Source organism: Theropithecus gelada, chromosome 3 (assembly GCF_003255815.1).
Source record: "Theropithecus gelada isolate Dixy chromosome 3, Tgel_1.0, whole genome shotgun sequence".
Lineage (NCBI taxonomy): Eukaryota > Metazoa > Chordata > Mammalia > Primates > Cercopithecidae > Theropithecus > Theropithecus gelada.
Genome location: NC_037670.1, coordinates 63,887,322 through 63,959,410, shown reverse-complemented (window position 1 = coordinate 63,959,410; position 72,089 = coordinate 63,887,322).

The following is a 72,089-nucleotide window of genomic DNA, read 5'->3' as shown; positions in this document are numbered from 1 at the left end:
GATGACCTGATTGTACACATAGAATATTCCAAATAATTAACAACACAAAACCTAGAAGTAACAAGAGAGTACAGTAAGGTCATGGGATGCACAATCATCACACAACGTTTAGCTGCATTTCTATTTACTAACAGAGAAGTGGGAACAAAATTTTAAAACCCAATATCATTTATAATTGCTCTAACAATAATTGCACATTTGAGTATACATTTAGGAAAGAATGTCAAGTATTTTATGCCAAAAAATACAAAATATTGATGAAAGAAGACCTAAATAAGCAGAGACATCATGTGTTTATAAATTAGAAGACACAGCTTAATAAAGATATCAATTATCTCTAAATTGACCTACAGGTTTAATGCAATTCTTACCAACATCTCAGAAAGAGTTTTTATGAACAAGCTCATCCTAAATGTAAATGGAAAAGGAAAGCCCTGGAATATGTGAAACAACTTTGAAAAAGAACAATAAAGTGGGAGGAATCACTATTTCTAAAGTAATAATGAGGCAATGTGGCCCTGACAGAAAGGTTGGGGGAGTTTACGTTTTCGAAGAGGTAGTATGAGTGAGGATTCTGGGGTGATGGAACTTCCTATTTCCCAATTACAAGAATCTAAATGTGTATATACCTAAATGTGAAATTATAAAATACCTAGAAATTTCTGTAAAATAATTCAGCAGAATAGAATTGGTTGATGAAGCAATTAATATGTATCAAAATATTGCCATTTGTTAAATTTGGGTGATAGGCATTGACTTGTATTAGTTCTTCTATGTTTTCTACATTTGCAAATTCTCCCTCTCTCTCTTTTTTTCACACACACACACATACGCACGCAGGCACGCACACACACACACACTTTTTTTCTGAATCATTTGAAAGCAAGTTGCAAATATGTTGCCACTTAACTCCTTAATGCTTGTATTTACTTTTTAAATAACACTCTCCTATGTAACTACAGTGCAAAATAAAAACTAAGAAATTAATATTACTATCTAACCCTCTGACCACATTTAAATTTCACAAATTGTCTTAATAGTTTTCTATATTGGTTCACAATCCCATCTATGATCATGTTTTATTTAATTGTCATGTCTTCTTACTGTTCGTCAGTTGGAAACAATTTCTCATACTTTTTGTTTTCTGCTTTTCATTACTTTAATATTTTGATAACTAAAGGCTATTTCCCCTGTAGAACATTCCTCATTTTGGGTTTGCTTGATGTTTTCTCATATTATAAACATTTTGGGAGTATCTTTGTAATGATGGTTTGTTCTCGCTACATCAGGAGAAAATGATCTTGGTTTGTTCTGTTATTGGTGATAAGCTTTTCACTTTGTAACCATAATATCTAGGTTTTTCTGAACTAGAAAGCTAACTAATAATTACATTTGAATAATTAATTACTTCAAATTAAAAAGGAGATATTTTCATACTGTATAAATACCTTATTCCACATCAAACTTATTCATTGATTTCAGCACTTGTTGCTGATTCCTCACAGGAATCTAATGTTACTGTTATGGAAGCCATATGATGGTTTTAATTTCTACTATTCCATTTATGTTTACTAGTTGAATTCTACAATAAGGTAGAGCTTACCAATCTCCCTTTTCCATTGACTCATATCAGTGTGGACTCTTAGATTTATATTTAACTCAATGTTAAGTAGAATCGTTAATGTCACAATTTGTTAGGATAATTATTTATTTTGAAATTCAGTATCTCCCAGGTTTGGCTAGTGGGAAATCCATCAAGCTATGTCCTATGTCTCTTTGAGAGGCCCTATCACTCTTGGAGCACTTTCTTACATTCTGGCACAAAATGTTCAGGCTCATCTTGTGTTTTCTCTGTCCAGTCCCGATATCAAGGATCCATGACCCTTTGTTACGGGGGTGTTATTACTTCTAGTGCCCCTCAGCAGAAAGAGCTAAAAAATAAATACATGTATATGCACATACACACACACACACACACACACACCCTCACACACATCTGTATCTATGTACATATTTCTTTTATATGAATATTAATCATGAGATTACATCTAGACCCTGGATTATCATCAAGCACCACAGGGTTAATTTTTGCCTTGTTCATTTCCCATGTTCTCAACTGCATTCTATAACCTGGCTTCCATTATAGTCAATATATTTACTTATGAATGTATTCTTTCTGTACACAATCTCTTACTCACCATGGCCATTTCCACAACCCCAAACATGCTGTCCAGATACTGCTATCCTCTAGAGGTGTTGCTTTAATACTCTTTTCTAGACATGGCACCCCCTCTCACACTAGGTAGTTTGGCTAGTTACTTGGAACCAATCAAGTGGAGGATGTTTGAAAATTTTGTATTAAAAAAATACTTAAAATTGCAAAGCTCATAGCAATTTTCAGAGCACATTTAAACTATTCAATACATTTTGGTGACAAATGTTAATATTTTCCCAGAAAATGTTTAATATGCCGTCCCCAAATAGATATTTCATTTACTTCCCAACTTCCAAAGACAATAATTGCATGTTCATTGGGTTTAACATTTATCCTGTTTTCTCCACAAATTTATCTTAAAAATCTGTTAGTAGCTAGCTGGCTTTAATTTTATTTCAGAATATAGTTTCTTGAGTACATACTTTGACTATATTTTGCTACCTACTGAAGTCAAGAACAAAGCCTGTAGTTTTTGAATCTTTTCTAAGCACCACAACAATGATAGTGAAGCTTTATTAGTCCTACTCTTCTGCAGCTTGCTTATTTCAATCCAAGTTTACTCATCAAGCTTCTTATTGTAGAATGTTTTATTCCAATACAATCAAAACAAAACCACATTTTGTTTTATCTTCAAGATTTATATTTTGGCTTTTGCTTGAATATAGTAATTACATGTACAGTGCTGATTTAAACTCACGCCTGCATACTTCATTTATGTCAAGGGTTTCCTATTTTTGACTCACTAGTTAATTATATGACCAACTGAAAGAAAAATGGTATCTTTTTGTGGCCTTTATATTATTTATGACAAAAACATTTATTCTACAACTTTGGATAATCTTTCCAGAATTATGAAATGGACAAAAATTCTAACCAATTGTGATTACTTAAGTGTTATCTTATTTTCTGTAACTTGTGGTTGTTTACCTATGGAATTATTAAAGCAATTGTGTTACTTCAAGTTAGTTCATGCCTCACCTGAATACTTAACTAGTATTTCCTTTCATGGAATTCTCCCTACAAATATAGTAGAAGGAAATTGGTTCTGAAGATAAAAGCCAAATGTAGTGTTTAGCTATTAAGGATGATTTAATGTGTAGCAACTTAATATTCCTCCCACAGACCACCACTGAGTGATGGAATAGATCTTTTGATTAAAATGTTTACAAATAGGTATTTTGAAGGTTATTTGCATGAATATCTCTAGCAGTAAAAGTCAATAAATCTTTGCAAAGCTCTAAGAGTGTTATTTAACTAATTGAATAAATCATCAAGTTTTACAAAGCAATTTTAGACTGTTAGATTTACAACGCATCAGAGCTGATCACTATTTAAATTTTCCATTATAAGATAAATGTTTACAAAAAATTACAAAGACCTAAAGTAATATCAATAATACATCTGGTAGAACAAGAAGAGGTACTTAAGAAAAGAAACTAAATCTCATTTGAAAATACTGTCCAAGTTACAGCTTGTAATACATATTATTGGGAAGTATTAATCAATATTGGAGAAATATTTTTTTGTTCCTCACTTAAGTAACAGAGCTTTGTAGAAAAAAATCTAGTTTAGCTGAGAACCATTCCTCCAATTTCCCCAGTATTAAGTACTATTATGGCCCTCTGTCATTCTGAATTTTTACCTAGTGACAATATAAACTCGATAGTATACAGAATGTTTTATGTATTAATTTTTGAAAACAAAATATTATGATTAATTGTTGCTTTATTTTCTGTAGTTTGAATAAGTCCTTTAATTTTTATTTTAGACTTACCTAATGACACAGGACAGGGAATCATGACTCAAAAGTTCAAATTTATGTTGAGATATTTCATATTTCCTTATGGAAACTTCTTAGAAATTATAAGTAAAGACTGTAGTCTTATTAATTTATTTGTTCATACATTCACTCAGCAATTCATGTAATCAATATATATTTGTCAACTTCCATGTACTAAACTCTGCCAAGTGCTTTGGATGGAATAGCAAATAACACAGATGAAGTTCCCACCCTCTTGGAACTCATTCACCTCCTATGGGATAAATAGGAGAGAGAAGATAACTTTTTACATGGTATTTGGAGACAGGGCAGAGGTCATAAGGGGGGGACCATAATATAATAGGATTGGTGTCATTATAAGGAAAGGAAGAAAGTTCAGAGAGTTTTCTCTCTCTCTCTTTCTCTGTCTCTCTCTCTCTCTTACACCCAGTGGAAAGGCCAAATGAGCACACATTAACACGGTGGCAATCTGCAAGCCAAGATGAGAGCCCTCACAAGAACAAATTCTGGCAACACTTTGATCTTGGGCTTTCCGCCTGTAGAACTGTGGGGAAATACATTTCTGTTGTTTAAGCCCCCCAGTCTGTTGTACTTTTTATGGCAGCACAAGCAGACAAATTTAGTTGTGTGCATGGTAAGCATGAATTACAAATCACTTTAGCAGTATGACTTATAAAATAATTGGTATCAGAAGGAAACATTTAACATGGCAAACAATGCCACATCAAATCTTCAGGCAAAACTTTCTAAACTGACAGCCTCACACAGAAAACTTAATAATTTCTTAATGATATTAAATGAGGATTTAGAGCATTTTAATAAATAATTATTATCTAAAAATGCAAACATGGTTCTTACCTGTTTTGTCTCCAAAGGGGGAAAAATAGTAGGGAAAGAGTTATAGGGAGAAGGAGGAGAATGAGGAGGAAAGGAGGGGGTGAAGGAGAAGGAGGAGGAGAAAAAGGGAAGGAAAGATAGAGAAAAAGAAGGAGAAAGAGAAGAAAAAGAAAAAGAAGAGGGTGAGGAGGAGGAGGCGGAGGGGAAACACTATTTGGTAGGTAGTCTACCTTTTCACTTCCCCTCATCACTCTCACGCCTTAGTTAAATACTGATTAATCAGTTTCACTCTAAGTCTATTATTATAGTCATTCCCTCATTCCCTTGCCTACATCTTCCACTGCTTTGTTTCTTATTTACTTCATAATGTTCACCAGAAAATCTCAATTCCAGTTATATACTCTTGTCAGTCAATTCTGTTTTAAAGGAATTGCCCCTTATTTTGGCCTATGATCTCATTTTCTCTATGGTGATAGTATGTCCTGAGTAGCTATGGAGTAAGAAAGTAAAGATGTATTGTGCACACTTGAGGCAAAACGCTTGGCAGGAAGCCAGTTGAGAGCTTCCTGGAAGTTCTATTCTACCCGAGACTGCCAAGACTTAGAGGATGAAACATAAACAGCAAAGTTGTCTGCCCCAGTCCACCTCCGGCATTGTTGAGATCCTCACATGACCTTAAGTGCACCACTATTGATTAAACTTCCTATGCTGGATAGCTGCAGTCTCTTTAAAACAATAACATTGGTTAAAATATATAAGCTGCAGCCGGGCAAGGGAGCTCAGGCCTGTAATCCCAGCACTTTGGGAGGCCAAGAGGGGCGAATCACTTGAGGTGGGGAGTTTGAGACCAGCCTGACCAACACGGAGAAACCTTGTCTCTCCCAGAAATACAAAACTAGCCGGGCATGGTGGTGCATGCCTATAGTCCCAGCTACTCAGGAGGCTGACGCAAGAGAATCGCTTGAACCCGGGAGGCGGAGGTTGTGGTGAGCTGAGATCGCACCATTGCACTCCAGCCTGGGCAACAAGAATGAAACTCCATCTCAAAAAATAAAAAACAGATATAGATATAGGTATAGATATAGATATAGATATAGATATAGATATAGATATAGATATAGATATAGATGCTACAATCTCCTTTGTTGTAACTGATAATTACCATTACCTACCTCCCCCACCACTCATTCTAGCTGCCTTTATCTTTAATGAACATTTCAGTTGGTCTAGATTGCTTTTCTGTTGGGATGACTCAGATCTTCCCTGAGAAAAATACCAAAGCCCTGGTATCTCGCTTTTATTGGCATTGGTTGCTATAATTATCTATTTCTGTTATCATCACAGAACCCCCATTATTTAACAAGTCCTTGATTATGGTCTTGGTCAACTACTCCTATGATTGTATTTTTTCCTATCTTAGCCCGATAGTCCAACATTTTGAGAAACCTGGAATGATTAGGTAGTAGTCATAGCTGAAGCTCAGTGGAAATATCACTGGGATTTCTCTCAGTGAATTTAGTGGAAATATTTATCAGTAGGAAAAAGGAGTATATTGTCCAGGAGACCCTAAGAATGGAATGTATAATTACACATGTGGAACATAGGCATTTACAATGGCAATTCAACTTTCCATCCTTAAATTTCTAGACTCAAGTATTGGAGCTATAAAGGACATTCCTCTTACATCAGTACACGTTCCACTTACTTCTTGGAATACAGTGTCTGCCATCAATCATTGGTGTGTTGCTTCCAGACAGATACATTAACTAAGTCTTTAATATTCTATGCCATTGTTCTGAGACCAAATGCTTTCCAGTGAGATAGTATATGGTAGAACCAGTGGCACCTATGAGCAGATACTATAAGCTAGTAGCTGTCGTTAGGTTATACCTCTGGTTTTGAGGTCCCTAAGACCACCTGCAGACTTTATGATTCACTAGAATGACTCACATGACTCAGAAAAAGTTATTATACTCACAATTGTAGTTTATGACATTTGAAGGTTACAGATTAAAATCAGCAAAGGCAAATGGAGAAATCCAAGACAAGACTGTTGTGAGCAGCCACATGACAATTCCACAAAGAAACTGCAAAAGATATGATTAATTCTCCAAGAGATGATGTCTGACAAGTCAAAAGTGTTACCAACAAGAGAAGCCCAACTGAGTCTTGGTGTCCAGGATTTTCATTTGGGATTAATTGTGTAAACATTCAGTAGCCCTGTAACTGACCTCAACTATTCAGATCACAGCATCTCAGAACACAAATAGGCATCAACAATAAATCGCATTAGTAGGATAAACTTATCTGGTCACACTGGTATAGTGTGACCCAAAGACATAGGCATACAAATACATTATTATTAGGTAGAAAATTTTGAGAGCTCAGAGGTTACCTCCTGGGAGTCACCCAAGGATCTGTCCTGAAGACAGGTCTTTTTTTTCAAATGTGCACGGTTTGAGCAACACAGGCCTGCTGTGTTAACCTTTTCCTGTACAACCTCATTATGTAAGAAATGGATCCCTTAGCCTAATACTGATATTATGTAGTTGATAATATTATTAAGTACATAATTGTGATATTGGTAAATGGGACAATTGATGCTAGTAGAGACTCCCAATGTGCCAAAGGACAGAAACTACGTGGTCCATACCTAAGACATGATTTCAGAGTGGAGTGGGAGAAAACCTGCCTAGAACTGTTAACTCTGGTCATGACTGAAATAAGAGATGATGCAAGAGGATTTGAGTTAGATAAGTAAAGTCACAATATATAGAGGACAAAGGGAAGGTGAAGAATCACCTACACAGTCTCCACCAGGTTTCTTCAGCTTTTCTCTGGTTCAAGGATCTGACACCAGCTCTGATTGTTGTAAAGAATTGTCAGAGGAGAGGTCAGGAACAAAATTCCAAGCTGATTTTCTATTTGATTCTTCTACAGATTTAAAGGAAGCTTCCTTCCAACCTGGAGCTGCCATAAAACCTCAGATAAGGCCGGGCGCGGTGGCTCAAGCCTGTAATCCCAGCACTTTGGGAGGCCGAGGCGGGCGGATCACGAGGTCAGGAGATCGAGACCATCCTGGCTAACATGGTGAAACCCCGTCTCTACTAAAAATACAAAAAACTAGCCGGGCGTGGTGGCGGGCGCCTGTAGTCCCAGCTACTCGGAGGCTGAGGCAGGAGAATGGCCTGAACCTGGGAGGCGGAGCTTGCAGTGAGCCGAGATCCGCCACTGCACTCCAGCCTGGGTGACACAGCGCGAGACTCCGTCTCAAAAAAAAAAAAAAAAAAAAACCTCAGATAACCATGTTGGGGGTTGACTGGGTAGAATGAAACCAAACATTTTGCTGTTCAGCATATTGATAAGAACCAGAATACAGCTTGCCAGCTATACCTTTAATAAGGTTAAAAATCAGGACTATATTGTTATGTGCTTTCTGTACTTGAGAATGAATGCAGTTATTTCAAAGAAAGATACATTTTATAGACAGGACTGGAATACCTTTCTTCTATATTAACTGAGCCCTGAGAGAATAAAAAGTGAGAATCGCAAACTGCAGAAGAGTAACATGGGATATTGCAAAATGGGCAGAAACAGACACCAAATAATGACCAAAAAAGTCAAAGTTATCAGCAATAGTTGACTGACCTTTTAAACGAAACCAGCAGTAACTAACAGGCCTTCTCCTTTGTCCTTCTCCAGGTAAGACAGGTTATGCCTCAGAGTTCTGTTGCAGTGTGTAAATCTCTGTCCAGTGCCCTCAGAGGAAACCCAATATATCATAGCTATAAAATACTCAGTTAAACTGCCCAGATGCTACCATGAAAGAGTTTTCAAATTACAAAATATTTATGTCAATACCACATTTTATCTGTACTTTTTATTGTGCAATGAACACAAGGTCTCTGGAGGTTTCCTTCATTGACTGCTATCCAGCAGTTATTTTCACACAAAGCACATGTGCACATTCACTCGTGTGCACACAAAGCACATACATGGTAGGAATTCCTTGAAGAGGTCATTTAGAATTTTTACACAGTAGTGATAGTATGGGAAGTATGTGTACACTTGCTACAATTCCCTGGATAATTTTCACTGTGTGCTGAATTATTGATTTCATTTTGTAAGTTATAATTTATGAAATAAATACATTTTCTTGCTCTGTGTTCAAACTACTCAATTACTCATTTTGGAGTAATACATATTCTTAAATATGGTTCTAATTCATTGTTTTCATGTCCCTGCCATACCCTAATTTGTGTTGTACCTAATTAAAGTTATATGTTCCTAATTTACCACCATGCCTTCCTGTCTTGGCTCCATCTATAATCAACAATGTACTTTGGTTTCCATAATAGAGATTTTATGGGTCTTTATATCATCTATAGACTCTGAATATTCTTATGCAGCATAAATCACAAATAGAGTGAATCCTGAACCCATCATAACCCAACCCTGTCCTACCTTTCTTCAGCCTATGCCCTGAACTACCTAGTCATAGTGCTCACAACCCACTCTGAGAAAAAGGGTGCCTTTGTACAGCTCAGACTGTCATCTTATCTTCATAATGAACTTCAGGTTTCAGGTCATCCATGTATTCCCCCCTTATTGTTCAGGCAAGTCTATGAGCTCCTGTACTCCTGCCACCTTTGCTCATGTTGGTATTCTTACATGGCAATTAGTTGATATTGCCATGACTTTCCTTCTGGTATCTTCATAAGCTTATGGACTCCTGAAGTAGAAGAACCACCCCTTGTTCTTCTCAATTAGCACCTTTACAACTTACTGGTCTGTCTAACGCCAGTACTTTATGAAAAGTAACTCTTCATCGGCCTTGGTTTACATCATGACTAAGAGGGTCATAAAGGAAAAGTTTATGATTCTTGTGCCGCAATGATTTCATTGAACAATTCTGTCAAATTTTCAGAAAGAAGGATCAAAATTATGTCTAATAAATTTACATGTGTGCAATGCATACACACAAAACAATTTTTAAACCCAGCATCTCACTGCCTCATCAAAATTTCAGTGAGGGTTAATGTAGGGGTTATTATCACAGGTTTTATGATGAAAAAACTGAGACATAAGGAGGCAAATGAAACATGATATGACCTTTAAGATGCAGTTTGAAGTTAGCTTTGTCCATGTCAGCATCTGGATCCTTAGTGCAGTCAAGAGAAGTTTGGGAAATTATAGTGAGCTGATATTTTATATTTTGTCAGCAATTTTCCAGAGTATTGTATTATGTTATTAACTCACAGTATAGGCATCCTTGCTACTCTCTGAACACATGGTTATTAGATTTAGAATGTTATTAGCATAAATGCAATCTCAAGTAACATGAAAATTAACATGAGAAGACTCAGAATCAACCAAGAAACACTGTTTACATGGGCTCAATGGAAACTTTGCCTATTAGCATAAAAGAACAGTAAAGTGATCAATGTTTCAGAAATAATAAGACAACCACACTGTTTATAGGGAAATAACATTATGCAATGATAGGAAGCAAATTGTACTTTGGTAACTGTTAAAAATGTCCCTTACCACTGCTTCTCCAAGGTTCTTGAATTAAATGTGTGACATTTTGGAGCAGCCATTATTATTATTCTATTTTACTATTCTGACCCTCTTGTAGGTCCTTACAAAGACTGATTGTCCAAAGGTAAGAATTTAGAAAGGATATTTTATCTTCTATACCATAGCTCAAAATTATTCTGGTACCCACTGACCTTGTCTAGCACTTTTCAGACTTTTCAGAAATGAGATTTTATTATGTTACACTGCACTATAAACCTAGTTCTCTCTTTCCACTATGAAAACAATCTGGTGGAATCCTGAGTGGATAAACTATGAAAACTGGAAGCAGACTATTTTTTGGAGAAAAAATATTATACCCAAATTGATATTATTTTTATTTGACAAGAGAGAATGTAAGCAGCCGCATCTGAAAGTAAACAAGAATGTCTAGGAATTATTGGAAAGTCGAGCTTGATGGAGTTAGTCTCAGAGGTACTCAAAGCAAGAAGTTAGATGCCAAAAAATACCATGAAGATTTAGGAAAAAAAAAATGTTCAGAAATTTCAGAAAAATGGTATTTAAATGGAGAGATTCATGACATTTTGGAAACTGAGAAAGCGATAATTAATAATATCAAAATTAGTTGTTATTAAATTGGGGGAATTTTTAAACCAACTTTTCAAAAGAAGTTAATTGCTTAGACATATTTTACTGAATTATTATTCAAATAGTGATAAACAGTCTTGTGGCTAGTGAGAGAGATGCTCACCTTTGTGGACTCTGAACTTTTAAATAAGTGAATAGAACTTTAATGTTCTTTTAAGGTATCGAAAGACCAAAGAAGGAACAACACCGCAAGCACAAATTTCTCTAACTTGGAAAAACTTTTCCTTGGTTCTTGACTTTCTTTTTCAACTTCTATAATTTCTAAGGTGATTTCTTGTTTATAGTTAGTTTAAAAGTGTTTTATGCTGTATTATTAATAGTATTAATGCTAAAAGTTGTTACTTATTAGTGTTTTATATGTAGTAGACACTACGTGAGGGACTTCAGATGTGTGACTGATAGTGTAGTCTATCTCCACAGAATCGTTTTCCAAGAGAAGCATTACCAGGGAAAGATGGTGTGGCACTGCTGAGGACGTGGATTGGTATCACTCATGTTCACTTGCCTGTATATACTGGCCACTAGCTATTTTGGAGATGAGGCTTTACTTTCAGTATTTTCTTCAACTGTGAGTCAAACATTGAATTAACCAAATATTTTCATTACAAAAACTATTTAAGTGGTACAATTCAGATATTTTTTTCTTTTTTTGAGATGGAGTGTCTCTCTGTTGCCTAGGCTGAAGGGCAGTGGCATGATCTCGGCTCACCACAACTTCTGCCTCCCGGGTTCAAGCGATTCTCCTGCCTCAACCTCCCGAGTAGCTGTGATTACAAACATGTACCACCACACCCGGCTAATTTTTGTATTTTTAGTAAAGATGGGGTTTCATCATGTTTGCCAGGCTGGTCTTGGATTCCTTGCCTCAAGTGATTCACTCACCTTGGCCTCCCAAATACTGGGATTTACAGGCATGAGTCACTGTGCCTGGCCTCAGTTTTAATAAATTTATTTTTACAAATAGAAATAAAGGTCAACATGTGATCTTTTTAGTTTTTGTATCTGAACTTCTGATACATATGCATTGTCATCCTTACATTATATTGCTTATTTTATTAAGCCATATTGTTATATTTTATCCATTATAAGGCATATAAATAATTTGCAAATGGAAATAATATATACACATATAGATAATCATATGTATACACACATATAAATCAAAATGTAAACTCCACAGTGGTGAAAAAAAAAGCTGTTGCTATTTCATCTTACTTTTCTTTGGGTGGTGATTGACGTATACATAAATGAGGCAGAGATGGTATCTGTATACTGGTCCTATGTTGCTTACGTCTTCCCAGGAGGCCAATACCTGTTACCTCATAATCCTGCTGGCACCAAGCCTAACATTTTACACATTCAATTGTTTAAAATACAACCCAAATAAACAGATTCTCAGCCATTTACAGCCCACTCGTTTTGCATACTACACAAAATTTACCAACATCTGTTAGCCATAGATTAGATAAACACCAGATTTGTATAGACCACATGCTGCCCGTCAGAGCTCTCTGCCCCCGAGATTCCTCCTGGGGGGCTAAGTGATACCACGTACACATGCGAGCCCCCTCTTCAATCCTCATTCTCCTTAGGAATTCTCTTGCTCCCTTCTCCTTCTAGGTGGTGGCCCCTGCATTGTTCTCATGCTATGAGGGACTTCCCTGCATACAAATCTGCCAAAGCATCATCTAAATAAACTTAATTGTGTTCTTCTGCCACCTGGTGGTTATCCTTTTTTTCTTGATCAGCCCTTGTGTCCCTTCCACTAACTACTGCAAAATAAAAATAAGAGATGGTACCAACTGTATCTTTATTACATTTGCTATGCAATAGGCATTGTACCAGGCATTTTTCATTGACTTTATCATTTTATTTTATAAAATTCTTACCCACTGGAGCAAATGTATTATAGCTTTACAAATACAAAAATCAAGACTGAATGAACCAAAATTTCTAACAGGGAAAGCACGTAGCTTGGCCAGTGATGAAAAGCAGACTCAGGCTTCACATCTCATTATTTTCTGATTATAAAACTCAAGCCTATTAAAAATCCAGCACCCTACTGCTAATCTTGAATCCAAAAGTCTTTTTCTGAGGTTCCACATCTGTGCCACATCCTGACCTGACTTGCGTCAGGCAGCTCATTTTTACCAAATCTCAGTTTCTTTAGTTAAAAAGCTGGTGCAAAAGCAAACCTATCCTAGCTTTTCAAGGCCATGTGAGATAATGCATAGGCAATTGCTTTATTGTCTGTAAAGAATTTATGCATAGGAAAGTATTGGTTTTTTCTTCTAATTTTTAAATTAAACTGGATAGTGAATCATACATTATGGACATCATTATACAGACATAAAATAATATAAATGCCAATGTAAAACATTAATATACGATTTACTTGTTTTCAAAGTGATACTAAAGACTTAAATGGTAAGAATTCATTATTCTGGATCCATTGCCAAAATGTCTACTGAATAGATCTCTGGAGAGAAAGAAGAGTGTTGTGTGGGGGGCAGAAACAAATCACTTGTTAGCAGTCTGAAAAAAAAGGGTACATTTTCCAAACACAATTGAAACCATACATTTAAATTATTTTTTTCTCAATAGAAAAAAAATAGTAATACAAGAATCTAACACTTTCATTATTTTAAAAGTAATTTTATTTTTCGGTGCCTGCTATGGTTTGGATATAATTTGTCCCCATCAAAACTTGTGCCAATGTGGTAGTATTGGGCAGTGGGGCCTAATGAAGTGTCTGGGTCCTGAGAGCACGTCACTCATGAATAGGTAAATGCCTTCTCTCAGGAGCGAGTGTGTGCGGAATAGGTTTGGTCCCTCAAGAGGAGATTATTAAAGATTCTGGCTTCCTCGGTTTCTCCCTCTTGGCTCCCTCCCTCCCAACGTGATCTCTTTGCACATATTGGCTCCACTTCAGCTTTCAGTTCTCCGCCATGAGTGGAAGCAGCCTAAGGCCTTCACCAGAACCCCAGCAGAACCCCAGCTCCATGCCCATGAACTTCCAGCCTGCAGAACCAATTAGAGAAGTAAATCTCTTTTCTTTGTAAATTACCTGGCCTCAAGTACTCTCTTAGAGCCACAACAAAAATATGGGCTAAGATAGTACCATATACCTAGCAGCACAGGTTAAGAAAGATGATAAATTAAAAAAAAAATTAAAATTAGGGAGAAAACTAAAAATAAATACATACATACATATTATATTGTATATATTATATATATTATTTGTAAAACTAAAGTGTTTCAAATACAAATATTCTCTAATTACTTTTTTCCAGTCTGTTTTTATTATCCATTTTATGCAGAAATGAGAGGAAGTAGATGAAAACTAGATTTCCAGCTGCTGCTGCAGTTACAAGTCCTTATTCCACCAGACGCATGATTAGGTAATTTATGAAATAAGGAAAGAGGAAGTCATAGTTTTTTTAAAAATAGTGAATTTTAGAAAAATTTCTTTTAAAAATCATGGAAACAGTCCGGGCACGGTGGCTCACACCTGTAATCCCAGCACTTTGGGAGGCCGAGGCGGGTGGATCACGAGGTCAGGAGATCGAGACCATCCTGGCTAACACGGCGAAACCCTGTCTCTACTAAAAATACAAAAAAATTAGCCGGGCGTGGTGGCGGGCGCCTGTAGTCCCAGCTACTCGGGAGACTGAGACAGGAGAATGGCTTGAACCCGGGAGGCAGAGCTTGCAGTAAGCGGAGATCGCGCCACTGCACTCCAGCCTGGGAGACAGAGGGGAACTCCGTCTCAAAAAATAAAAATAAATAAATAAAATTAAAAAATCATGGAAACAAAAGATTTTAACATGATTTTCTCTAGAGGGGTAAAAAGGTACATCTACAACAAAACTTTAAAGTTTGCATGTACACACATGCGCATGCACGCGTGAGCATATGTGTTTGTATGTATTGATATAATACTTATATCAAGAAAGGTCTTCAAAGTAATATTAAGTTATTAATTTGCCTCCCAATGGAAATTCTGTTAGAATACTGAAAACTCACACAGAATAAGTTATAACTATTGAACTCATTGACCTGTCTTTATTTAGACTGGAAATAAAATACAAAGTATTTTCTTATGACGCTATTGGCTTAAAGTACTATCTTGTGTATTGCATGACCGTATAGGGAAATATATCTGATGTGGACTCTTAATTTAGAATCCGTCCCTCAAAATTGGATTTAGAACCCTACTGGAATTTTGTTCCCAATAAAATTTATAAAATAACTTTATGAATATAACAAATGCCATACCACAGTGGCATGACACTCCTGAGGGTTTCTACATCCCTAAAGAAGTGACTGCAGATGGAAACTGCATGGAAAAGGTGGGATTCTGGTAGGTGACACTGCAATGGCCGCTTTTTTCCAGCACCTCCTAACAGATCCTGGCTTCCATGGCACAATGCTGATTTTTCTCCCACCACCACCTACCCCTTTCAATCTGCTTTACGGGAAACTGTTCTGCTGGATACCTCTTAAATGTTAGTGTTTTCTTACTCTTTCGCCTCACATTTGTACTCAATTTACATATTCTCCTGGACAACTTCACTAATTCTACAACAGTCGGCCGGGCGCGGTGGCTCAAGCCTGTAATCCCAGCACTTTGGGAGGCCGAGACGGGCGGATCACGAGGTCAGGAGATCGAGACCATCCTGGCTAACACCGTGAAACCCCGTCTCTACTAAAAAAAAATACAAAAAACTAGCCCGGCGAGGTGGCAGGCGCCTGTAGTTCCAGGCTGAGGCAGGAGAATGGCGTAAACCTGGGAGGCGGAGCTTGCAGTGAGCTGAGATCCGGCCACTGCACTCCAGCCCGGGCGACAGAGCGAGACTCTGTCTCAAAAAAAAAAAAACAAAAACAGCCGGGCGCGGTGGCTCAAGCCTGTAATCCCAGCACTTTGGGAGGCCGAGACGGGCGGATCACGAGGTCAGGAGATCAAGACCATCCTGGCTAACACGGTGAAACCCCGTCTCTACTAAAAATACAAAAAACTAGCCGGGCGAGGTGGCGGGCGCTTGTAGTCCCAGCTACTCGGGAGGCTGAGGCAGGAGAATGGCGTAAACCCAGGAGGCGGAGCTTGCAGTGAGCTGAGATCTGGCCACTGCACTCCAGCCTGGGCGACAGAGCGAGACTCCGCCTCAAAAAAAAAAAAAAAAAAACAAAAAAACAGTCATCTGTATGTTAATGATTTCCAAATTATCTCCTACCTACTGCCCTTTCCTGAATTACAGTTAAACCATCTGTCTTCCACTTCTTGTATTCTAATGTTAGTACCGTCATGTGCTGCATAACGACCAACATTTCAGTCAATATGGGACCTCATATATGATAATGATCTCCGAAGACTATGATCCTGTATTTTTACTGTACTTGTTCTATGTTCAGACACACAAAACCTTAGCGTTGTGTTCCAATTGCCTATGTATTCATGATAGTACCATGCAATCCTAGGAGCAATAGGCTAAACCACATAGCCTGGGTGTGTAATAGGCCATAGTATCTGTGAAGTTGACACAACAAAATTGTCTAATGATACATTTCTCATCAAATATCCCTGTCATTAAGTGAGGTATGATTGTATGTGGGCCCACCAAAGAAGGGATAGGAAAGAAACAGAGAAAGGGATATTATCCCTGGGCAAATTTCATAAGTGATATCTCTCCACTTCCTTCTAAACTTTGGGCTTCATTTATGTTAGCCTATTTGCAGTTATTTTAATAGTTTATGGTCTCTTTTTAGATGTGTGTGCAGTTTTCTCTGCCTGGAATACATTTCCTACTTATTTACTTTGTTATTTATATTCATTCTTTAAATTTCAGTTCAAACATGATCTTCTCTTGGAATGTTGTTTAAAATCTCATACACTGTCATCTCAAGGACATGGAGTGTGTCTCTTTTACAGCCCTTGTACTCTATATGTAACTGTTGGGGTAACTGCATATTTCTGCTGCCCCCCAGTCGTTTGGCTATTGGATATGAGTTACCACATGGTATTCATATTGGTATCACTAAGACTATGCTAGATTTGTGTAAGAAAAAGTTACTAAATATTACTTAAACACAGAAATTACTAGACCATAGAATGAATAAATCAGTAAATATGTATATCTGCCAGATACACATTTCTTAGGAAAACACTTCTGCCACTACAGATGTGTAGTTGTGCCCCTAGGAAATAATAATTATTTCCAAAAGGTGCTTGAGATATAGAGAATTATTTTTAATCCTACCTTAAAATAACATGACATACATCTATTAGAATAATGCCTCTGGTTAGTTATGGGGTGCAAATGGAGTAATCACTGGTCAGCAGCATAAAGATCATTTATCCATACACTAATGATCCATGATTTTCATGGAAGCGATTAATTGCCTTGATGGTAGTTTGTCAGGGTACTATTTAAGGTTACAGCTATCATGTAAAGCACTTAGTTCTCCCTAATGTATCAAGGGTGATTTCAAAGAATAGATGACACTTGAGGGAGTCTTTGAAAAAATGTTGGAATGAACAGATAACAAGAGAGGGTTTTTGGAAAACAGCCTTTGAAACCAACCTGATTGTCCCACAGACAGTTTTTATTTTTTTTTCTTAACTGTAGAAATTAAGACTTATAGTCTTAAAGACTGAAACTTACACTTGTTTTATCTGAGTTCCTTCCTCAGGAAAAGACCCTTCAGGCCTCTCAAAAAAAAGTATCAAAGAATGGAAACTCACCAGATCACCATATCCCATCTAGACAACAAGACCCTTCATTCATTATGATTGCTTCCTTCTCCCTCCTTAGTTCCTGTTTTCTTGCACATTGGTACATTTCTTCCCTGTTATATAAACCCCTAGTTTTAGTCTATCAGGGAGATGGATTTAAGACTAAGCTTCCATCTCCTTGGCTACAGCACCTAATTAAAGCCTACTTCCTTGGCAATACTCAGCGTCTCAGTCATTGGCTTTCTGTGTGGCCAGGAGCAGGACCTAGACCAAACCCCTGCTGTTTCAGTAACACTTTCAAGGAGGGAAAGTAGGATTGATGGTATAGAAATACCTGAAGAGTTAAGGAATGGAGCAGGTCAGGGTGACAGTGCCACAGAAACATAACATGCATGATAGTGAGTGTGCAGGCCTTATATTGGCAAGGAGAGAGAAACAGAAGCAGGAGATTAAATTTTGAAGTCCATTCATGGTGCAAGATGAGGAAGACTCTTTTTACTGTCCTTTAACTACAATCTACAGTCATTGAGGTTTTACTACAAGCTGGAGATGAGGTTAAGACTATTAAACTATTGCCTCATTTAATCTCCTTGTGAGTCATACAAGGCCCATTTTATTTTTATGCATGCTTCATAGATGAGAAAACTGAGGTTTGGCCACAACAAGTAGCTTCCTCTATGTCCCACTGCTAGTATATGGCAGGGTTAGAATTTGAAGCCAGTGCTCTCGGTTAGGACATTCTACATTTACATTTCCTAGTCTGGCTGATTGATACTCTATTTTCTGGGGTCAGCAGGCACCGTTGTTCAATTTGGACAATTGACTTATGTTCATGTTTAATGAGACTCATTTATGTCACACAGCAAAATCCAGATAGTCACACTGACCCATTGTTTCTTCATCTGACAGGATTTTTACTTTCTTTTCTGTAGAATCAAGTTTTACCTGATCTGTGAGGACCTCCTGGGGTCCTGCTGTCTCAAGAGGTCTTCTCTGACCACTTGATTACTTTCTTGTTGAGTGTCTGGCAGAAACAGTGGTCACTAGGCTTAGTGAGTACGGAGTCTTTAAACTCAAATTTTTTGCCAGAGATATGCTTTGGAGAAAGCCACATGTATCTAAATTTCAGACAGATCTGCAGCCAGCTATGTGCTGTGAAGTACCCAACCAAGACCACAGTCTCCAGTGTCTATAGGGTTCTCCTGTGTCTTGGACCCACACGACTATTCTCATTTGTTCCTTCCATTGCTACTATTGGCCTCTTAGTTTCTGTTATCATTGATGCTCCTTTCATCTTGGCTTCCTAGCTGTTCTCAAAATAATAAAATAAAGCTATCTGTGTTTAGAATGAATGCTGATGTTTAGTGTGTCAGTTATGCTGATGTTGACATTGATAAATACATTTTATAAGCAGGGATTTCCTTGAATAATATTTCTGTCATCTTATCTTAGGAAGCATAAAATAAAAATTACCTTGGATTAGATATACAACTATATTCATTAACAATGACAACTGAAAGATCAGATTACTAAACCTTTTTCCCTAAGAAGTAAAGTGTTTTAATCAATAAGAATGCATCTTCTACTCTTCATAAGTTTGTCTTGGAAAGAAATGAAGACAATTATATGAGAATATTGTTTTTGATGTAGTTTCTGTGGAAAGCATTGCTGATATGACATTTATGAACACAAAAGCAGAAGAGTAAAACCATAAGAAGATACAAGACACATTAGAAACTGCTTAAAACTAGTATTTGGCACAGACTTAACTCTACTTCTCAGTTTTCCTTTGAAGGCAGGTGGGAACCTCATGAGAGCCAAGTCTACACTCCTACAACTATGTCTTCTAGACCAATGACATACACAATAAAGAACAACATTGAGAGAAGAAGTGTGCCTCACCGTGAGACCAGCGGTTTAGTGAATGAGTCTCAGGGAATATTTTCTTCATTGTTTACCACACCTTAATGCATATGTACAAAAAGGATTATTTTTAAGAATATGGGTATTGTAGATACTTAATTTAACTGTCCACACACTCGGATTAGGGACAGGCAGATGAAAAATATCTGTTTCTTTTTTCTTTTTTCTTTTTTCTTTTTTTAAACTTCTGAGACAGAGTCTTGCTCTATCACCCAGGCTGGAGTGCAGTGGCATGATCACAGCTCACTGCAGCTTCGACCTCTCAAGCTAAAGCAATCCTCCCCGCTCAGCCCCTCAAATAGCAGGGAGTAAAGGCATGTGCCACCACACCTGGAATATATGTATATATATATATATATAGAGAGAGAGAGAGAGATGGGGTTTTACCATGTTGCTCAGCCTATAAATATCTGTTTCTATTGATGAACAGACTGGGCAAAATAAATTGCCTAAAACAAGGTCTACTCTTCCAGGTGAAATATGCTCTGGAGAGACCAAGATGATATCCTATTAAGATAAATGGGCATTCGTTACCCTAGGGATTTTTTTTTTTTTCTGAGGAGCTGACATTAGAGCATAAGATAGGCTTTGCTGGCATGGTGGTGCATGCCTAAAGTCACAGCTACTCAGAAGGCTAAGATGGAAGGATTACTTTGAGCCCAGGAGTTCAAGGCTGTGATGCAATATAATCATGTCTGTGAATAGCCACTGAACCCCAATCTGGGCAATGTAGTGAGACTCCCATCTCTAAAGTAAAAAAAAAAAAAAAAAAAAGGCAGAAAAAAGAAAAGACTTTGCTGCTTGGGACTAGATTTTATCACAGTGACCCAGAGAAAGAGTTCTAGGAAAACTGTGGTTTTTCTGTAATATATTAGGAGGTTTGTATTTCAAAATCTTGATTGTACCTTTAATTTACTGACATACAGAAAAATCTTTCCTGTTCTTCTCATCAATTTGGGGCCACCTAGAACAAGCTCTGAACAGTTCTTCATGAATCATTTTATTCTACACACGGCAGAGCTTTTAGAATGCCCAATGGCTGATGCCGCATGCCATAATGCATCCAGGGGAAATACAGGAAGAACCGATTGTTAGGTGGAATCATGTCACCAAACATGGCAAGATTGAGAGAAAAGCGTGAATTGGAAGTCTCTTCTCAATAGTTTTGTTGATAATGATCCTGGCTAGTTATTATGGCATGGGATGACTTAAGGTAAAGAGAGAAAATTACTGATCTGGGAAAGCTTTGAGCATGATGTTTCCCTGTGCATATGGGTGAGACTGAACATATTCCAAAAATTGTTCTTCTCTATCCTGGACTTGCATGGTCAAATATACATTGTGTTAGCAACAATCACTTCTTCTAGGAGTTCCAGAAATTTCTCATTGTTCTCTAAAGTACTACGTAATTCGTCAGTATTCAGAACTTACCATGCCAAAGAGAAGAATGTGATGCTGGAAGAGTGATGTGGTTAGGAGAAAAGTATTGATATTCAGTGAAACTCACTGAATGATGTATGTTTCTGAAGAATCCTTCCTGGACTTAGTTGAGACCTATTTTCTCTACAAATCTTACCTTACATCTTAGCCCAGTATAGCAACCATTTACTGAATGTCTGTTATATTCCTGATACGGCATTTAGTACTTTATAAATATGATCTCATTTTATTTGCTCAATGACTCATAGATGAATCAATGGAGATTGTATATACAGAGAAATGTGGATGAGAGCATCCTTCCTGAACTGAGTTGAGATGATCATGCTTGAGGAGTCATTTGACACCCAAAACAAATGTGGTTCCTGCAACCACTCATTGAGGTGAGGCATCCATCTCCTCAGCCACATGCTCTGAGGAAACAATTCTATACACATGAGTGGGCTGGGTCCATTTTGTTGTCCCCTTCACAACTCCTACTGAGAGGGTAAACTGAGTGAATGTCCATCTCTTATGCCTCACTATAAACTGTTTAATCTAAATGAGAGCCAACTTCATCAGGAAACAGAAATGGTTGACTGCAAGGTCTATGTTTAGCATTTTGCATTAGTTATTAAGAAAGAAAACTCATTGATCACATCCCTCTGGGCAGATTAGGGATTAGTCTATAATGTTCCCCAAGTCATGAAATTTACCTCTGTGTGAACTGACTGAGGTGCCTTCTGTCCCAAGAGAGGATGGTGTGCTGAGAGAACACAACTGTTCACATACTGCTCTCCATCTGAGTTTCTGGAAGGCTCTATTCTTCATGTGACTCCACTAAAATGTAGATTGGTCCTGAGCCCAAGGATGGCCCAAACTGAAGAGTAAAATGGTAGGTGAGGAGGAGGTTTAGGGTGTTTCTAGCATGGCTTCTGTTCTGAAACATGCCATCCTCTTCTCCTAGGTCATCAGGTCAACTTGTCACATCAGTTCTTACATAAATATTTTAAATCTATTATTTTTAGGCATTGTCTTAATTGGAGAGACACAAGAGCTCCAATCACTTCAATCCTAGCTAAGGTTTGAGATTACTAACACACAATCTTCACACGTATAGATTACTAACACACAATCTTCACACATACTTGTGGGCCCTATGTAATTTTTATTGTTCTCCATGTTTAAATGATAGCTCACATAGGATGGAAATTCTTAACCACATCTCATCTCTCTGCCTAACACCCAGGCAACATTAGCCTGCATTCGATTTGTGAAAATCTTTAAACTCTCACACACCTTTTGCTTAAGCATGTTTCTTCCCCCCAGGAGTACCTTTTTCCCACTCCTGTGTGTTGACCTAAATCTTACCTTCCCTTCAGTTCTCATCGCAGGTGCCACTTCTTCCAGGTAGACATTCCTGATGTTCTCAGGTCAAGTAGCTTTCAATGTGGTTTCCTTAGTACATATGGCTAGATTCTGAATCTATATCCTGATCAATATTTTTATACATGCAGAATTTATTTTGCACTAGAATTTGTTACTTGAGATCATGAATTTGCTTCATCCTACTTTTTATCCCCAGTTTGTATTTCAGGATCACTCAATAAGCTTTGTTTGTTAATTTGTTTTCAATGATTTTATTTCTTTTTATTAAACTTGTTCATAAACATTATCTTAGTCAAAAGAATAATAACTAAATATAAACACAAAAACTACTAACCTATTTCTATTGTTTTGTTCTTAGAGTTTTAGGTGCCTTACATGTGTCTCACCCAATCTTCCTATTAGTGACAAAAAAAAAAATAGTTTCTAATAGCCCCATTTTATAGATGATGAAACTAGGATACTTAAACAACTCACCTGACATTTTATATCAAGTAAGTAGTTGAGCAGGGATTTCCATCCAAACACCCACTAACTAATAATTGTTTGAAGCCAGCAGAGTTTATAGAAGATAAATTTTCATATCTTTCTTTGTAAATATACAATTAATTATTGAGACATTAGAAGTAGTAGTGAATCAGTTGACAATTTTCTTCTTACATGAGTATTTTGCAATAAGAAAGAGTATATCACATGCAATCTATATTCAGATGCCAAGTTTTAGTTGTGCTTTCATCAGATGAATCAATTTTATATCTGTGTCCTGAATTAGCTGTGAATTCTTTGGTCAGTAATTAAATTGCATTTAATCAATTTAAGAGAGGAAAGCCATCTGTCAGGTGTGTGAACCAAATTAGCCACAGTGTTTTGAATGGACTAGCATATAATGGCAGTGATTTTATTATGAAGAGTTACAATTCAAACATACAGAATTTTATTGTTACAGTTTATGTGAATCACAACAGCTCATCAAAAGTCTATTCTGTGAGAATCTTCATACTTTGGCTTAATAAAGACTATTTTAAGGGAGATTGCATCTGAATGAAGAGATATGTATTGAGGCTAGAATTTACAGAATGCCTCTTGGAAGCTAATGGCCAGTTGATCCAAACATGTTTATATTTGATACATATCTTGGTTATGTCACATACATTTTTTAGCACCCCTATAGTGGGCACTGTGCTAGACGCTACAGGATTTGAGATTGAACAAGACACTGTGATTCCATGCAACATTTTATACTATAGGTGAAGAGGTTATTGTAAGCATAATGCCAAAACCTAAAACTTCTGAATTCAATGTGTCAAACCATGGTCTAATAAATTCTTTGTAAATTGTCACAGCCTGCTTGTAAATGGGTATTTTTTACTTCATCTGAAAACGTTATAGTTAGTGAGGGCAGAGATTTCCTTATAAGAGATATAGTCAGTAAAGTTAGTTTCCTAAAAGAAATCAAGATCTTCTAAGTAATAGTAAAAATCCATTTATATGGTACAAAATTAGGAAGTTTATTTTAGTGCCTGGAAGTGTGAAGGTTTACAGAAACCATTAGAAAAGAAGCCTGAAGAGAAGGAGTTCTCTAGTGGGAATGTTTTTGCTTGTTTGTTTGTTGTTTTTTACTCACTGGAATGAGGGTAAGGATTTTCACAGATTTTTTTTTTTTTTTTTTGAGAGGGAGTCTTGCTCTGTCGCCCAGGCTGGAGTGCAGTGGCCAGATCTCAGCTCACTGTAAGCTCCGCCTCCCGGGTTCACGCCATTCTCCTGCCTCAGCCTCCGGAGTACCTGGGACTACAGGCGCCCGCCACCTCGCCCGGCTAGTTTTTTGTATTTTTTTAGTAGAGACGAGGTTTCACCGTGTTAGCCAGGATGGTCTCGATCTTGTGACCTCGTGATCCGCCCGTCTCAGCCTCCCAAAATGCTGGGATTACAGGCTTGAGCCACCGCGCCCGGCCATACACAGATTTTTTTTAACAGAAAGAAAAGGAATTATGTATACAATCGGCACATAGATTATTACATCTGAAATTTATAGGCTGAATTTTCTAATTTCAGTCAAATATACTATTATGGCGATAGGAAACTGTACTCTAAAACCAAAAAAGAAAAAAGACTGGTTTGATATATAAGAACATGTGCAGGGGTGGGAATAAGGTGGAGACATAGATGACAAGGTAATAATGCATCGGAAAATTAGGGAACTCTGACATTCATTATCCTCAAACACTCATCTATGTACTGCTTTGCCTTCAGGGCAAATTACAAAATCCCTCAGATGGCCTATAAGTTTTTTTCATTCGTAGCCCCTGCCTCCTTCCCCAAAGGCTTACTGCCTCTCAGCAATTCCAAATGTCCCAAATCTAAACAATAATTCATTTTTATTTGATGGACAATCCATTGCTCATTGATTCATAAGAATTATTAAGAGGAACACTCCTTTGATTGTCTTTAGCAACTCATCATGAGAGCTGAAAGTATCCCCAAATTTGCTAATATCACAATAATCCAGGTTACTTTCACGTATTATTTATCACAAAGATACAAAGTTTTTAGCATTTCAAGAGTTACTGCCAGCCTTTGCAGTGTATGATATTCAAATTCATGCCTCAGCAAAATTACAAATTACAACATGACATATTGGTTCATGAATAGACAGAACTTGGAACACTAAATCTGGAAATGTCAAGGGTCTACTCTTTTACAAATGTCAACAACTGAGCATAATTTCAAGTAACTACTTTCCTTGAAACTTAAAGTCAACGCTGATACCTTCCATATTGTGAAGAATAGGCAGTCAACAAGAATGGCACTTGTCTATGTTGATGGTATCCAACTACATCACATTGGAGCTAAAATGTATGGACCCACTTTGTGAAGTTATGGCTTTCCTTTTCAAAATAAGAATTTCATTAATAAGAAATGTAGCACTTCTAAAATTTTGATCAAAGGGAAAGGTTCTTTCAACAATTACAAATGCAACAATGGGGAAAAATTTGAGAGACAAAGGTGCATAGATTGAGTTAGAGAGTGCAGTGAAGAGGATCTTGAGTATTTACAGAAAATGGGGTTGAAGTGACCATGGCTTATTTTTCACTGGTGGATGGCTACTTTGGGCTGAGGTAGCAAAACATATGCATGGATACCATTCTTCACTTTCACAAAGAATTCTGTTACTCTAGGTTCTTCTTTTTTTATCAAAGAAATTGCCAGAATTACATAAGAAAACCTGAGCAAGCACAATGTTGTGTTCAAGTTTTCCATTTTTGCTTCATGATCTCACTTCTGGGGCTTCTGCAGGACCTGTTTCCTACAGCTAACTTGCACACTATGTTCTCAGGGAGCAATAAAGGACTTCATCTGGGCCAATGAGAAGTCATTTATTCCTCAATCTGATAACTAACATAATATATAGTCCAAGTTCTCAAATTCCATAACCATTCAGCTATAGTGTACTTGATTCAATTCTCCTTCTCTGAAGAGATACCCACCTGATTTGAAGCATGTGTACACTTGTTGTCACCTATCAGTAAGGACTTCTACAGTCCCTGTTCCTAGCGCTTTCTCAAGAAGGGTCTCTTCTGAAATGAATCCACTAATGCCCTACATCTAAACTCTTCTCCTCTGAGTACATTTTCTGCAGCACTGATCTCCATTTTAGCAACGTCTCTTTCTTTTCAGCTGACTCCTCTTCTGTCTTCAAGTTTTCAAGACCTCCGGTTTTGAAAGAAGCTTCCCATCCTTTCTTCCCACAATTCTAAGTAAAATAAGGACACCACTAACATGCTTTATCTATCTCACTTAATCTTCACATAACCTCACAAAGTGAGCTTTTATTAGCCCTATTACAGGATGCAGAATTCAAGCCATAAACATCAGTCATCTGTTTCTCTCTCTTCCCTGTTTTCTCCCTCCCTCTCTCTCAATTTATCCCCCCTCCTTCCTTCCATCTTACCTTCCTGTTTTGTATTATTTTTGTTGTCATGGACTTTTTCATAGTCTAGAGTCTAAACTTAGATGATTTGTTAACTCCACTAACTTCAGTTAGAAGCAGCAAGATAATATAAGCAGGGTGAAAAGAGGAAGTTGTTGGGCTTAGAAAGCACAGTGTATTAAGAAAAAAAAGTAATGTTGAGTAGGGCAATAAAATTGAGAAATACAAGTTAAGAATATTTACATTGGTGTTGCAACTTTAGAATATGAACAAGGTGAGCTCCTCTGAGAACATAGCAGACTTAGATCCCCCAAACACTGTTAAGTATGAGCAACTGTAATTCTGGTTACACACACAGGACCATACCAAGAGGCAAATGTATGGGGCTCCAACTGTGCAGTAACTCACACAGTTTTGAAAGAATTCTGTTTTAACTCTTGCTTCCTCTGTAAGCTGCCTCCCTCAGGCAACATTGTTTTTGTTCTCTCTTTGGCCCTTTGCTCAGAAAACAAACAAGCAAGCAAACCAAAATAAAATAAGCATTTGTGAAACATTAAAGTCACAGTCTTTTGTTATCTGTCTCCATTCTAGTCCTTAAGAGGCATGGAAATTCACACATATTACTCTCAATTATTTGAGGGTAAAAATTTTGTCCTATTCGATAGGTTGCCTGTTCACTCCGATGGTAGTTTCTTTCACTGTGCAAAAGTTCTTTAGTTTAATTAGAACCCATTTGCCCATTTTGGCTTTTGTTGACATTGCTTTTGGTGTTTTAGTCATGAAGCCCTTGCCCATGCCTATGTCCTGAATGGTATTGTCTAGGTTTTCTTCTAGGGTTTTTATGGTTTTAGGTCTAATATTTACATCTTTAATCCATCTTGACTTAATTTTTGTATAAGGCGTAAGGAAGGGATCCAGTTTCAGTAATGACTTTTGAAGGAGAGTAAGAAGCAAAGGAATCTGCAGTGTGGACAACTTTGGAGCACTAACTAGTCCCTCATTGGAAAGATTTCTTATTTGCCAGGGAGGGAGAAGAGCTAGCTGAAGCCACTGCTATTAGGAAGCCAAACATCTTGCTAGATAGACTTCAGTTGAGCTAGGGCAGACCAAGGGACTGAAAAAGGCTGGAGAAAATTACCCGGGCCATTTCCTCGGAACATGGAAGTGGCAAAGTTGTGTCTTTCTTTACTTATTTCAATCTTTGTTTTTTATCGCTCTCCTACATGGAAAGTTCACTTTCCTCAGAACCACCTTAATTCAGGGTCACTTACCAGAGATAACATCTGAATGATTCAATTTTCCAGAAAATTTCTTTACAGTGCCAAACTTACTTAATAGATAAATCAACCTTCTGTTTGATTTAGTAATTAGGTTATGAATATAATAAATAAGTAGGCATTTTGGTTTAATAACTTTCTGTCATTTAGAGAGTGTTTAACATGTTGCAGGAATTATATAGCATATATATTTATATGATATTTGCATAACATACAAATACACAAATTGGGTTTATATAACATACTATATATAACATCTGTATAAGTATAATTGCGTATCATTGTGCTAATAGTCTTAAATATTATCTCCATTGAACACATATGAAAAATGAAACAGACTCAAATAATTGCTCAGGATTCATTGCCTTCATATTGCACAGCTGGAAATCAAATGGCTCACTGGCTGATTTAGAATTAATATGCCTAATTACTCTATGTTACTCTCTCCTATGAAAATGAGTTGAATTGCTATATTCCCAACAGACTGGTATACATTTTAACATCATCTTTATGTTGAACCACATAAATATTTTACCTACTTAAAAATATATATGTAGAGAAAATAAAACTTGAACACAGACTGAAAAACATCTATATCAAATTGATATGGTAGCTACAAGGAGGAAAAAATTGTTTCTAGTAATCTAGAACTTAGCACTATATCCATGACAATTTAGTGGGTTGTATACTAGGTTACAGAAAAACAGCCATATGAAATCACAATATATCCAGCAGGCTTGTTATAGAATTATTGGAGTTATTATTTGGAAATTATTTTTATAGTGTAGAATGAAGTAAATAAGTAACTATATTAGTGTTATTTGTAAAGGAGAGAAGAGCTACAAGTATACCACTAAAGAGCTCTGTCAAATTCTCCCAGTGTTAAACTTTAATTGGAATTATTATGAATTTAAGTTTTTAAAATTATTTATTTCCACCCACCAAAAAGGCCTAGACGCTTCTGACACTCTGGTAGCCATGAGCACTCCAGAAGACCACATTTCATTTTCCAAACACATTTTTCCAATATGAAAAAGCAAAAGCTTCTCAGAGACATCAATTCAAGTCTGGACAAGAAAAGTATAAAGTGGTGCTTAGCTGTCCTATTGTGCCACAGTACGAGGGAGCTCTGCTGTGCCCAGCCAAGGGTCTTCCTAGTTTCCTCTAGACATTCAGATTCACCGGGTTATGATGGGTCACATATGGACAAGTACGTTTGGTAGGATATAGGACAGAAATCACAGCTTGCCAGCAGAGTGAATCGGATGTTCCTCTTTAATAGCAGTCCTGCAGGCACACATCAGACACCTCGGGGACCAGAAGATATGACCAACACAGGATGGTGAGAAAGTTACCCTGTTTTAGCTTTATTCACTACAGCAGCTGATATTTCCTGGAACAACTCCATAGACGTAGTTTCCAGGGTCTCATGAGGAGACTGTCCCAAAAGTCGTTGATTGCATTTAGGAAAGACGAAAGATATGGCTTCCCACCATGTATTTATTATTCTTCCAGTCCAGATGCAATTTACTAATTAATGGTAATTTTCACTATAAGCATTGTTACTTAGTAACTTTCCCTCTATCTGTTTCCAGGGAAACAGAGCTAAGAGGTTAACTGAAGGTCAAATTTTTAGGCAGAGGGGAAAGAGTTTTGTTAACCATTTGCCAACAAAAGTATTCACATACGGTTTTTAAAAATAGAAAAAAGTGATGATTTGCTACTATTGGAGATGGCTATTACTCCAACACTTTAATCAGAAAGTTAATAATTAAAGGAGGGCTCACCTGTAATCCCAGAACTTTGGGGAGGCTGAGGCAGGTGGATTACTTGAGGTCATGAGTTCGAAACCAGCCTTGCCAACATGCCAAAACCCCATCTCTACTAAAAATACAAAAATTAGCTGGCATGGTGGCATGCACCTGTAGTCCCAGCTATTCGGGAGGCTGAGGTGGGAGAATCGCTTGAACCTGGGAGGTGGAGTTTGCAGTGAATGGAGATCGTACCGCTGCACTCCAGCCTGGGCAACAGAGCAAGACTCTCTCTCAAAAAAAAAAAAAAAAAAAAAAGATGTCAAAAAGTGAATATAGAAGTATAAGAAGATAATATTAGAATAGCATGATTTTGCTATCCTTAAGGAAATATTTGTTTAGGGTAAAGATCCTCAATGGATGGTCAAGCCATCAGGTGAAGGAGGATGGGGAATTTCATATTTGCATGGTGTATCAATGCTATCACCGATTACTTGATATTCACAAGGAGCATACATTTCTTTACAGTGCAGGATTTTGCACATCCCTGTGGCAACCCAGTGACTGAAATACTCTCAGGTGTCTTGTCCTTTGTGCCTCAGGAAGAAAAGTACTAGATGTTTGCTGTACCTGTAAAAAAAGACTAAATTCCTTCCTTCTCTACCTGTAGGAAGCATATATTTCATACTCCTCAATGTTATATGTTTTACAACAGTAATCCCTCAGAAGTTAGGAGAGGATATCCTGTGGTTTCTCAGCAATGTGCACAGAGGTGGGTGAATCAAATTTGGAATGCAGTATTGACACAAAACTTGGGCAACACATTACTACTCTTTTGGTAGAGTAGTGATACTTTTGGTGGAAACCTTCTATTTGCCTCTTCAGACTAACTCTCCACCCTTCTTCATCCTGAACTGCATTAGTTTTATGAGTTACATTAGTTGAATGGATTGCATTCAACTGCGCCGTAGTCCTCTGGATTCCTGTAACATTGAGCCAATGGTAAGTTCTTACAGGAGATCCGAGAATGGCAAGAAAATGAGGTGAGGTATTTATTTGCCTAGAGCCCTCCCAGCAGTATGGCCTTGGGCTGACTTCCCCCTCTATCAGAGGTCCCTGGGATGTATAAAACAGGAGACTTCAGCCACATGAAATTTGCTGTTTTTGTATTGTTAAAGCTTATGTCTTATAAGTATTCTGATAAATTCTATTGTGTTTTTTCTTTAAAAAATAAATATATAATATGTTTAAAATCATGTATAAAGCTATTGAAGACATTTCTAAAGGAATAGAATGCTTTCTGACTGGGCATCAACGGAAACTGCATCATATGGTTACAATTGTACCAGTTTGACTTAATGCTGGGAAGAACTGTGAACAGAGTAGTGTTAAACCATAGAGATACTTGTTCGTGCTTTACCCAAATTGGTAGACTATATTGCTAGATTATTGTTTAATTATTTTTTTAACCTTAGGCAACCTTTTTTCAAAGTTAAAAAGAAGAGAATAATGGAAGTTATGTTTATACTTTCTGCTGACAGTTTCTTTTTCTTTTTAAAGCGCATCTTTTGTAATCCAATGTTATTTTATTTTTTTTTAATTTTTAGTTTTAAAAGCAAAATTTGTTTGATGTTGTAGAATCTGTGGGATATTGGCCTCCTGAAGGTTCACTGAAAATTCACCGACATGAGGCAGACTGATTAATAGAAATAGAAGAAAAGGCATACAAATTTATTTAATGTGTAATTTTTCACTGTATTAGATAAACAATTCTAAAATTCATATGGAGCCAAAAAGGAGGCTGAATAGCAAAAGAAATCCTAAGCAAAAGAAACAAAGCTGGAGACATCACATTACTCAACTTCAAACTATACTACAAGGGTACTTACTACTATAGTAACCAAAACAGCATTGTGCTGGTACAAAAATAGGCACATATACCAGTGGAACAGAATAGAGAACTTAAAAATAAAGCCACACGCTTACAAGGAACTGATCTTTGAGATAAATAATGCAGAATGGTCAGCCTGTTTAATAAATTATGCTGGGAAAACTGGCAGGTCGTATTTAGAACAATAAAAGTGTACCTCAGGACAGGTGTGGTGGCTCATGTCTGTAATCTCAGCATTTTGGGAGGCTGAGGCAGGTGGATCTCTTGAGGCCAAGAGTTCAAGACCAGCCTGGCCAACATGGTGAAACCCCATCTACTAAAATTACAAAAATTAGCTGGGCATGGTGGTGCACACCTATAATCCCAGCAACTCGGGAGGCTAAGGCACAAGAATCGATTGAACCGGGGATGCTGAGATGGCAGTTAACTGAGATTACACCATAGAACTCCCAGCTGGGTGATAGAGTGAGGCTTTGTCTCAAAAAAAAAAAAAAAAAAAAAAAAAAAAAAAAAAAAAAAAAAAAAAAAGACCCCTACCTCTCACCATGTACAAAAAGTCAGGTGGATTAAAGATGTAAATGTAAGATCTCAAGCTGTAAAAATCCTAGAAGAAAACCTAGGAAAACTTTAGACCTAAGCCAGGAATTTATGACTAAGACTTCAAAACAGCAAATGCAACAAAAACAAAAATTGACAATTGGGACATTAAATTAGGGAGCTTCTGCACAGCCAGCCAAATAAACTATCAACAGAGTAAACAGACAACCTATAAAATGGGAGAAAATATTTGTAAACTATGCATCAGCCAAAGGACTAATATTTAGAATCTATAAGAAACTTAAATAAATCAACAGGAAAAAAAAAAAAACCATTAAAAAGTAGGCAGAAGATATGAACAGACACTTCTCAAAGGAAGACATACAGGCAACCAAGAAACATGAAAAAATGTTCAACATCACTAAGTGTCAGACATAATGTAAATTAAAACAGTTTGATAGTGTCTAACACCAGCCAGATATGGCTATTATTAAAAAGTCAAAAAATAACAGATGTTGGTGAGGACATGGAGAAAAGGGATTGCTTACACACTGTTGGTGTGAATATAAACTAGTTCAGTCACTCTGGAGAGCAGTGTGGAAACTTCCTAAAAAAATTAAAAATAAATTTACTATACATTTCAGCAATCTCATTACTAGGTATCTACCCCTCAAATAAGAATTATTTGACCAATAAGAACCCTGAACTCATATGGTTATCACACTGCCATTCACAATAGCAAATTCATGGAATTAACCTAGGTGCCCATCAATAGATTGCATAAATAAAATGTGGTACATATACATCATTGAATACTATATAACCATTAAAAATAATGAAATCATGTTATTTGCAGCTGGAGGCCATTATCCTAAGTGAATTAACCCAGAAACAGAAAATCAAATACTTCATGTTCTTACTTATAAATGGGACCTAAACAATGGGTACACATGGGCACAAAGACGGAATTAGACATTGGAGACTCCAAAAGGTGGGAGGATAGAAAGGAGGTCAGTGTTGAAAAACTACCTATTGGTTACTATGTTTACTATTTGGGTGAGGGGTTCAACAGAAGCCCAAACCGTGGCATTACATAATATAACCGTGTAAAAACAACCAGTACGTGTGCCCCCTTAATCTAAAAAAGAAAACAAAAATCTTTCCTAGATATAGACAAGGGAAGGCCTCAGAACAATGTCAATGCAGTTTTTCTACAGATGCAAATCTCCTCCACAAAAGACAGCTTTGCACGGCTATTTTTTTTTTTTTTTTTTTTTTTTGCTGGCCTTCTCAACAACCACCTCAAAATATAACAAACAGTTATATTTTGGAGTAAAATATTTTGATTCTTCTCAAAATAAAATATGTAAAAAATAAATAGACATTTTTAAAAGTTGACAGTAATTCCATCAAGTCATTATAAAAATTTTCATGTCATTAAGTCTTTCCTATCCATATTTTACATAGCTGTCAAACTTCTCTATATCTCACTTTGTCTTTCTTTTTTCTCTTATGATAAAACACATTTTTTCTAATTATTTGCACACAAGGTTTTAATGACTATTATTGACAATATGTATGATAATTTATTTAAGTTTTACACCAAACTAAGATATTTAATGTATCTCAGATAGGTTGGCAGCACACATAGCACTCTAATAAATACTCCTCTATGTCAGTTTTGTGTTGTATTTTTAAACATCGATGCAGATAGAGTACAAGTAGTAGTTATTTACTAAGATACATTTGCAAATAGAGTTCAAGCTTCCAGAAATAGTGTTAAAAATAGAACTCCCCCTAAATAAATCATTATAAAGCCAAACCCAAATGAAAAGATGAGAGGGGATGACACAGCAAGGGTGGTAAGGCCTGGGTGACTAAACAGGTCACAGCTGGAGAGTAGCCCTTTTGAGAAAAAGCCAATTCAGACCAGAATCACATGGATTGTCTGGATTTATGTCACTGATTTTCATGCTTCTTGATGAGCCTATGTGTCTTTATTAAGAATGTAAACTGTAGATCAGAAAATGTACCAAGAATCGTTTAACCAAAGTCCTCCTCTTCCCTCCATTTAACCATATCTTCACACTATCTGTAAAAAATTATCTCTACTTCAGCTTTGCCACCTTTTTGGGATTGAGCCAAGGAATGGGCCTCAGTTTTCCTGAGCACCTCATGAGCAGCATTGTAAAATTGAGTAATTCAAACTTAAAGCCCCTGAAACTTTCGGAGTTTTAGGAGTTTCTCTCTTGTGCTTTGAGAGAAATATGGCTATGTGGTCTGAGTCTTGGAGCATGTAGCTGCACTTTCTGCCTTTTTTTCTGTAAAAATTAGGAAAGCCATATAGTGCCAGAGATAAGATCATCTCAGATCACTACTCCTTCTCATGGAGTAATAATCTTCCCTGGAATGCAGTAATCTGTAAACAATCAAATTGTTGTAACATAAGCATTTGTTTCACACAGAAGATGTAGTTTTGCTAAAATGTCTGTTTATGCCTATAGAAGTGAGACTTTAACTTCTCCACATTGGAGTACTGGTTCCATTGGTTTGGAGTAGGTATCTCCCAGGTGATCATACTCAAAAGCTGTGCTGAAATAAACTCTTTATTTAATCATATTTTCTGAATCTCATTATTTAAGGTTTCTAAGGGATCCGAAATGAACCTCCAGTCAGCACTGTCACTTTGCCGATAACTAGGGCCTTGGTACCAGCATGAAAGACTTAACGTTGAGTCGCTGGGGATCTCTGGTAGATGCCCTCTCAAGTCCAAACTCATGTGGTTGAGGATTCAGACTTCATTCGAGCTACATGCATTCTTGAATTGACAAGGTTGGAATTGAAGTGCTACTGCAGATTCTGCTAATTGAAAATTGTGGTTTTTCACTTTTCTTTGAGGCTTAGGTTTTGATTGGAATTACTCCTTAGAGTTTTTTCAATGAGAGTTTTTCCTCTCATTTAACGTTTTGGTCAGGCAATAAAAACAGTGTATAGTTGAAAAGAGGAAGTGAATACCTGTGGCTTAAGAAAAACATTTGTAATATTTAAAATTGGCCATATTTTGAAGCTGGGTCCAATTGACTTTCTTTTTGACTAACCAAAATTATAAAAGGCTCTCTATGAGAAGGACGTAAGTCCTCAAGATATGAGACACTGCTCCTCCATGCCAAAATGAACCTTAGGCTGCTAAGGTCCTGCTAAGGAATGTTGGAGCTTATCACCCATGATAAGAAAAGGTCTCACAGGAAATCTTTTAACAACATTCAGGGAACCTTGCTTAATCTAGTGGATGCACATAAATTTGATCACCTAGTACCTTAAGTACCCAAGTCTCTTGGAATCACTGAGATGCGTAGAAGAACTGACTCAAGGGTGACACCTTGAGGAGCTTTCTCCAAAAGTGGCACACTGGATCCCAAACACCTCCTACTAGGTCTTTTTGGTCATTCAAAAGGAAAATAAATCTAAATTATGGGCACTTACATTTCTAAACTGACTCTTCCTCCTTAAGGAGAGAAGCAGCTTAAGGAGAGAGCTGAATTTATGTTTAATACTAAGACTGCCTTTTCATACAAATATTTAGGAAACTGGTCTCACATAACTTATAATGAACCCGAATTACAATGGCCAAAATGAAGTTCCTTTGTAACGCTTATACTGGTTTATCTACATTCTCAATTAGAAAAAGTCAGCTCTAAAATACAACCAAATATACGGGAAAGCTATTTTCAACGGTACTTAGAAGCTTCTAAGAGCTTCTGATAAAGTCGTTTGTTTGCCAAAGGAAAACAAAAGATTATCTGAAACAATTTTGAAGTAAAGCAAAACAAAACAAAACAAAAAAGCTGCTGAAATGATCATCCCTCCTTCAACTCCTACTCCTCTTTTGTCAGAACTTTCTTGTCTGGACTTGTGTTCCTCTACCCCTCCTCCTCATTCTGCTGTTCTGGCTCCATTTTGGAAATACCCTGTATTTGTTGGAGGAAAACCTGCCTTGATTTATCAAGCATGGTCAAAAGTAAAACTTAAAGGTATAATGAAAAAATTCCTGGGCCCTCTTTGGGGTCCTATTTGATTTGCTAAAAAATTTAAATTAAACATTTAAACTTATTATTTCAGATTCTATGATTTGTATAGATTGGTTCACATATTAGTGTCAGAAAGTAAAGCCAAAGATTGGATGGCAAAGGCAAATAGGAGAAATTCTCTGGAAACATTCCATAGATTTTCTGAAGAAGATTGTGCAGAAGATCACAATACTGCCAAAGGTTTACTAGGTGCTATCCCCTTAGTTTTTCAAAGAGTAGTTCAGTAGAATAAAATACAACAACACTGACATAATCTTGAAAAGGCTGTAATGACAAACTATAAAGGATTTGAGAAAAATCTTAAACACTATTCAAGCATATCAGAAGAAAATTATGCTAACTACCAAAATGATACTCTACTTAATTTGAACTTTGTAAGTTGGGGATTTGATGAGTAACTGGCAATCATAATAAAGAGGCAGTTCCCCAGTTAGGCTACCTCTCAAACCCATAATCTAGTTAATTTGGCTAATTAAACATTCCACACCCTAATCAAGGTAAAAAAGAAGAGGGAAGTTAAACAGAAAGGAAAAGCAAATAAGATCATAAGTTTACAACAAAAACAATTGTCCAACCAATTTATAGCCCATAAACTGTCTAGTACATTTCAAAACTGACCGAATCCCCTGCTTTGCATTTACTACAAAAAGCCTGAGCATTTCAAAAGGGACTGTAGAAAATTAAAATGGAAAAGGCAGCAACAGACCAAAGAAAAATAAGAATGGGTATGCTCTGAGGAAATCAAAGGGAGCTTCTCATTTTTCCTCACTGACACTTCAGGGGAAATAAAAAATAATTTAAATGGAGAACAAACACAGGTTCTTATTGACACTGGAGCAATGTTATCAGTTATAAATTCCACATTATTACAGGGTCCCATTTCTTGGAGTAAAAAAAATAATATGCAAATGGTGGGTATAACAGATAGTTCTATATCAGTATATGAATCTCAACCCACAGTTTTTCAGTTAGGTGCCCTACAGAAAATGTGTGCTTTTCTCTTGGTTCCCTCAGCTCCCTGCAAGCTCTGCCTCCCGGGTTCATGCCATTCTCCTGCCTCAGCCTGCTGAGTAGCTGGGACTACAGGCGCCCACCACCACACCCGGCTAATTTTTTTGTATTTATGGTAGAGACGGGGTTTCACCATGTTAGCCAGGATAGTCTCGATCTCCTGACCTTGCGATCCACCCGCCTCAGCCTCCCAAAGTGTTGGGATTACAGGCATGAGTCACTGCGCCTGGCCAATTGACTGGCTTCTTAGGAAGTTCTTCTTATTTCTGCTCCCTATATTACAGTTTTTAGTTGTAATAATGTAAATCTTGCCACTCTTCTGCTTCTGTCTTCTGACGAAATACCACATAATTGCATAATCTTAAACAACCACCTTCTCTCTCTTAAGATAGACCTGCAAGAATCCCCCCTTACTAACAATAATGTTATTTGGTTTACAGTTGCACCTCACTTAAAGGGTGCATTTGGAAATTATCATGCAGATTATACTGTAGTATATTTAACTGAGCAAACAGAAAGGGCTTATATTCCGGGAGCAACTTTAGCTCAACAAGTAGAGTTAATAGTATTAATTAAGGCTGTCAATGGGCAAAAGGAATCACTTCCAATATTTATACATGAAAATTTATATAATATTTAAAATATTTATTCTGGTCAGAGTAGCTTATGATTTTGGAAATCTATGGAAACAGAGAAGATTTTTTAACCTCTTTCAATCAGTTCATGAAAAATGGACACCCTGTTTCATAATTATTGGAAGCTATATTATTGCGAAACTATAGTCATTGTTAAGATTCCAGAACATTCAAATTTAAACACTACAGAAAGCAAGATAAATCAGTTAGCAGATAATAGAGTAAAAAGAGCTGCCCTAAGTATTTGAACAAGAAAATCAACCTGTTTTAGCTTTCAAAAAACACTTGATTTTGATGTAAAATTAGTTTAATCCAAAGCTCCAAAAATAAAACAAGAAACTTGGGAAACAAAAGGGAAACATACTCTTCCAAGACTGGACTGCTGTATAGACCAAATGGTCTAGTCATACTTCCAATCGAATTATAGTCATCTTTCTTAACTTATGTTCATGTTTGAACTCATTGGAGCCCCAGTAAGATGGTTTCTTGGAGAAAACAATATAATCATCATATCTGCCCCAAACATAATCCAAGGAAACAGTGTACAAAAGCTGGCTCATTCTCCAACATTTTCATTGTGCCTATCACCCTCAGTCATCTGGCTTAGCTGAAAGCACAAATAAAATAATAAAACTCAATTGGCAAAATTAACTGAGATTTTTAAAATGCCTTGGCCAAAAGCTTTTCCTTTGATTTTGCTTAATCTAAGATCAATTCCTTTTGCTAAATACCAACCATCTCCATATGAAATTATAACAGGCAGATCTATAAAATTATTTTCAGAAAATAACAGATCTATGATACTAGTAGGGGATATGTTGTATTATTGCAGAAGGCTTACAAGGCAGCTAACTAAAGACTGTAATTCAGTAAGACTCTTTCTACAGTGCACTCCCAGAAGATAAAAACTTAAGGACCAGGGGACTTCAAGCAACAGGTTATGTCTGTTGAAAATGACATCTTTTAAAGGACTCCCTTCAACCAAGGTGGAAAAAATATTACTGGGTGCTCCTTACCAAATCTTTTGCCACTCCACATCACCCATTTAAATAAAGATCCTTTGCTAATGTGGACTTTGTCTTAAACTGGTAATTTAAAATTAAAATTCCTCAGAACCAGCAAGGATAAGAAAACGATAACATCTGAGCTAGTCAGCTTTCTCAAGACACCAAAAAAGGCCTGTATCTAAATAAATGCTTTATATTAATAATCATAGATGGAGAAGGTCTTTCTTTACAAATTCCCATTAAATCTCTTTCTTTTTGCTCCTAGTTCTTATGTTTGGTTGCTACTATCACCAGCTGTTGCCCATGAAGCATACCTCTTCTTGCAGTGGACTCAGGACTATGCTAACAGATTACAGAAAAACACATGCTGGGTATGTGGCCTTATGCCCATTTCTGGTGGTCTGGTGCCTCCTTGGCCCTCCTTTCAATTTAAGGCTAACCTTTTGGGAGAGAGCCTGGTGGAAGACTTTAGCTGAACAAAACAAAAAATAGAAAAAGCCAGGTTGGTACTGGTCAGGAGCAGTATAAATTTGTAAGAGTGGGTTGAACAACGGATATGGATGGAAAAGGATATGAATGGAAAAGCAAAAGTGGGTTCAAATGGCAAACTGCAAAACCAAGCCATGAAAAATAGGACAAGAAATATATGTGAAGCTATAAAGAGCCCTAATATGGTAAATGGATGGCTGGATGGCTGGATGGACGGATGAATGAATGAGGCACAGAAGGGGTAGGGGCAAGTCATTTGAGACCAAGTGTGTGAACTCGGAAAGTAGTTATCTCTGACATACAAGACTTTGAAACATGCCTGAAAGGCAAAGCATTTGATTTCAAATATGTTCCCTGCAAACATGGAGGGTGCTTCAGAGACTGTTCTTGGGGTCTTTTCCCTGACTCCGTCCTTCCCACCTCCACCCTCTCCAAAGCACACACTTAATTTGAGCTTACATGCTTCATATATTGGCCTCATGTGCTACCAGACTAAAAAGGGCTCAAAAACTTACAGAACTGTTAGAAAAAATAACAAGTGGAAGGTTAAGCATTCTTTACCTTTTTGGGCCAACATATCTTAGAATCTATCTTTGAATCCTCCAATTCCCTAAGTGTGTGCTCCTTTTCTCAGTAAGGAAATACAATCTTCTCTCCTGTCTGTAATTCTAGAACAGAAGAAGAAAGAGTCATCATCTGTAGACCAAGGCACCCAGGGCCAATCTGTAAAAATAAGAGATGCTTACATTTTCAGACATTTCTTCTCGCATGGAAGTTCAATGTTCAAATCACAAAATACTTTAAATCATTTGAGTTGTCTAAATATCTAAATGTTGCATTGTGAACATGCCTGGTAAAATCTTACCTCCTTTGGTCATTTAGACAAACTTTTTTTTTTTTTCAACCCATAAAAAATGTTAGACTATTTTGGAATGCTTTGAGATTTTCTCAAGTGAAAGTAAGATTTTCTCCAGTGAATTATGCTTCATAATTCTCCAACTCAGGTACAGACATGCAAAAACAGACTTTTGGTGTTTTTCAATTTTCTTTTTAAATGTGGAGTGTTTACAATGAATTTGTCTTATAATGTGTTATGCATCTTAGTTTTGACTTAAATGATATTTGTTTCTCATCTATCCATCTCTGCCTTATTAGACAAAGCACTAATTCCTCACTTTGCCACTTAGAGGTGATGTGCCGTGTCAGAAGTACTACGGTTAATGAGCAAGTGCCTCATTTAGACTTCATTAGGAGAGTTTCCAACTCAAAGTCAAATGCACTTGAATGACATCCGATCCCAGGCAACCCAAGCTGGGACTCTTCCAGGATCATGATGGCACAGCTGGGACAGTGGCTGGTCTTTAGCAGGCAGGCACAGTGGCCAAAGGCAAAGATCTACTTTTGACTCCAGTGCTTCACATTTCAGCAGCAGCTCTAATTCTCTGTATCGTGCCAAGAATTCCCAGGGGGAAAAAAGGCTGGGAGGTGAGGCTGGGTGAGACAGAGTGTAGAGAATAATGAACAACCATCCTGCAACAGAAATTTCAACAGGACATTAGAACTTCTGTGGTAACTTTGCTGAAAAAAAAAATGTTATATAATCATAATAATTATGGCTTTTTTGTGGCCAAAAGATATTGGAGAATAATTTTGGTTATACATGCCCCTTCAACATATATATATTTCTCTCTAGGTAAGAATAGCCTTATTTAGCTACTTCTGTCAAAAGTGATAAATATCATTGACTTTTCTAACTCTAAAAATCACATTTTTAAATAAAACATTCAGTTCAAATTTACTCAAACAAAACACCTATCTATAAATTCATTGAAGAAATTAACCTTGTAAATTTTGAATTTGTATATTTATAAGATAAATTTATACTTCTCACACTTAAGTCTTTGGCCTCACGTAAGTAATTTCTATCAACACATATATACTATTTGCTTATTTGTCATAGGGTTCAACAGTGCACAAAATTTTGATACATATATTATGGAATTATATTTATGAGCTTTTCATCAGCATTTATTTGTGATATTTGAAATCATTTATGTATTTGTAGCTCTTTGAAACAGGCAACAGTGATTAAAGTTTAAAGCAAAATTATAGATAAAATATATATTTAATAAATATTCCATGCTTTTAAAACTTTTTAAAGGAAAATTAAAGAAAGACTACTACATTCAATTTTACATTATAGTTTACTACACATTTTGTGTTAAGGGGAGTATTCTGTAAATGTCAATTTGGTTAATTTAATAGTGTTGTTTAGGTATTTTACGTGCTTTCTCATTTTCTGCCTATTTTTTTTCTCAATTATTGAAAAGTGGTGTTGAAATTTCCAATTTAATTTTTGATTTGTCATTTTTTTTTTTCATTTCCATGAGTTATATTTTGTGGCTTCATTTTTTTCTAAGCTCTATTATTATGTGTTGATATGTTAAGAATCTCTACATTCTCTTGATAAATGGGCTCCTTTATCATGGAATCTGTATTTGTTTACCAGGATTTCTGCAACAAGGTATCACAAGCGGATGCCTTAAGACAGCAGAGGTTTATTGTCTCACAGTATTTGAATCTGGAAGTTCAAAATCAAGGTGTGGGTAGGGCCATAGTCCCTCTGATACCTGTGGGGGACTTCTTCCTTGTCTCTTCCTAGCTTCTGGTGGCTTGCTGGCAATCTTTGACCTTGCTTGGCTTGTATATGCATTATTCCAAACCCCTTTCTTTTCATGATGTTCTCCCTATGTCTCTTCACGTAATCATTCTTTTTGGGAGGTCTCTGAACAAATTTCCCCAAGTACTCTGCTTCCAAATAAGATCATATTCTGTAATACTAGGACTTGGGGCTTTACCATGTCTTCTTTTGAGTGACGTAATTCAATCCTAATGCCATTCCTGTCTCATCTATTCTGGATCATCTGTTGTCCCATAGATAACTATTTCTAGTAGATTTTCACGAAAGACTTACTGCGTTTCTCTTTTAAGATTCAACAAATATGTGTATATTTATATATTTTCTCTGTTTTTGATGTAAAAGTAATATGCTATAAATGTAGTTTGTATATTAATTTGTCCACTGTGTTTCTCTGAAGTGTTAAGAGTGTTTATCCAACATTTCACCAGCAGATTATACTGTCAAATGCATTTCACCCCATCTTTTAGATGAGAATGGTATCACAGAGTAGTTGAAGACCAATTGAATTATTTCAGCTTTCACACTTTGGTAGCACACCCCTATGTACATTCCTGACTCTCATGATTAAGTACTGAGTAGAATATTTTACATTATTCCTTATTTTCTTATAGACAGTGGGCTTTTCAGATATTTTACCACTATTGCAGTCAGTTTGGGTAACTTATATTTTCCCCAAAAGGATTAATGTTGTCTGGGCTTGCAAATTACTTATATAGATATATGCAAGATAGTCTGTGTTTCTTGTCTATTTGGTAATTATTTCTCATTTTTTTGTAAGTATAATTTTTTGTAAGTATATAATATCTATCTTTTATAAATTAGTCTTACTAGTGGTTTTTTTACTGTTCTAACTTTTCAGAGGCAGCTTTTTACTAGTTTTAAAGCTTTCACTGGAGATTTTCTAACTTATTAATTTTCACTTTTATTTCAATTACTCCTTGCATTCTGTTTTCTTTTAGTTTTCTTCACTGGTATTTGTTACATCTTAAATCTTTTTATTTATCATAATTATGATATTTCCTTGATACATAATAGATGTAAACATGTCAGGGATATATGTTATAATTCCAGACACTTCATATAGTGTATAAAGATCAAATTAGATTAATTGGAATATCCATCACCCTAAATATTTATCTTCTCTATATGCTATGAATATTCAATTTGTCCACTTATAGTTTTTTTGAAATATACACTGGATTATGGTTACAGATAGTCATCCTACTGATTTGTTGAACACCAGGTCTAATTATATAGCTATCTATATAGCTATAGATATGCAGATAGACCTCACCTATCTAGATCGATAGATAGATCTATATATAGTTATATATAATTATATGTTATGTAGATATATATTATATGTTATATGTATATTATATAGTTACATATTATATATATTATATAGTTATACATATTATATAGTTATATGTATATTATATAGTTATATGTAGTTATATACATTATATATGTTATATAGTTATATATATTATGTAGTTATAGACATGCAAAGTTTTAACTATATATAACTATATAGTTTTCTATATATATTTTATATAACTTATATATAGTTTTATATAACTACTAGTTACATAAATATAGCTATAACTATACACAACTATACAGTTACATATAACTCTATATAACTACATAACATACATAGTTATATGTAACTATCTATATATAGTTATAATTCCAGACACTACATATAGTGTGTGTATATATATATAAATATGTATGTCATATAGTTATATATAGTTATATATCTATAGTTATAACTATGTAGTTATTATATATAGTTTTATATATATATAGTTATAACTGATTTATTGAACACCAGGTCTAACTATATAGATATATAAAAATATAGATATGTATATAGATCTCACCTATCTAGATAGATAGATCTCTCTATACATATATAGTTATATAAAACTGTGTATCTATATATAGATTTATAAACTATATATAGATATAAATATATGTCTCACCTATTTAAGTACATATTTGAATGTTTTTTATTTTATTTATTTTATTTTATTATTATTATTATTTTTTGAGATGGAGTCTCGCTGTGTCGCCCAGGCTGGAGTGTAGTGGTGGGATCTCGGCTCACTGTAAGCTCCGCCTCCTGGGTTCACGCCATTCTCCTGCCTTAGCCTCCCCGAGTAGCTGGGACTACAGGTACCCACCACCATGCCCGGCTAATTTTTTGTATTTTTACTAGAGATGGAGTTTCACCGTGTTAGCCAAGATGATCTCGATCTCCTGACCTCGTGATCCACCCACCACAGCCTCCCAAAGTGCTGGGATTACAGGCGTGAGCCACCCTGCCCGGCCATATTTGTATGTTTTTTAAAACTTTTAAATTACATGTCAGGTTTTGTCATTTTAAAAGTTTATATTGATATAGTTATTTTAATTATGTGAATTTTTCTCGAGTGTTTCTTTAACTGTGTACCAAAAACCTTTTACATGTTTACTTTCTGTTATTATTTACTAGAAATTTTGCAGCTGCATTTTGCATTTCACTTGTGATCCAAGATGTATTTAAAATTGTAATTTCCACGTAGCATAGTATTTTCTTTTTTTAACTTTTATTTTAAGTTCAGAGGTACATATGCAGATTTATTATGTAGGTAAGTTGCATGTCATGGGGAGTTAGTGTACAGATTATTCCATCACCCAGATAATAACCATAGTACCTTATAGGGAGCTTTTTGATCCTTTCCTTCCTCCCACCCTCTACCCTCAAGTAGGCCCCAGTGTCTGTTGTTCCCTTCTTTGTGTCCATGTGCACTCAATCTTGAGCTCCCACTTATGAGTTACAACATGCAGTATTTGTTCCTGCATTAGTTCACTTAGGATTATGGCCTCCAGCTCCATTCATGTTACCGAAAAGATGTGATTTCATTCTTTTTATGACTGTGTGGTATTCCACGGTTTATTTGAACAACATTTTCTTTATTCAGTCTGTCACTGATGGCCATTTAGGTTGATTTCACGACTTTGCTATTGTAAAGAATGCTACAATGAACATATATGTGTGTATGTGTCTTTATAGTATAATAATTTATTTTCCTTTAGGTATATACCCAGTAATGGGATTGCTGCGACGAATGTCACTTCTGTTTTAAGTTCTTTGCAAAATCGCCACACTGCTTTCCACAGTGGCTGAACTAATTCACATTCCCACCAGCAGTGTGTAAGCATTTCCTTTCCTTTGCAACCATGCCACCTTCAGTTATTTTTTTACTTTTATAATAATGATAGCAGCCATTCAGACTGGTGTGAGATGGTATTTCATCTAAATTATGCTTATTGTTTTAGTTGTTAACGTTTCTAATTGGTACTACACTGAACTGAAAATGTTAGTGGCAGCAAATTCGTATAGATCTGCAACAACCTCACTTCTCACCTCCACGAAAGAAAGTATTCCACTGAGGGACATAAGGCAGAAGAAGAAACAGAAGCAAGTTTTAGAGCAGGAGTGAAAGTTTATTTAAAAAACCCCACAAAACTTTAAAGAAGAAATGAAATGTACACTTGGAAGTCAAGTGCCCATTTGACGTTGGACTTAGGGTTTTATATACTGGACTACATCCAGCCTCTTGCTTTCCTTTTCCAGTGGAATGCATCTAGAAAGTCGTATACTGGTAACACTCTGCCATTTGTCCTCTCGATATGCTTCCTTGAGCTCACTCATGCAACTCCTGAGATCTTATTGGGAAGCTGCCAATCACCAGTTATAGGTGTTTTTATCTTTTGGAAAACTGCCTTTCCCTGGCCCTGGGTGTGATCAATTATTATTTTAGAGAGGCCGTGTGGCAACTGCCTGACCATCACCTAATGGTTGCCTGACTTTCCTTGTGGGATGTGGGGGTAGCACTCTCCTGCCCCACTCATGCCTGACTAGCTACCTACTGTAACAAAAGGGGTCCTTAATACACTTGGTGCTCTGCAAAGTACTTGTACTGATGTGGCTCATGCCTGCCACCTAGAAAATGACACATTCATTCTCTCTTTGTCTCTCTTTCTCTTTCTGTCTTCAACATAGGGCTTACTGAAGTGCTTTTAGATGTGCATAATGTAGATTTGTTTAGAGACTTTTTAAAGTTCTCTAAAGTTCACAGACTTCCCTAGGATCATCAATGCAACCTCCTTTTTCAGGATTCAGAAAGTCTTTGCTGATATAGTTCCTGTTGATATCTCCTTATAAAATATTTCCTACTTTTGCTATAAACTGTCTTGTGAGGACATTGATGTGGAGTACACAGGTATTAAACAAACACGTACAGATTTTCTAAGGGAAAAATAGGAACACTGAAGTATTGATGACATCTGTGATTCTCTGTAATCAAGATAAAACTAAATCATTTAGCTACTATGATATTGTTTTGCTGTCAGAATTTTTAAAATAGTACCCAGGTGTTGTGCTGAAAAATACACCTTCCCACATTCTGGAACCTTAAGTGTTATTTGTTAGATCAACCTAGCTGAAACAAGCTATTTGATGAAAGTTGGAAAGATAAGTAAACATCAAAGATACTTCAAAGTGCAGGAAATTGTAGCTCAATTATAACTACTATAATTTCAAAATCCACCAGAGAAAATCAACAAAATCCATATAATCATAAGTTGTAACTGGTAGAATGTCTAGAATTGTTGTTATGAAACCTTTGTGCCTCTAAGAATCACCTGGGAAGCTTACGTAGATCCCCAGGTGCTGTATCAAAGATTCTGCATTAGGAAGTTTAATTGTCTGCCTTTTAATGGTACCTTCCAGTGACTCTCTGGATGGTAGTTAACTGAATGCACTTTGAGAGCACTGCCCCCAAATATTTCATAGAAATGCTAAGATTAACAGTCTGGGTTGCATGATTTCTGGGCTTCTAAGCTAAAATGGTAAATTAAGGCCTTTCTTTTTCAACCCTAGCGACACTTAGAATCTGTCAAAAGCATTGGCCACTGCCAATAAATGCATTTTAATGGCATGCCATGCTTATTTAACTACACACTTACCATAGACTGCGAGCACCTAGGTCTTAATGCTGCTGAAGAATTCACCGCTTCACTCTTTCTTGGTTTAATTGTCTTGGTCCCTGAATAATATCTCCATACATATAATATGCACATGATACAAGGTCTATCACTTTAGTTAGTGTATGTCTTCTAATAGCATGAAAACTAAGACTTGGAAAGTAAAGAAAAAATAAGAAAACATTCTAGGAACTTAGAAAATACACAGATTTAGAGTCAGGAGTCTAGCTATAGTTCAATAGATTGATCTATATATGGATCAATAGAGACAGAAGAGAAATACATATATAGATATAGATGCAAAAATAGATATAGGCATACACATACGTATGTATTTGCATGTTTCTTTACCTTTAGAAATAATACTCACATATGTAGTTTAGCTAAGTTTTACAAAATCACGTTTCTTCTATAGATAATATTTTATAACTACCTCTGTTTTATATTTTTCCTTCTAGATGGATACCTAAAACAGGGATGAAATCTTATTCAGACTTGGAACCCTAAAGTTGTACCAGAGAATATCCTCTATTTTTTTTCATAAAGACTATGTAAAAAGAAATTTTGTGTGCCTTTTAATATCTGAAAATATCTTGATTTAGTCTTCACTCTCTTGAGTGATTTGTCTTTGTAAAATGGCAGACATTTGTTGATGACTGCAATTTCATACAAAAGAAGCTGAGGCTCAGAAGTTACTGTACTTGCCCAATGTCACTCAAGTGGAATGCAGCAGATTTTAGAAACATAACTGAAATCTAGTCTTTGAACTAATTATTCATGAAACGTTCATTCTTCTACTCAACTTAGAGTTGTTGAATGTCTATTATTCTTGAGGTTCCAGTAGAACTTACAAAGATGAACAGAGTTATTAGTTAGCTACAGAGAATTTCATGGCATGATAATGGAGATAGAAATGTTCTTCCCTTCGTATCTTTCATTTATCCTACCCTACAACCCAAATCAAACAACCAGGTTGCTCATTTTCCAAGTTCCGCATTTTACTGAGCCTAATAACATGCACTCCAATATTTTCTCTCAAACTAGTTCTTCTTAAAATCTATGCTTGACTTTTGACTCTCCCTACCTCCTGTTACATGAAGCTTCTCATGACAGCATCTTCTCTAAACTGGAAACTTTCTCTTCCTTTACCGTATCCCCAAACATTATTTCTACCTCTCATGTCAGTTACCTCTCATACCCCATCAGTTTCTACTGCTGTGACATTTATGAATTTATCAGCATGTAGCCTCACTATATAGACAAACCCCTTAAGAATTTAATCGTGTCTGTCTGAGGCAGGAAATTAAAGAAAAATAAGATTAAAAAGAAAGAGAAATAAGTTTTCCTTTATTAGGCTAACTTGTCCCAGAGGCAGCAACAGGCACAGTCCAGACCCAGGAAAAGTCTTGCTAATATTATCTAATGCACTCTGGAGACTCTCCCAGAACTCCCTCAACATATGGAGAAGAAAAACAAATTTTCCTTTGTTTTATGGAATGAGTTTATAGATTCCTCTTCTCTGTAACTAGTGACTTCAAGTATTCTGTTTTATCTAAGAAGTACCATGAAGGTCATGAGAAGCCTAAGTAGACTTGAACTACAGCTGTCTGGGCACCATAGTGAAGGTTATGGGATAAGCCCGTACCCAGGAAAACTTAGCTAACACATCTGGGTTGCTTGGCAATGGTCATATGCAATCCTGTCTTTGTCCTGCCTCTGTATCCTGCTTTCATGCCACTGTAAGCTTGCTTTAAGTTAGCCCACCCCCTTTTGTAAAGTATATGTAAAAGTCAGGTGCTGTCTTTGTTCCGGGCCCAGTCTTTTGGACGTGAGTCAGCTGGGCCTGAGTGCACTCAATAAAGATTCTCCTGTTTCAACTCTAGGTCTCTCTCGTCCTCCTGAATCTCGCAACATATCCACTGTCTCTTCAACTGAACTTAGCGAACACCCTCTCTTATATATCCACTTTCCAGTACCGTTAATCCAGTAATACTTCACATTCTGTCATTTCTGGCCGTGTGAAAATGACAGTTCCTCAGAGAGGCCTCTGCTGACAAGCCAGTGTAAAAGAGTTGTCACTGTGTTATCTATCCCCATACACTGCTAGTTTTCTTTAAACCCTTGATAAAGTATTATTTGCCTTCTGTAATATACAGTAGACTTTATATTCCTCAAGGGTAAGATCCTAGTATATTTTCATCACTTTATCTCTTGTGATGTTAACAACACTTGACAATTAGAAAGCACTTGAAAAATATTTATAAATAAATAGATTATTATTAATATATGTGAAAAAACTTAGAGTAATGATAGAAAAAGAAATCAAGTCCTACTAATGACTCAGCGGTGTTAAATAGATTCAAATATGGATACAGTTGAATTTACGTTGACTAAACTTTATCTCTACTGTGTTCTTCATTATTGGGTATGGGGTGAATACCTGCTGAGTTCCACTTGACAAAGCTTCCACGATGATTGAAGACGTTTCTTTATATGATTCAATGAGTGCTTAAGTTTTTCTATTCAGAGATAGAGGCACTGTGAATGGCAAATAAAATTTGGAGTTTGTAATAACACAAAAACTATAATCACAAAGGATTCATACATCAAAACCCATTATTTATTAAAAGTAAGCCTAGTACCTACCAAGATATTTGTGGAAAGCATCACCATTTAGTTCTCAGAAATAATAGAAGTAAATATGTCTCAACAAATATTTATCAAACACGTGTTATGCACAATGATCTTAATATTTTATAAACAAATCATCTAAGCATTCTGTAGTCCCCAGCCTTCACATATGGACCTAAACCCAGCGAAGTTAACTGACTTGGCAGTATTCACAGAGTTACTTAATGGCTACAAAAATGTCATAGAGAAATTTCCAAAATAACTATGTAGCTTGCTCTCAAATCAATAGGCAACCATTTCCTAGTATTCCTTGTAATAATACTACTGAGAGGTTCTGTAGGTGGCTATTAAGAAAACCTGAAGCCAGTAAGTGAGCCACTGAGCCTTCTGGGGATCTCTGGAGTAAAGTTTGTTTATATGTGTTAGGAAATATTACCAGTGATACTGCTATGGCATCATAAGGTAGTCCTATAAGCAAATAATTTGGGTCCTGGATTAATCAGATCCTGTAAAGTTTGCTTTTCTTGTGTTTGCTTACCAGTTCGAAGCTTTGTCCAATACATTGACTAACGAAAATGCATAGCTTGATGGATGAGCATGTCAAGGTGAGGTAGTGTTCCTTCAACAGCTGAGTGCATTTGCCAAGCTGCCTATCTTAGTTTGGGTTTTCACAGAAGCTGACCTGGAGGTAAGAATTTAATATCAAGTAATTTATTTAGGAAGTGATCCTTGTCATGGGAAAATGAGGCAGGAAAGAAAGAAAAGTCCACAGCCAGGTGCATTAGTGAGTATGTTACTGTGGAATATCCCACTGGGGTCCTGAGCAAAACAATCCTCAATTACATAAGCTGGGAGACAAGAAAGCCCAGGCATGGATCCTTCATTGGTTGAGGGCTACTCTCTGGAGCATGTGTGGTGCTTCCAGCCTTCCCAGTGCTTGGCTTGAGCCTGTTCATGTGGCTGGGGAAGACCTCAGGCAGAAAAGCACAGGTGCTTGAGAGAGGAAGTCAGCAATGTACCTGGCCACAGTGAGGGGAGTGGGTGCCACGCCACCTGCCAGAGCTGTGGTTTTCTAGCTTTTCTTAATTCTGCTCTTCATTTCATTTACTTCTCCTTGAAAGCTGACTCAATCAATATGATCCCTGGCTCCCCAAGTCCCTTGTCAACCACAACTTCTTCCCTTCAAAAAGTATTCTGAATGTGCTTATTGAGTTTTACACCAAGCCAGTCTGTGTTAAGTCTTGTTGCTACAAATATGAATAAAACTGTATTCCAAACCATATTACTAATCCTCACCTTACTGTTTCAGGAAAACCAAAATACTGACATGAACAAGCTGCAATGGGATATTGAGGAAGAAGACATGACACTTCTGGGGGAAATCTGGGATGCTTTTTTGAGTGTACATTTAAACTGAGTCTGGAAGCCTAAGTAGCAGTGTCCAATGTGCACAATTTGAAAGAACATTGTAGACTGAGAACAAATTGTCTGTTAGTATATAAATAACTCTTTTCAAGAATTTATATAGCAGGATTTTAGAGTAGAAAAGGAGTCAAGATCAAGGCTATTCAGAGCATTGGTCACCACTACCAGAGGGTACAACATCAGATAGAGTAACCAAGGACCACTGGAGGCTTACATTGCAGCAGCATGCACAAAATAATCCCCTTACCTCAGTCACCTCTTTTGGAAGATGAAGTAAAAAGATTTGAACGAAGATGACTAGTTTGTAGAGTAAGGCCATAGACCTCATCTGGGCAGGACATAGGGGTAAAGAGCAGGAGACACAGTCTAGATTTTTTCTAGTTCATAGAAAATTTATTTTCGTGTTTTATCAGGCTGCCTGAATTCAAGTTTAGTTTCTGAAACTTATTGGCTATGTACATTTGAAGAGAATAATTATTATCTCAGTTCCCTCACTGGTTATATGGAAATAAGAACAAAACTAACCTGATAGGGTTTTGGAGAAGATTAGATTAGATAAAAACCCTCATTTATCACTTAGCATGGCACCTGACACATAGTAAGTCATTACAAGATGTCATATAATGCTAATATGAGTATCATTATCATATTTATTTTCATGAGAACTCTCATCACATTGAAATTTCCAATACCATGTGCACATTAATTTTGCACAGAGAAGAGCCTTATTTTCTCAACTAATTCTAATTCTTTCTAAATCAGACACAACCACACTGTGGTATAATCATGTATCTAATGAAAAAAAGCAAAAATAAATTTGATTAATGTGCTTTTGCTTAATTACATAAGAACAGCATATTTTTCATGACTGGTATAAAAAGTTAATAGTTAATAGGGCATTAAAATTCTCAAACGTGGTAAGAAACCACTATGCATCAGTGGCTCATCCACTTCCCCAAGTAAAATCCTTAAGAAAAAATGAGGACTATAAATTAATTGCATCATTTAGAGCTTTTTCTATTCTTTGAAATAATTCATAAATATTTCATATTCAATTATACATTTCAAGTGACTTATCCTGATGACTTTCAGTCAGGCATATTTAAATAACTTAATGGTTAAATTATTTCTACAACCTCAACTACTTTATTTATTTATATTCTGACTCTTTGGGGCAACATTAGGGAAGCTCTAACCAGAAACATGTAAATCAACAGATTAATAAAATGGCAATTAACATAAAAATAAAAGGCTCAGAAAAGAAAGAAGCATAAACATTTGAAACAATTTAATACGTGTATGAAAAATTATTATATGGGGTATAGTTTCATGGTAGCCAATAAACAACTAAAATAAAGTAATACAAAACAAAATGAATTACTACCTTTCATTACTAGAGACGTTAAGCACCTAAATTTATCAAGTTTTATTCTTTTTAAAACCAATCAAAAAACAAGCTTCTTGGCAATATAATTAATTCCTGTAAGTGTTTCTTACATCTTTAAACAGAATCATCACATATGCCCCATCGATGTGTACATGAGTCTGTAACACTGAATCCAAGCGTGATCACTGGATCATTTTCATTAGCCATACACATGCCCTACACTTCACATCTTATAAAAACAATGCAAAACAAATATGCAAACATAAACCTCCGACAATAAGAAGTGCCACTGCGGGCCCTTGTCCCTTCCTGGGTGCTGTCTCAATCTTCTGCGCAGTCCTGCGTGTTGCCTCCAAGCACTGCTTCCACCTCTAACTTCTTCTTCATGCCAATCTAGCTTCTTCTTAGGCCACTGCCCTGACATTGTCCTGGAAGTCATTTGTCCTGCTCTCTGACAAGCTGTATGGATCATCTTCCTGCCTTCTCAACCTCTGAACTGTATTCAACACAGCTGCTAATTCTGTTGTTCCTGAAAGCCTCTCATCTCTTAGATTCTTTTTTGTCTAGTTTTTTTATTATTATTATCCCTCAGCCTTTCTATCCCTGCCTCCTTTGCTTTGCTTGTTGGTCCCTTCTCCCCTTGTCCCCTCAGTGCACCTTTCATCCCTTCCTGGGATCTGTTTTCAAATGACTTTTCTATGCTAACAACTCCCACATGGATATAGAAACTCTAGGTATCTTTGTGGTGCTTCATGATCACATATGCAACCTGAGTATCTCAACCATCAGATTTCCAAACCAAAACAGTCTCAAATCCATTTTATCTACCTAAATAATAAATCCAACAAAAACCAGAAGCTTAATCTGGAAACCGGTGGGTCAAGCTTTACTACTACACCTCCCTGACTGTTCTAGACAGTCCATATTCAACCTCATGAGACTTGCCTCCAAAACACATCTTGAGTTTGTGTTTGTCCGACATTTTCTCATAATTAGCCTGGGGTTATGGGTGTGGCGGAAGAATACCACAGAATGAAGTGCGCTTATCGTCACATGATGTCCTGGAAGCCTGAAGATATCTGCTGTCTTTCTCCACTGCAAAGTTAATACATTTTTTTCTCTATTTCATTTTATAAAAATATGTTCTAAACCCAGTCCACACTTAAAGGCAGAGAAATTGCACTTTGTGTCATATAAGGAAGAGTATCTACATATTTTATTTGGACTTTTCTATGGGAAGATTAAAACACCCTTTCTTATTCCCTTTAGGCTTAAATTATTATTATTATTATTATTATTTTTTTTTTTTTTTTTTTGAGACAGAGTCTCGCTCTGTGCCCCAGGCTGGAGTGCAGTGGTGCAATCTCGGCTCACTGCAAGCTCCGCCTCCCAGATTCACGCCATTCTCCTGCCTCAGCCTCCCGCATAGCTGGGACTACAGGCGCCCGCCACCGCGCCCGGCTAATTTTTTGTATTTTTAATAGAGACGGGGTTTCACAGTGGTCTCGATCTCCTGACCTTGTGATCCGCCCGCCTCGGCCTCCCAAAGTGCTGGGATTACAGGCGTGAGCCACCGCGCCCGGCTAGGCTTAAATTTTTAAAGTCCACGCTTTATCTGTTCACTCCCCTGTTTATTTTCTATCTCCCCTAATAGTCTTCATGTTCCATGAGGGCAGATACTGCCTTGTTTGCTTGTCACAGAAACATAGGCCTTTACATAGTGCTTGGTTCATAGGTAGCACTCAGTCAGTATTGTTTTTTGTTTGTTTGTTTGTTTGTTTGTTTTGAGATGGAGTCTCGCTGTGTCTCCCAGACTGGAGTGCAGTGGCACGATCTCGGCTCACTGCAAGCTCAACCTCCCAGGTTCACGCCATTCTCCTGCCTCAGCCTCCCGAGTAGCTGGGACTACAGGCGCCCGCCACCTCGCCCGGCTAGTTTTTTGTATTTTTAGTAGAGACGGAGTTTCACCGTCTTAGCCAGGATGGTCGTCAATATTGTTTAAAAATAAATCAGTGGTTGATAGCAATACTAGAAATACATGAACATATACAATATATTTGGTTTCTACAACTAATAGTTTGCCATATATTATTTTATTTAAAAAGTTTCTGTTGCCACTCATAATAGCATTGAATGCTATTAAGGAATCCTTTTTATTATTGTTTTGCATGCATTTGATTATGTTGGCTAATTGACCAGGGTGACATTCTTCATATCTCTCCCACCTTAAATGTGCTGAGCCATGTAAAGAGCAGGTCAAGTAGCAGATTTTTGCGCACCCTTGAGACATAGCAGCAAAGTCTATTTAATCGCACTAATTGGAGATTCTGTAACAGAAATGCATTTCTGATTTCTCCAAAAATAGCCAAAGTATTGCTTGTATGAAGAACTTCCAGGTCAACGTCAAGTCTGGGTAACTCTCATAAAATTGTATTGTGGATATTCTAATGTTTGTCAGGAGAAAGAAGTGATGCCTGGAAATGCCTTTTTGCAAATGGATTTAAATATGTGCAAGTTGGGGAGAGAAGCCTTGTGTAAACACCTAGGCCTTTTATAGAAGCCAAAATATCTATTATATAAAAGGAGTGCTGAAATCACTATTGAGTGCTTCCTCTGCTATGGTAATCCAGAAGATTTCATAGTGAAACTCTTGTGTAGTCTTAATTTCCCCTTGTTAATATTCAGAATAAAATCTACATTTAGTTATACATTAATATTTTTAATACACTGATAATTTAATTCTAACATTCATAATGTTTTCATACAAAAATCTTATCACTTCTAGAATGTTTCCCCACATCTGATTTCTGTCGATTTTGAACTGTTTATTTTCTCTTTGTAGAAACCTTGGCCTCTTAGGACTCAACTCACAGGTAGGTAGGAAGGAAGGGAGTGAGACCTCTAGAAATGGGAAGACTATTCTCTCCTTCTTCCTACTGTTACACTGCCAGTCTCCTTGACCAGGGCATGGAGCTCGGGAAGCTGCCCTTTCCTTCCTTCAGGGATGTGCTGAGAATTCCTGCAGAGAATAATGCAGGTGTTCTGATGGAGCTGCATTTATTACCACAACTTTCTAGCTCTTAATGGGCTCAGCAAGGTTCAGGTCATTTAAAGCTATTTCATGTGCCACTGCTCCCACGCTTGATGTCATCTTCATTTTGTTGTGACAATGCAATAGTGACCAGAGGCCTTGTTAGAATCTAAGAATGGTTCTCCTAAGGAAAATCAAAAGGTTTAATAATAAAAAACCCTCCTCTGTCACAGGAGAGTATATTCTGCCCAATCCTACTGCCTTTGTTGTAAACTTTCTAGCAGAATTAACTCCAGGTAAATTACCATGATGGTAAATGGAGAAAAACCAGTGTGACACGCCTGGATTTCTTCTGACACACTGTGAATTAAGGGCTGACTCTATACTTACTAAGCATTTGTCCTCAGGCTGCGTCAAAACCCACACAACCTAAGCAATGAGGCATATTCAACCTCCAGCTGAGCTGGGAAAAAAACACAAATTCATTCAGCCAATCAGCCAATTCAATTTATTGAATTCCAAGCATGTAACCATTAGTGTTCAAACAGGCTGAGGCAGAGCAGTGAACACAACAAACTGCAGTGCCCACCCTTGAGCTGTTTCCATTCTGTGGAGGAAATAGGCCGTGAAAACAAAAAACAGGAATAATGCTGAGTACTAAGATGTGAAATAAAGCAGGGAATGGAGGCAGAAATGTGGCACGTGGAGGTGGGGCATTGCCGCCTTAGAGAAGATAGTCAGGAGCTTTTCAACGGTAAGGTGACGTTAAGAAAGACCTGAGAAAGTGGGCTATGCAGAGACGGGAGCCAGGGAGCGGGTGTCTTGGCAGCAGGAAGAGCATGTATGAGGGGCTGGTGTGAGAGTGAAACTGATCTGCGCGCCCAGAGGCCTGCGTGGCTGAAGTGAAATTGGCCGGTGGGTCTGCAGCAGCAGATGAGGTTGATGACCTCATGTAGGAACCAGACATGAGGGGTCACATGGGCATTTAAATATATGCACTTTGGTGTTTATTCTTCACAAAACAGGATGTAACTGAAGAATTTTAAAAGAGGTTGACTTGACTTGATTCATTTCAATGTAGTCACTCTGGCTGCTTGTTGATAGTAAAATCCAAGAGGCAGGGGAGAGGCACAGAAACCAGATAAGAAACTAGTATCCAAAGCACAGGTGGTAACAGGGGAGGCACCTAGCAGGGGTGAGAATCTAAACATCTCTGGAAGTTACAGTCAGTGGGGTCTGCTAGTTTATATGTGCTAAGGTGTGTATAACAAGGAATAGATTCAAGGATAGTTGAGTCTGAGGGCCCAGCCCACTTCAAGAATGGATTTCTATTTTCTGTGCAGAGGGAGATGCATGAGGGAAATATATTGCAGACACCAGGGGGTGAGCAGCACCCACAGCTCAGCTTTGGATGTGCTAAGTTTGAGATGCTGTCGCCCATCCAAATGGTAATGGGGAGGACGATAAAATTTGTTTAGAATCAGAGGTAGAAAAAGGCATCTGTGGTAGGGTCACCGAACAGAAGACATCACAATATTTAAGAGAAGGTTGCAAGATTTGGTTTAATTCAGACTGTTGTTCATTCCATTTTGTAATTAGTGTTAATCTTCTATGTCCTTTCCCTAATCTTTGATGTATTAAATGTGTTTCTTTTATAAAAACATTTCTTTTTATTATTCTAGGAATCTATGACTTTTATTAGTTTTCATTTACAACTTATTTTCTAACAGAAATATTTAAAGCTATATATTTCCCTTAAAGAACTGCTTTGATATTCTGCGTTTTTATTGCCTTTCAGTTGAAAAAACTGTGTGTGTGTGTGTCTGTGTGTCTCACTCTGTTGCCCAGGTTGGAGTGCAGTGAGATGATCATAGTTCACTGCAGCCTCAAACTCCTGAGCAGAAGTGATCCTCCCAGTTCAGCCTTTCAGGTAGTTGGGACTACGAAGTGTGTCACCACACCTACCTAATTTTTACTTTTTTTTTTTTTTTTTTTTTTTTTTTTGAGATGGAGTCTCACCATGCTGCCCAGGCAGGTCTTGAACTCCTCACCTCAAGTGATCCTCCTGCCTCCCAAGCACTGGGATTACAGGATTTAGCCACTGCTCCTGTCCAAACATATTTTCTATTTTCTCTTGCAATTTCTTTTTTGACTTATAGGTGATTTAATATTCTGTTTCATGAAGACTTCTGCCTCTGCTCAGGACATATAAAGCTAGAAGTAATGTTCTCTCAACCCAATAATGGGGAAAATCTGGATAAGAAACAAAATCATATGTGTGAACCCATTTGAGAATGCAGATGCTGAGATTGCACAGCATCCTGGAAAACTGACTACTAAAGAAGTACTAGACTCTCCAAAAAGTGGTTAAAAAGTATGCATTACCCTCAGGGGTAGAATAATAAAATGACAGCTTATTTATTAACAACAACAACAACAAAAAAAAACAGAAGCAAGAAAATAGTGGAATGACATGTTTCATATTCTGAAAGAAAAATACCTGTCAGTCTAGAATTCTGGAGCCAGGAAAACATTGTTTCAAATTGAATATGTAATAAAAATAATAGTAGACAAAGAAAAAGAGAATTTGTTGCCAGCAAGCCCATCTCTTTTTCTCTCTCTCTTTTTTTTTTTTTTTTTTTTTGAGTCTGTTGCCCAGACTGGGGTGCAGTGGCACAGTCTCGGCTCACTACAACCTCCACTTCCTGGGATGAAGTGATTCTCCTGCTCTCAGCCTCCCGAATCACCACACCCAGCTAATTTTTGAATTTTTAGTAGAGACGAGGTTTCACCATATTGGTCAAGCTGATCTCAAACTCCTGACCTCAGGTGATCCGCTAGCCTTGGCCTCCCAAAGTGCTGGGATTACAGGCAAACCACTGCACCTGACTGCAAGCAGCCCGTCTTAAGAGGAATACACGAGAGAGTTCTATAAGAAGTAAAATGGCAATACAGAGTTGATGTACAGAAATACCTGGAAGAAAAGAAAGCACCAAAATTTGCAACAAAGTAGGCACATTGTGAAGGTTTCATTGTATGTAGCATTAGAAATGCAGGTAACAATATTGCAAAAAATGGGAAAGGAGTAACCTACTGGTTTCAAATCTTCTAAGAGTCCAGCTTTATTGGAAAAGTGATAAAAGCAAAAATTTATTACAGTATAATAAGCCAATGATGCAATTTGTGGTCTTCAGGTGACAATAAAACAATAAAGAAATAATATACAAATAAGTTAATACATTAAAATAATAAATATTTTATCATTTCAAAATAAGTAAAAACAGTTAAAAATATCATAACATAATTCATTCAAACAGAAAACACAAAGTAACATGATGAATGCAAGGCCAGTGATAGCAGATCTTATATTAAGTGTGAGTAGAATAAATATTCCAATTAAAATATTAATATTGTCAAACTGCATTTAAAAACCAACCGTATGTTTCCTATTACAGAAATAGCTTTTAGACATGGAAATTTTGAAAATATAACATTGAGGAAAATATATTACAAAAGTACTAACCAAAAGAAAGCTGTGGTAGCCATATCCATATTATATTACTAGTTATAGTAATAGTATTGACTTCATGGAGATGATGTGAGAATTAATTTGTTTGATATAAAGTCACCTCTTTTTATTAAAGGATGCTATCTGGCAATCAGTAAAGTCTCAGTGAGTCTTACTTATTGTTAGTAAATACACTATCATCCTTGCCATTGCCTAGAAGAAATATACATTTAATTATGTCATTTAAAAACCTATAGGTAATAACTTATTTTATTTAAAATGTAATATTTACATAGTAGAAATAAGAAGCAGTGAGAAGAAAAACTGTAATATGCTAAATATGTGCACTTCTCCAAAATGCAGGAAAAATGCATTATGATAACAGATTTTAAATCAAAACATCAACCAAAACTGTGACTTGGTTAAGCTCCTCTATTCCAAGACAAAGACTCTCAGGTATGATTTTCAGAAGTACAGTTAAGTGGTATGTCCAAAGACCCTGCATAAATAAGAAGGATTTTCTGATGATTACCCCAGGAGCTTTCTCTGCATTTCCAGACAGTGAGCTGATTGGGCCTAAGAGCTTTCTTAAGACATTCCAAGGCCAGGTGACCAGCTTTCCCGGCATTCCTCTAAACTGTGTGCCCATAACATTGTCTGGTGTCAAGGCAGGCTTAGAAATGTGCTCTGCAAGAAGAAGGTTCCCGCCAAAGAAGCCCAACCCAGGCTACACTCCCATAGGGTAAGCCTTTCTACAGGGCACCTGTATTGAATTCCAACCCACAAAAAAGATTTTTGCTGGCTTTCACTGAAAAACCTTTTCATTACACATACCACATAAAAATCATATACATAAGATGAAAATAAAATAAACAGTCAAAATCCTAAATAAAGACAAAAACATCTGGGTGTGGGGGTTCACACGTATAACCCAGCATTCTGGGAAGCAGAGGCTAGAGGATCACTTGAGCTCAGGAGTTTGAGACCAGCCAGTGCAACATGATGAAAGCCTGCATCTACAAAAAATACAAACCTAACAGGGCATGGTGGAAAGCATTTGTAGTCCTAACTACTCAGGAGACTGAGGCGGGAGGATCACCTAAACCTGGGAGGTCGAGGCTGCAGTGAGCCATGATAACACCACTGCACTCCAGCCTAGGTGGCGGAGAGAGACCCAAGATCAATTTTTTTTTTGAAAAAAGCAAACAGAAAATAAAAATAATGAAAGAACTGGTGGTTGGTAATATTAATATCAAACAATAAATTTCAATGCAAAAAGCATTCATCAGAAAAAATGTTAATTTGATATTAATAAAATATGCACTGAAGATCAAAACCAAAACAATTAAACTTTAACACATTGAGATTATCTTTCTTTTGCTCTAGCTTAATTGAGGTATAATTGGCAAATAAAAATTTTATATATTCAAAATGTACAACATAATATGTAGGTATACATTATTATCATCCCCTGATATCCATAGTGGATTGGTTCCTGGATACGCCAGGGATACCAAAATCTACAGATGCTCACTTCCCTTATATAAAATGAGGCGGTATTTGCATGTAACCTATGCACCTCTGTATGACTCCTTTTTCACACTGCTGATAAAGACATACCCAAGACTGAGGAGAAAGAGAAGTTTAATGTACTTACAGTCCAGTCCCGCATGGCTGGGGAGGCCTCACAATCATGGCGAAAGACAAGGAGGAGCAAGTCACAGTTTACATGGATGGTGGCGGGCAAGGAGAAAGAGCTTGTGCAAGGAAACTCCCATTTTTAAAACCATCAGATCTCATGAGACTTTTTCACTATTACAACAACAGCATGGGAAAGACCCAGCCCTGTGATTCAATCACCTCCCACCAGGTTCCTCCCACAACATATTGGAATTGTGGGTGTTACAATTCAAGATGAGATTTGAGCAGGGACACAGCCAAACCACATCAACATCCTTCTGTATACTTTAAATCATCTCTAGATTACATATAATACCTAACACAATGTAAATGCTATGTAAATAGTCGTTATACTTCTGTATTGTTTGGGGAATAATGACAAGAAAAAACATCTGTACATGTTCCATACAGATACCATTGTTTTCAATATTTTTGATTTGCAGACACCTACTGTCCTTAGGTGAATACCACAGTCCTCACAAGCCCTGTGCTCAGTTTGGAAAGCTGCTGAAAATTCATGCAACTGCATTCCCCCAGGGTGAGGAGTACAAGGTGTACATTCCCATTCCCTTACCCAGTCACTGTGAGCCAAGCTGCTGCAGCTCAGTGCCATCTGGAGACAAGAGCCAAAACAAGAGCCAGGTTTGGAGTGTACTCCTGTCTGGGGTTCAGTAACCACTGCACCAGTACTGGGGCTCCTTCTTCATTATGCCAAACCACAGGAGTGGCTGAACCCCACAAGCCCAGCGGCACAGAGCTTGGGCCCAGGATCAGCTATGACTGCGGACCTGCATAGCAGGGAAACCAACTCCCACTACTGCACTTCCAGAGTGCACAGAGCACCACTGGCTCCAGCACTTGGGGTGGGTGTAGACCGCAGTAGAAGTGGTTTTGATGTCTGAGATGTGGGCACACATGGTGTGATGTGGAGCTTAGGTCTGAAGTTTGGGCATGCATGGAGCCGCTGCCACTCCCGGGTTTGGGGCATGCATAGGTTTAAGAAGTTGGTGGCCTGGATTCTGGGTAGCACAAAAGTTGCCCTTTTTTGGGAGAGGAATACACAGCATTGTTGGTTACTGTCATGCGCATCCGTGTGAAGAGACCACCAAACAGGCTTTGTGTGAGCAACATGGCTATTTATTTCACCTGGGTGCAGGCAGACTGAGTCTGAAAAGAGAATCAGCGAAGGAAGATAAGAGTGGGGCCGTTTTATAGGATTTGGGTAGGTAAAGGAAAATTACAGTCAAAGGGGGGTTTCTCTGGCGGGCAGGAGTGGGGGTCACAAGGTGCTCAGTGGGGGAGCTTTTTGAGCCAGAATGAGCCAGGAAAAGGAATTTCACAAGATAATATCATTGCTTAAGGCAAGGACCAGCCATTTTTACTTCTTTTGTGGTGGAATGTCATCAGTGAAGGCGAGGCAGGGCATTTGCACTTCTTTTGTGATTCTTCAGTTACTTCAGGCCATCTGGGCATATACAGGCAAGTCATAGGGGATGCGATGGCTTGGCTTGGGATCAGAGGCCTGACAGTTACCTAGTGGTGAAAGCTATCAATATCCTCTGTAGAAAAGGCCACTGGGGATCATGATGGCATCTGCCAAGTTGCTGATCCTGAGAGTCCCTGCCCTGTGTTGTCTTCACAGCCATCGCCAGACATCCCAGATATGCCATTCTCTCCAAAGATGTTTTCTGTGTGGCTTTTGTTTGTGTTTTGCTGCAGATTCTTAATTAAAATCCTTAGCCCTCTCAAGGCTGTATATTTTCATGTTAGCTATCTAATTTGTTCTTTGCGGGGCATGAAGGCGGTGTCTCCTACTGTGCCGTCTTACTGATATTACTTCTCCACCTAGATATTTAAATGTCAAAATATATGAAAGGAAACATTTTATAAAAATAAGCTGCATTTTTAAAAAGCTCAATTATTCCTTGAAATTTTTACACACCTTTCTCAATCATATAATACCAACAAAAGAATTGTTTTGGAAAGGAAAGTGTTGGGCTAGGCAGCCATTCACAGCCTGACAACCATTGCACAGCTGCATGAATGTGGCCTGGGGTCTGGAACAATTTCTTGCATAAAAATAAGGCACCCTCACAGCCTGTGCTGAGCTGATCTCCTTATTTTGGAATATTTTTCTTTGGTTCGGGCTTGATGTGTACTTCTCTGTTCTGCTTAAGCATCTTTGTTCTATGCACCTGGCCCAGCCCTCTCATCTTCCATTTCTGGCAAGAAGCAAACAGGTCCTTTGCCTACAGCACAAGATGCATGCCTACAGATCATCTTCCTGCATCCATCATTAGGTGATACCCACTGGCCTTAAGGGACCAACACTCACTGTTAATTCTGATGCTACTCTGTCCTTCTCTATGTGAGTAAAGCATTGTTTTACCTATGTAAGTTGTATCTTTCTTGGTGATGATTACAACTGCCACCTATTCAGTGGGTTGACATTCTGGGGACTGCTGCTCCTTGGTGGGAAACAGATAACACTTACTTGACCGAAAGCTTCCCAAAACAATGACAGTTCAAGATACCCTGATCGCAAACCTTGGATAACACAATAAAGAATAACTAAAGTCTAATTTTAGTTACATGTAAAACAGGAAATGTATGAACACAAGCCAACAAATCAAATCCAGAGGACACATCAACATAAAGCAAAGTTTAGTTAAGGAAAGCAAATTTTACACAGTATCAGGTGACCTATTAATAGTATGCATTATATTTAAAGTACAATGAATGATAAAAAAAACTTATAAACTGTGAAGAGGAAAAATTAACAAATGGAAAAGCACACTAAATGATTTAGACACTATATAGCTGCAACAATCAAGACAGAATTATCCTGGTAGAGGAGTAGACAAATACTATAATAGTACTGAAGAGAGAATGCAGAAATAGACCTACAGAAGAATGGCCAACAGATTTTTGACTGAGCTACAAAAGCAATTCAATGAAAGAAAGCTCTTCTTTTTAGCAAATTTTGTTGGAACATTTGGATATTCATATAAAAACAAAGCAAATCTAAACTATATCTTACAGCTTTATATCTTACATAGAATTAATTTAAAATGGATTACAAATGTAAACATAAAAATGTATATAACTTTTAGAAGAAAATATCGAACAAACTCTTTGTGACTTAGGCTTAGATTAAGAGTTCTTAAACGTAACACCATAGGCATAATCTACAAAAGAACAAAAGATAAATTATATTTCATCATAATTAGAAACCTTTACTCTGCAAAAGTTTCTGTTAAGAAGATGAAAAGACAAATTACGGACTTGTAAAATGTTGATAAATCACATATTCTTCAAAGGACCTGTATTCATATATGTAAATTGCTCTCTAGATTCAGTGGTAAGAAAACAAACCTCTAATTAGAGAACCAGAAAAATATATTTAATGTACACTTTACACAAGAAGATATATGTGATGTTCCCCGAGCCGTAAAACCAGCAAGTTTTTATTAGCGACTTTCAAAAGGGGAGGGAATGCACGAATAGGGTGTGGGTCACAGAGGTCACATACTTCACAAGGTAATAAAATATCACAAAGCAAATGGAGACAGGGAGAGATCACAGGACCACCAGATGAGGAGAAATTAAAATTGCTAATGAAGTTTCAGGCACACGTTGTCATTGATAACATCTTATCAGGAAACAGGGTTTGAGAGCAGGTAACCTGTCTGACCACAATTTATTAGGTGGGAATTTTCCCATCCTAGTAAGCCTGGGAGCACTATAGGAGACGGGGATTATTTCATCCCATTGGCTTCGACCATAAAAGACGGGACGCCTTAAAAAGGGGCCATCTATAGGCCTACTTTCAGGGTGCATTCTCTTTCTCAGGGATTTTTCTTGCTGAGAAAAAGAATTCAGTGATATTTCTCCTATTTGCTTATGAAAGAGGAGGAATATAGCTCTGTTCCGTCCGGCTCACCAGTGGCCAGTTCAAAGTTACCTCTCTTGTTCCCTGAACATTGCTGTTATCCCGTTCTTTTTTTAAGATGCCCAGATTTCATATTCAAACACACATGCTCTACAAACAATTTGTGAGGTTGACACAGTCACAGGGTCCTGAGGCGACATTCATCCTCCTCAGCTTACAAAGAAGATGACGGGATTAAGAGATTAAAGTAAAGACAGGCATAGGGAATCACAAGGATATGCATTGGGGAAGTGATAAGTGTCCGTGAAATCTTCACAATTTATGTTCAGAGATTACAGTAAAGACAGGTGTAAGAAATTATAAAAGTATTAATTTGGGGAACTAATAAATGTCCATGAAATCTTCACAATTTATGTTCTTCTGCCACAGCTTCAGTTGGTCCCTCCGTTTGGGGTCCCTGACTTCCCGCAACAGATATAAAAATAAAACATCTAACAAATGGAAAGATATTCAACATCATTAGCCATCAGGAAGTTATAAATTACAATCATGATTAAGATACTACTACACACCTGTGAAAATAACTAAAATAGAATATCCTGGGAATACCAAATGCTGATGAGGATGTGGAGAAACTGATTCTTTCATGCATCGCTAGTAAGAATGTAAAATAATATTGCCACTCTGGAAAACAATTTGATGTATAAAAAATAAATTTAATCATATATTTACCATATCATATAACAATCAACCACATTGTTGATAATTTGTTCTAGATAAATTAAAACTTACATTCACATAAATTCCATATGTAAATATTCATAGCAGATTTATTTGAAATAGCCAAAAGGTAGAATCAACTTAAATGTCCTTCAATGGGTGAATGGATTAAAATAACATGGTAGATCTAAACAAGGTGATATTACTTAGGAACATAACTGAATGAACTATTAATCCAAGCCATAATACAGATGATCTCAGGGTTATTATGTTGAGTAAAACAACTAATGTCAAAGGGTTGCATATTATATGATTTCATTCATATAACTTTCTCAAAGTCAAAAGTTGATAGTGATGGAGAACAGATCAGTGGGCTCTGATATTAAGGGTGGGGAAAGAATGCAATGATTTAAGGTTGGCATTGGGCAGTTTGTAATTATGGAATAGTGCTGGGTCCTGATTGTGGCAATGGTTGCTTGAATCCACACACGAGATAAAATTTCATAGAACTGCATACATACATAATAATTGTGCATAAAAGGTAGTAAATGTTGACCTGTATTAATTTCTTCATGTAGCTTTGTCCTACCTCCTATAATAGAGCTAGGAGATTAGGTAGAAGTGGTAGGTCAGAACATTGAGAGATAAAAAAAAAAATAAGGACTTGCCAAATCCTATCATCTAAAGCATAGTAAAGCATTGCAAGAATGCTTACTTACTGCATATAAGTAATACTTCCTGCTGATAAGATAGAACCACATAATCTTTTCAAGCATCTTCTATTTACGTTCTCTACCAGACTTTATAAAGGGTGAGCCTGCTAACAAAAATCAGATTAAGTAGGGTGCTTTTGTACTTGAGACTGTAATTTCTTTATGTTTGTAAGCAGTGGTCAATAACTTAAAGACTGGGGTAATGAACAGAGAATCAAGGGCAGTGGATAAAATGAGCTAGTTTTAGGCTTTTGCAATATGTTTATACAATATTTTGGTTGTGCCTACAAGGAAATAGAGTTGACTGGAAGCAAACAGACCAGAATTTTACTGTGTCTGATTGGGAGTATTCTGTGATTAGCCAACTTCTAAGTTGATCCTTTAGTTGTAGGGCTCATACCATCAGGAATTGGGCTGCAACAGCTATGTAGGGCCCAGGAAGGCCATGCCCTCCAATGTTTCAGATGTGGCCATGAGAGACATAGGACAGAGAAACCTTGCACTATTGCTACCTTTGCCTGCCATTGGGCACAATGTGAAGATGTAATGCTTTAAGTAGCTGAGGTAACAAACATGAAAAATATCCAATCTCCCCAAGGCTAGGGAAGAAGAAGAGAACTAGACATCAGTTAGCACTGATAACATGGAGTTACTAAGGATCCCTGCAATGTCCACCTCAAGCATCACTGGTGACAGAGTGTACAAACATTGCTCACGTTTAATCCATCATTAGGCAGTTTACTGCCAACAAAATATAAAATAAAACCCAAAACAAAGACAAAACCAAAACACTTAACTGCCACGTCTCATGCTCTACATTGTTTTAGCTTGTATGTTGCTTAGTCATTTTACAGTCATTTTAATAGGGACTTAGTTAAAAGGAGGTCGACAAGTATACACTGTATGATGTATTAAGTAAAAAGCCTAAGAATCAAGCATATAATGAATGTGGGTTTTTTTTTTTTTTTTTAAATAACTTAAAGGATGAGTTAAGGAATACTCTTTGAGATGGGGTTTGCCATTTGAGAAAATGGGACTCCATAATATTTTAACCAAATTTTATGATTAAACTTTATTTCTGAACTGGTAAACACAGTAATTTGTGAATAAATCAGATAATTTGAGCTTAAGCAAATTTGGCTCTTATTCTAATGGTGATTTAGCAAGTCAGTCATTCGAACAGAAACTCACTTGGCCTGGCCGGGCGCGGTGGCTCACGCCTGTAATCCCAGCACTTTGGGAGGCCGAGGCGGGTGGATCACAAGGTCAGGAGATCGAGACCATGGTGAAACCCCGTCTCTACTAAAAATAGAAAAAATTAGCCGGGCGCAGCGGCGGGCGCCTGTAGTCCCAGCTACTCGGGAGGCTGAGGCAGGAGAATGGCGTGAACCCGGGAGGCGGAGCTTGCAGTGAGCCGAGATTGCGCCACTGCACTCCAGCCTGGGCAACAGAGCAAGACTCCGTCTCAAAAAAAAAAAAAAAAGAAACTCACTTGGCCTGAACCTTACTTTCATTTTCTTAAATGTATGGGAATGATATTTAAGTCTTCATGTGAAGACTTAAACACATGGGCACATGTATATACCCCCTAAATCCCAGTCCTCTCAGTAGGTGTTTGCTGTAGTTTAGACCTGTGAAATGAAATTTTTGTGTCTCAAACAAAACATGTCACAGTATACAGAGAACCTTCTGCCACGTATCTTTCCTCCTGCAGTGCTTGCTGTCATGAATCTCAGCTGCCTAACCTAGCGTCCTCTTCACCAGAACTGTCCTAGCTAACACTGCTCTGGGTGCTCCATCTCCAGCACCCAGCATGTGCCCACAGTTGGCCCCTGAAGCTTGTGCTCATTACACCAGCTTACACTTATCCAGGCACATTCACTGCTAGACTCAGGCACCACTCAGAACCCCAGCAACCTTTGCAGCTACTGGAGGTCCCCTAAATCTTTTACCACCAATGACCAAGCAGTTGATAATGACATGGACCCCAGCTGCCTAAGCCATCAAGCCACCTTCCCTTCTCGCCGACCCAAATCTGACACATGCCCCTGCACATGGTACCCCACTCCACTAGACCCAGTGTTGCACCACACTCCAGCATACCCTTTCTGTCGGTACATCCATGCTGGCCACATGCTTCAAAGGTGAAGGTCTTTCCCAACTGGAGTCAGTCCCTAAAGTTTGCAAGAGGTGATTGCTTCTCCAAATGTGAAGACACCTGTGCAAAGCCATACAGATCATAAAAAAACACAGAAACTTAATATCCTCAAAAGAACACAATAAACTTCTTGCAAATATCTATCAGCCATGTGACAAAGAATTAAAAATAGTTTTTCTAATAAAGCTTAATAAGGTATAATAGGACAGAATTAAACCATTTAATAATACCAGGAAAACAATACAAGAACAAAATTTGGAGTTCCACAACAAGATAGCAAACACACACACACACACACACACACACACACACTCAGCGAGAGATAGAAATTCTGAAGAATTCAATGCTTGAATTTTAAAAATGCAGCAGAGACCTTTAATAGCAAACTTGATGGTGTAGAAGAAAGAACCAGCAAACTCAAAGACAGGTCATTTGAAATTAATCCAAACTGAAAGAAAAAAAGAATGAATAAGAGTGAAGAGAGCCTCCAGAAATTATGGAACACAATCAAGAAAAAAAAAAAATATATATATATACACATACACACACACACACACTTTATGGAGTATCAGAAGGAGATAAAAGAAAGAAAGATGCAGAAAACTTATTTAAAGAAATACCCCAAAACTTTGCAAGTCTGGGAATGAAAATAGCCTGACTAAAGAAGCTCACAGAATTCAAAATAGGTTGAACATAAACATGTTTACATCAAATCACATTAAAATTATGTTATTGAAAACTGAAAACAAAGAGATAATTTTGAAAGAACTAGAGAAAAGTTATTTGGCACATACAAGGAAACCTCCATAAAACTATCAGTGGGTTTCTCAACAGAAATCTTACAGACCAAGAAAACGTGAGATTACATATTAAAGTACTGAAAAAAATTTCAACTAAGAATCTATAACCTGCAATGCCATCCTTTCATAATGAAGTAAAACTAGAATATTTTCCAGACAAACAAAAATTGATGAAATTTGTCACCACTAGATATGCCTTACAAGAAATGTTTCAGGGAGTTTTTCATATGAAATCAAAAGTATGCTGAAGAACAAGGTAAAAGCATATGAAAATATAAATCTCACAAGTAGAGGCAAATATACAGTCAAATGGAGAATGACATAACATTATTATGGTGGTATGCAAATTACCCATAACTTTAAAATGGAATGATATTTGTCAAAAGGTACACATTTCTAATTATGCAAAACAAATAGTTTCTGGAGATCTAATCTAGAGCATAGTGATGATACTTATCAATATCTTATGTATACTTGAACTTTTCCAAGAGGACAGATCTTAGATTTGATTTATCACACAAATAGTAACTATAAAGTGGTGATAGATATATTAATTATCTTATAAATTTAAAACACAAAAGTATTAAGAATAACTACTGGAGCAAAATTTTGGTAATGGGTTCATATTATAAACAAGAAGTAAATTCTGACTTTAGAAACACAAAGTGTGGGCAGATTTTTGTACAAAATTGAATTTAAGTTATTATCAAATTAAAATAGATGTTTATAACTCCAATAATATTTGCACAAGACTCTTAGTAACCAAAAAGGAAAAACCTATAGTAGATAAATAGAAGACAAAGGGAAAGGAATCAAACCAAAACACCAAACAATCCACCAAATAATAAAGAAGATAGTGAGATAGGAAGAAAAAAATGCAAAAGAGGTATAAAACAATTAACAAAATGACAATAATAAGTTGTTGCCTAACAATAACACTTTAAATGTAAATAGATTAAACTGCACAATCAAAAGTCATTAAAATTGCTCAATGAATAAACAAGATTCAGTGATATGCTTTATGCAACAGACTAACTTTAGATGTAAGTTCACACATACTGAAAGTAAAGGAATGGTAAAAGATACTTTATGCAAATGGTAACCAAAATAGAGCAGGGGTAGTTATATCTGTAGTATACAAAATAGACTTTAAGTCACAAGCTGTATGTAACTGGAGACAAAGAAAATCATTGTATAATATCAGTTTGACAGTAAGATATAACAATTTTAAATAAATATAAATATATATATATATATATATCTCCAACATCCAACATCAGGGTAACTGAATATATAAAATAAATGCTGGCAAGTCTGTTGGGAGAAATTGACAACACACAATAGCAAGAGACTTTTACTTCACTTTTAAAAATTGATAGAACATCCAGATATGGAAATAACCTCAAAGCTTTTCAACAGATAAATGGATAAAGAAATTTACACACACACACACACACATACACACACACACACACGGAGAGAGAAACAGAGAAACAGAGAGAAAGAGAGAGAGAGATTGAAATCTTATTCAACCTAAAAAAAGAAGGATATTCTGCCACCTGAGACAACATGGATAGAGCTGGAAGAGATTATGTTAAGTGAAATAAGCGAGGCATAGGAAATACTTCATGTCCTCCCTTTTTTGTAGAATCTATAATAATTGAACTCACATAAGCAGATGTTCTACAGTTGTCAGTGGCTGAGGGAAGGAAGAAATGGAATGATATTTGTCAAAAGGTACTCAATTCTAATTATGCAAGAGGAATAATTTCTAGAGATCTAACCTAGAGCATAGTGATGATACTTATCAACATCTTATTGTATACTTGAACTTTTCCAAGAGGACAGATCTTAGATTTGATTTATCACACAAATAGTAACTATAAAAAGGTGATCGATATATTAATTATCTAAAATATGTTCATTTCACAATGCATATACATACATATATATCAAAACATCATGTTGCATGCCTTAAACATATATTTTTATGTTAATGCACATTAATAATATAATAAAGCATATGCTTTATTGCTGTGTCACTAACATAAACATTACTGTATTGTAAAATAAGTCTCACTGATTTCTAGTAAAAGGTTGAAGATTGTAAAATATGTCTCACTGATTCCTAGTAAAAAGTTGAAGATTGTAAAATACATGATGGATCCTTTTGCTGGATTGCATACTGTCAACACAACATCACCATGATGTCCTCCCAAGGTTGCCTCTGTATTGCAGAAAAAGAAGGCAGGAACTGCATTACTAGCGTGATTTGGGGTTTCAGCTGACCACTTTGAGGAACTGCATATGATTTGGGAAGCTGAAAGAAAAGAGAGGTCATTTTTCTCTAACACAGCTATTCATGGTTTCCAAAACTCTGCTGAGAACCACCTATTTTGCTGCTGTACAGTAACATGTTTAGCGGGAGCTATCTAGAAATTCTTAAATGTTCAATTGGCTCCTTGAGAACTGCTCATATTTGTGATCCTAGCTGAGATCGTCCTTAGCAGAGTGCCCGACCTTCACCCCTCCAACTCTTCCAACATGCTGTACACTCCAGTTTCTCTATATTAAAGCTGTTAGCACTTGATATACCTGAACTTTAAGTCCAAAAGCAGCTTCCATCTTCCTGACTGAATTTTGACCAAACGACCATTACCACCATTCACAGTGTTACTGTGTCTATTAGCATGAAAAATCTCTTTAACTTCTGGTTCCCCTCAGATCTTAGAGGCCTGTTAATGGCATTAAAACTCTTCACCCCCTTTAATTTTCTATCCACTAAAATCAAGTCATTCTTAAGAAATTCTTCTGTGTTCCTCTGTGCCTTGTTCTCCTGTTTCCCTTTCTGCACTCATCACTTCTCTTGAGCTTCCACAAGATACTCTCTCCTCACAGCTAAACTCATCAGTGATAACTTTCTATGCATCCAGAGTTTAATTAAACGTTGGCTCTCTTCCAGGTTTACTGGATCATTTGCAATAGGGTAAAGATTCAACTATACCGCCATTATCCAAAAGGCTTAAAGGGGCTCACACTTCTGACATTAAAAAGTAAAACCAATCAATTTTTTTTTCTCAACCTACTCTTCTCCCTCCCCTTCAATAGCATCTCCAGTAAATCACTACCCAAAACTCACAGGATTTCTTTATATCGTCAAACTGCCCTAGTGTTGAGGTGTAAGTATTCATTTTGATGTGTATTCAACACCCTATACATTTAGATTTTACTTTCTCAACTTTAAGAGATGTTTATCTACACACCAGCCACCCAGAATCCCATAATGATAAGAATTTCTCATATTTCCGGAAGT